The sequence below is a fragment of the Melanerpes formicivorus genome, unplaced genomic scaffold, assembly GCF_026170545.1.
Source record: "Melanerpes formicivorus ecotype bairdi unplaced genomic scaffold, bMelFor1.0.p_v2 SCAF_109, whole genome shotgun sequence".
NCBI lineage: Eukaryota > Metazoa > Chordata > Aves > Piciformes > Picidae > Melanerpes > Melanerpes formicivorus.
The window spans coordinates 1,349,151-1,420,908 of record NW_027142461.1 but is presented as its reverse complement, the minus strand read 5'-3'; the positions used below and the strand labels follow the sequence as shown (position 1 = coordinate 1,420,908).

The 71,758-nt window shown below is 44.7% G+C and overlaps 1 protein-coding gene and 1 long non-coding RNA gene across 3 annotated transcripts; one reads left to right on the top strand and one right to left on the bottom strand.

Annotated features, from left to right (window-relative positions):
• Nucleotides 1-16,582: 16,582 nt before the first annotated feature.
• Nucleotides 16,583-52,892, top strand: ADTRP (androgen dependent TFPI regulating protein). 2 transcript variants are annotated; one of them, XM_068166875.1, is made up of 6 exons: nucleotides 16,584-16,961; nucleotides 23,586-23,720; nucleotides 25,511-25,612; nucleotides 40,350-40,465; nucleotides 43,766-43,917; nucleotides 52,003-52,892. In XM_068166875.1, the coding sequence occupies exons 1-6, from the start codon at nucleotides 16,809-16,811 to the stop codon at nucleotides 52,044-52,046; spliced, it is 702 nt and encodes a 233-aa protein (XP_068022976.1). In that variant the 5' UTR covers nucleotides 16,584-16,808; the 3' UTR covers nucleotides 52,047-52,892. The 2 variants fall into 2 exon arrangements, with proteins under 2 accessions (XP_068022977.1, XP_068022976.1); XM_068166876.1 differs by lacking the exon at nucleotides 23,586-23,720 and having other exon boundaries at nucleotides 16,583-16,961.
• LOC137455784 (uncharacterized) lies at nucleotides 17,122-39,524 on the bottom strand. The gene is made up of 5 exons (XR_010990908.1): nucleotides 39,422-39,524; nucleotides 30,082-30,186; nucleotides 29,886-29,976; nucleotides 25,107-25,178; nucleotides 17,122-19,678 (listed from the first exon to the last, which is right to left on the bottom strand). It is a non-coding gene; the product is annotated as an uncharacterized lncRNA (long non-coding RNA).
• Nucleotides 52,893-71,758: the final 18,866 nt, after the last annotated feature.

Here is a 71,758-nt window from a genome sequence, read left to right as displayed (position 1 = left end):
GTAGTGAGTAGCCCAAAAGTGAACCAACTACCTGAGGTGTGGCCTCATCCGTGCCGAGTGCAGGAGTACTACTGCTGGTCGCACTCTTCCTGCTACAGACCAGGATGCTGCTGGGCTGGTCACCGGAGCACACTGCTGACTCACATTCAGCTGGCTGTTGATCAACACGCCCTGGTCCTTTTGCACTGGGAAGCTGAGCTTGTAGCGTTGCACTGGGTTCTTCCGACAACCGAACTCTTTCGTGGGCTTTTCGAAGCCGCGAAAGGCTCTGGCCGCGCTTGGAGCCAGCCGCTGGTGGCGGGCGGGCTGCGAGGCACCGCGAGCGAAGCCAGCGCTAACGGCGGCAGAGCTAGAGCAGGCCTCAGCGTGCCAACGGTCACTCCCCCAGGAGACCAGCTCCAGTGCAGGTAAGCCCGCACTGGAGAAGGGATTTGAGGCCAAAAGGGCCACCGCAATACTTTTAGGGGGCGCTTTTTGAAGCCGGGGAAAGCGGCTGGCCTGTGCTTTGAGCTGTCAGTTTCTAGCCGGGTTGTGCAGAGCTACGGTCACTCGCCGAGGGGATCAGCTCCGGGGGCTGGCAAGCCCACACCAGGGAGGGGATTTTCGGGAAAAAATGGCCGGCAGAGGCTTTTTGAAATCGGGAAAGCGGGTGGCCTGTGCTGGGGGCCGGCAGCTCCCGGCAGAGCTAAACCAGGCGTCGATGCACCGCCTCGCCGAGGAGACCAGCTCCAGTGGCAGGTAAACCCGCACGAGGGAAGGAATTTGAGGCCAAAAGGCATGGCAGGCGGCTTTTCGAAGCTGGGAAAAGGCGCTGTCCTGTACTTGGAGCCTCCGGTTTGTGGGTGGGATGCAGAGGCAGTGCAGACGGGCTAAACGCGGCGTCAAAGCGCCAACGGGCAGTCGCCAAGGAGACCAGCTGCACGGAGACAGGTGAGCCCTCCCTGGGGAAGGGATCTGAGGCCAGAAGGGCCGTCAGGACACTCGAGGGTGCCTTTTGAAGCCGGGAAGGCGGCTGGCCTGTGCTGGGGGCTGGCCGCGGGCAAGCGGGCTGCTGAGGCGGCGCGAGCGGAGCCAGCGCTAGCGGCGGCGGAGCTGGACCAGGCCTCAGCGCGGCCAATGGTCACTCGCCGAGGAGACCGCACCTCCCCGTCTTAAAAGCAGCCCCTAGAGAGCAAGCCAGCGGCGAGTGGCGCCGTTCAAGCCGTCGATGTTTGTGAAGAGGGATGGGTGGGCAGGGTGCCGAGAGCCTACTAGTGGAAGAGGTAAGTTCGGTGGGTAGCAACTGGTGTCCTCTCCTGGCTTGAGAGGCGAACTCCGCTGGTGATCATCACCCTCCAGGAAGAGGACCCAGCCGCTGAAAGCAACTGCCGGAAGGAATGTTGGAGCCCAGGCTGAGCTCCTGCACAAACGTGTGACAGTGCAGGTCGCTGGCTGCAGGGAATGTCTGAACCTGTCACTCCTACTGGAGTGCAGCAGAGACAACATGTGGTCTGTCGAGGTGAATGATCTCAGCTTGGTGACACAGTTGAAAAGGGATGTTGGAAAGGCTAAGTAGTATCAGGGAGTGCAAGAGGGAGATAGATGGGTGGAGCCACGCCCTGAGACAAAGGCAGCAGATACAGCCTCCACAAGAAGCAGAGGATCCCCCTCCACAAGAAGCAGAGGATCCCCCTCCACAAGAAGCAGAGGATCCCCCTCCACAAGAAGCAGAGGATCCCCCTCCACAAGAAGCAGAGGATCCCCCTCCACAAGAAGCAGAGGATCCCCTCCTGTGTTGCTACCAAGCAGAAGGAGGAGACACAGGACAGGTCCCTGCTTGGGGAGACAGGATGATGAGACTGATGAAGTAGAATAGAATAAAGCAGGTTGGAAGAGACCTTCAAGATCATTGTGTCCAACCTATCATCCAACACCACCTAATCAACTAAACCATGCAACCAAGCACCCTATCAAGTCTCCTCCTGAACACCTCCAGTGATGGTGACTCCACCACCTCCTCAGGCAGTACATACATCAACAGTCATGAATGATGAATGCAGTCATACATCAACAGATACTGCTGAAAATTTAAAAACTCTGGGTCTTGGAATCAAACTCAGAAAAGCACAAGTTACCCACAGGGAATTACATCCTGTGTTCCTTCACACTTCCTCTGTTCACAGATTGTCCACCAGCGTCTCCCTATTTCTAGACATGCGTTGTCTAACATAATTCATCAATTAATTTACATGACAAAAATTATGCAGATAACTTGTGAGCAGACTCCACAAACATTTAATATTCAAAATTCAGGCTGTGGTGATTAGTCTTGATTGCACACACACACACACACACCCCCCCCAGCCATGTCTTGCTGTATTTGAATGATTAACTCTGCTTTTTTTGGGGTGTGTGTGTGGGGGACAACCTCTTATGTTTGTGACGAACCCAATCTGCTTTTTTTGAGATTACTCTGATATTTGCTTGGCTTTTTGCCCCCTTTTAATAACGCCCCAGTACTCTCCCCAGTAAACCCAGAAAGCAAACAGAAAAGGTGGGTATATTGGATGCATTCCAGGAAATTCTTGTAGAAATTTGGAGTTTACTCTTATGAAAGTTTTTCTGCAACAGCTTGCTCTGCCCCCTGATTTTTCAGACAAATAATGAATTCATGATGATGAACGGTGGATAATTTGCTGGCACCAAGTTAAAAGCGCTTTAGACTTTCTTCCTCCTGCTCTCTTTCTTGCTTAGGATCAGATCAATGGATGTACAAGACCATAGACTGGGTGTCTTCCATTTGACTGTTTCAGAGTAACACCTTAAAAGTTTCCCTCTTCTCTCAAGATGAGAAGTACTTTTGAAGTCCATTGTCACTTCAGCACCACTAATGAGATCAAAACAAAGGTTTTCTTACTTCCCCTCCTTTCTGCACACCTGGAAGAATATCAGAGGTTATGTGATATTCTGAGTATCTGTCATGTTTCCTCTGGTGGCAGATGTTGTCTTCATCTTCGGACACTTTTATTATTTACCATACTTATAAGCCCAGAGCCGAGGAAGAATGCTCTGGAACAAAATTCAACTCCTAGCATACATACATCAGTATAAGTATCCTATTACTAGTGGAGTTTGTAATCAACTGTTATAGGAAAACACACCACCTACAAGTGAGACAACTGAAGTGGTGAGTATCCAGTAAAAGAAAACCACCCTGGAAATAGTACAAGTTTTCATGGAAGACAAACTTCCAGCAAAATCAGAGGAGCACAAAGCCATGCCAAGATGTCAAGTTTCACTGAAATTTTGATTTGAATATAACATCAAAAATTGTTGCTAATAGCAAAAAGGAATCTGATAGTAGTATATAGAGTTTCAGTGTGTTAAAGTCAGTAACTTAATTTTTAAACCACCCTTGCTTCAGTTTTTAGTCAGTCAGGTACAAACACTCAATAGCTACAATCCCTACGTGTCTCAAGAAAAAGAATAGGATGGAAGTTCCCCAGCTTCTCTGAAGCATGATGAGAGGGAGGGTTTGGGTCATGTTTTTAATTGTGATTATTTTGGTCAAGAATAGTGCAGTTTGGGGATTTTCTTTTGAATTGGTGTGAAATTAAACCTGGGAAAAACACCTTTGGAATTGATAGTGAATGAGCATCTCTACATCCAGCTCCTGGTATACCAGCAAGATGGGAGTTGTTCAGAAGCTGCACACGTTCCAGCTCTTTCCTTTGGCTAGCATGGAAGGTCTAAGGATCTTTTGGGTTTTTCAGCTTCTGCTCAAGGGGGGAAGGAGATGCTCAATCTCCTACTGCCAACAGTGGAGCGACTGTTGGGCAGGGACTTTGCCAATAGAACCCTCATGAGAGTAGAAAGGGTAGCGGGAAAGTTGGTATGTGGGAGAGAAGAGAAGATAGAGTTGCTGCTTCTGGAGATAAGGCAAAGGTGTTCTACCAAGGTTTTTGAAAGAGGGCATTCCCCAGCAGCTATTTATTGCCATTTCTGAGTGGAAAAAAAAAACCAAACCCACAAAGACTTAGGGAAATACAGCACACGGGTAAATGGCACAGAGAAATACCCAGCTGTCCATCTCCCTTTTCTGTGTCAAATGAGGAAACTAACTGAAGCTAAGTTCTGCTCTTCAAACCAGCTGCATCACAGATACTTTATATGCATCTTTTGGTGTGCCCAGCAGGACAGGGTGAATGATTCAGTTTACAGAGATAAAAAGCCTAGATTTATTTCTTTCTGCTGTGTCAGTTTTGGGCTGTATCATCAGCCAGCTTGCTGAGGGTCCACTCTGTCCCTTTAGTCAGGTTATTAATGAAGATGTTGAGCAAGACTGAACCTAGTACTGATCTCTGGGCACACCACTAGCTACAGGCCTCCAACCAGACTCTGCACTGCTGGCCACAAGCCTCTCTCATTCAGCCAGTACTCAATCCACCTCAGTGTCCACCCACCTAACCCACACTTCTAAGCTTACCTATGAGTGTGTTATATCAGACATGGTCATACTGTGCTAATGGATGATGCCCAACAGTAGATGATAAATCCTAAACTATCCATTTGCAAATCCCAGCCAGCCAGACTCTCTCCTCCAGGACAGGGTCATTTCATACACCCAGTGACCAGGTGGCAAAGCTCAGAGTTTGTGCTAGCCTGTATCAGAAAAGAAACACAACCCAAGACAAAACTGACAGAGCAGAGGGAATGTTCCACACGAGCATGTGCTCACCAAAATGCAGCTGGCTGGAGTTATTTTTAGAGCTGCTTTGACAGGGTCCCTTTAAATTTCACTGGCTTTTGTCAGTTTGTAGCACAGAGCTAATGTTGTTTAAACAGAGAACATTATTTTTGGCCCCTGAATCACAGGGCTCACTCCACAGCCTTTTAGTGTAAAGCATTGAGAGGCCTCTGTTTGCACCTGATTATTGCAAAAACAAACTAACAAACCCCAAACTAACAACAACAAACACATCCCAAAAAAACCCACAAACACAAAAAAACCCCAAACACTTAATCATCAGGTATGGAAATTGGCTTCAAACATTTGCAAATTAGGAATAAGCTATCAAATAGCTTCCTAGGGGCTGTAAGCCACACAAATCCCATTGCTGTTAATGAGGGCTTTCTGCACTAAGTATTTTCTATACATGCACAGGCACACATAGAGTGTATATAGCACCTTTCAGCCAAAGGCTGAGGGAACATCTGGATGGTTTGCCCCTGCAGAAGAGTCATGTGGGATTTCCTTGGTGTAGCACTGAGCTAAACCTAACTAGCAGGCAAGCGGGGAGGTCTCCTTGGGATCCCTTGCCGGGACTGTCCTCCGGGAGCCAGTATCCTGGGAGCAGCAGCAGTAATTGCTCAGCTGTGGTTTAAAGGGAAATGCTGGCAGAGGAGCTGTGGGAGTGTTATGAGGGAGGATAAAACACCCAGGGACTCTTAAGCATTGCAGGAGAAGGGGGAGGGGGGGAAAAAAGGCAAGGCAGTTTGTTTTTCAGCTGTATTCCCCAAGACTTCTGTAAATACATAAGCCTTGTGCCTAACTGCAATCAGTGGTGATGGGGATCTTCTACAGTAGGAGCAACATCCCCAACCTCGAGCAGGATGCCTATAGGAATGCAGTTCCCCAGCCAGACTGGACTGTGGGCAGCCCTTCTGCTCTGGAGCATCACCAGCATCCTGAGTCACCCCCAGTTCTCCTTCTTCTGCCCTGGAGCATTACCAGCACCCTGAATCACAAGCCACAAGGTCTTGGCACCTCAGCCAGCAGACCACAGCCTGCACAACACTTGGGGAAAGCAAAACAAAACCAAGCCACACTGTCCTCTCTGCCCTATCCTGAGGATGGAATTATGAGATGTAGTTGTCACAGAAGAACACTAGCCTTTGGAGACATCAACCTCTTCACAGCACCAAAGGTTGGACCAAGGGAAAAGCAAAGTCCTGAGTAGGACACAGCTCTGGGAAACTCAGTCTTCCCACTAAACTATTGCAGTTACTGGCTCTCCTCAGCTAGTAAGCATTCAAGCCCAGGGTTCTAGAATAGCAGGAAGATCCAAATCATGATGTGTGAAAATGAAAGGAATGCAAATGTTTGGGCTTTTTCACTTGGGTCTGGAGATTCTCTTCTGCTCTAAAAATAACAAAAAAGGAGAACCAAAGAAAAAGAAGCAAAAAAGGCACATAGTTTGCATTTCCTAGATTGAAATAAAACAATGCATTTGCTGTTTGACACTGGGGATTTCCAACCTCTTCCTTCCTCCTGGAGGACCAGCCTCTCAACACTGCCGGTCTCCCCAGCACAGCTGGATCCTGCCACAGGGTCTGGGCAAAGGGCAGGGCGTGAGTGGGCCGTCTCCAAAATAGACTCAGCTGTGGCCACGTTGCCTCCCTGTTGCCCTTTCTGTGACTAGTCAGGGGCCTTACCCAGTCCTGTCTAGCCTGATTTTTCTTAAGCAAGGCAAGCTGAACTGCAGTTTGTCTGAAAGGGGTAAAGAGAAGATGGTGGGGAGGGGCTGTAGCAGAGCCCCAAAAGCCAAAGAGGTTGGGAGGGACAAGAAGCAAGATCAAAACAGCAACAATCATTTCCAGAATAAAAAGTGGTAACTCCTGAGAAATTGTGGCTTGGAGAGACTCCAGGCAGTTACAAACTCTCAAAACTTCGTATTTCTTTCTAAAAGAAAAAGGGAAAATGGAAGGAGAAGCCCTGCCTAGCCCTCTCCATTTCAAACATCTCCTAATGTGGCAGCAACAGTCATTGCCTTTGCTGGCTGCACAGCCATGTGGAGCAGGCAGTGAACTCCATACCCCAGCAATGTTCCTCTCATGAATTTCAGTCTGACAACATCACTGAATCAGAAAGCCTCGTGGTAAGAATAGGCCTTGAGAATGATCAAGTCCAATCATTAACCCAGCACTGCTCGGTCTGAGTGCAGAGCCCACAGCAGCAAGTGCATCACAGCCATGAGTTCTGTGGAGTCACTGGGGTGTCGCAAAACCTTTTTTTGTGGAAGATGCAAATTTGGGACTATAAGGTCCTGCAGTTTAGCTGTTTTGGGGGTGCACTAGGGAGTATATTTTCTTGTGTTGTTTCTTTGGTTTTCCTTTCATTAACTGATTACCCCCCACAGTGTTTTCAATAATCTATAGCAATGCCTTGACTTTTCTGTTGTTGGGAAACCAGGTCTCTTTGGTGCAGGTCAGATCTGCTCAGTATTTTACATATTCATTTCACTCTCCTCAAGAAGATCTCCTCTGCAATAGTTTTGCATTACTTTGCTGGAAGTCTGAGCTAATAAATCCTTTGTCCAGCTTCAGGACTCTGATCTGCTAGCTGTCCTAGGCAGGAGCCCTTCTGGTCCTTTGCAGGATCTCTCCCAGCTGACTTCTGCTGTGCTGATGGAAACCATGCCCTTCATAATCCAGCCTTTGCTACTTCCACAAGTCACAGGATGATAGAATTGTTTGAGTTGGAAGGAACCATTATAGGTTATGTAGTTCAACCTCCTTGCAGTGAGCAAGGGTATCTTCAACTAGATCAGGCTGCTTAGAGCCCTATTCAGCCTGGCCTTGAATGTTTTCAGGGATGAGCATCTACCATTTCTCTGAGAAACATGTGCTAGTGTTTCACCACCATTATGCTCTGTTTTGTCTGTGGCCAAATACCACTACCCTGCGTTTCCTGGAGGAGACTCAGGCATGTGGCAGGAGGGGAGTTCAACAGCAAACCTCAGCTGGATATCTAGGAGAGCAAGGCTGTGAGGTTCTACCTCCCACGCAGTCCAGATGCAGTCCAGGTGGTTCTCAAAGTCTTTATTACTGCAGTAAGGCAGAAGCTTGAAGGAATGCAGCTTTGGACAGTCTGGAAGTCATTATACTGTGATGCCGTCTGTAGCATAGCTCTGCCCTGAACAAGGCTCTCTGAAGATGTATACAGTCTACATTTGTGCTTTAATAAGTGAAATATGGCTCTACTGGAAAGTAGCTGCCAGGATACAGGGATGGTTCTTTGGGAGGAATGTGTGTTTGCTGAGCTAGAATTGTTGTGAAAAGCAAAGATGCTCTGGCCTGAGATTGCTACAAAAGTACCTGCAAAGAACCCCAGAGGCCCAACCACATTCAGGACAGATGTTCCTGGTGCTATGCAGTCAGCAATATTCACATGTAATACTCAGTTTGAAAAAAAGAAAGTGCTACAGACACGTGCCACATCCAAGCTGCAGCTGGGAGGACTGAGCCAGACATTCTGAGCAGACAGGAGATTGATCTGATCACTGGAATTCTCGGCAAAGCCTTTCTCCTACCAAAGCATCAGCTTAAGTACAACTACAAAACTTCCAAGCTGCTTCTCCCATTGGGTGTTTTAAAATTATGTTAGTTTTTCAGCTTGGAAATTTATGTGCCGGGGAAAGGAGAGAGAGAGAAAAGCACAAGAAAGCAAAGTAAGTGAAACTGGGAACAATCTTCCTCTTGATGTGGCAGTCTAAGTCTCCCCTCTTTTAGTTTAAAACCGTCACCCCTTGTCTCATCACAACAGGCCCTGCTACAAAGACTGCCCCCATTTTTACAGGCCCCCTGAAGCACTGAATGGTTGCAATAAGGTCTCCTGGGATCCAGCTCTTCTGCAGGCTGAACAACCCCAACTGTCTCAGCCTGTCCTCTTAGCAGAGGTGTTCCAGCCCTCTGATCATTCTTTGGCTGCCTTCTGGACTTGCTGCAACAGATTCATGTCCTGTGCTGAGGACTCCAGGTGAGAGTTTCAACAGAGCAGAGGGGCAGAGTCCCCACCTTGACCACATTGCTTTTGATACAGCCCAGGATGCAGTGAGCACACGCTGTCTCATGTCCAGCTTCTCCTTCAAGAGTACCCCCAAGTCCTTCTTTGCAGGGCTGCTCTCAATCCCATCATTCCCCAGCCTGTACTGATAATGAGGATTCATCCAAGCCAAGTGCAGGACCTTGCACTTGGCTGTGTTGAACCACATGAAGTTCACACAGGCCTGCTTGTGGCATCTGGATTCACACTTGCTGCATTAGCCCATCAGCAGACTCCAGGAAAGAAACATGGGCTGTGGTTACGTATGTCTGTGCCAGGGAGAACTCCTACCAGTGGAATAACACCAAGGGCACAGGCAAGATCTGGGCTCTTAGTATCAGCATGGGATCACCTACTTTTTCCCCTGTGCTTTCTGTGTACATGCTAGGCTGGACTCCAGGGATTAATTCACCACCCACTGCGTAAGTTTTGCAGAGGAGGAAGGGATCAAAGACTCGTTCAACAACATGAAGCTTTCGCTAATGACGCAGGAGCTGATATTTCCTTTTGGCAGCCCAGAGTGCAGAGAGAAGTGGCACTAGCACCTCATTAGGTGGCACCAGCATCCTCACTATGCCAGAGTGGCACTGCTGGAGGGCAGCACTACCCAGAACCTCCACTGCAAGAAAAGCTTCAGGCTTGGCATACCAATGTAACTCCAGCTTTGCTTGCATGAGGCTGGTGCTGCTGGTACCAAGGAAAAGCCTCATCCAGGTCCAGGGTCCTTTTGATTGTTTTTCCACTCCCCCATCTTCTATTTATTTTCCTGCCTTGATCACAAGCACCACAGAGTCACAAGTCAAACTCCTGCTGGCAGCCACCTGCAGCAGCACCTCTCAGCATCACTGTGTGTCAGCATGGGCAATACCATTATTGTGGAACAAAGTCTGAGAAGAAATGGGACTCTCAGTACTTGGTGAAAAGGCAGTTTAGGAGTTCAATCTAATGTACTGGAACTAGTATTTTTTTTAAAGAAAGAGCAATGATATTCTCTCTTTTTAAAGTACCTGGACACACAGTAGAAAGCAGCACTGCAGATCATACTGAGCATTACAATTAAAAAGCAGAAAGCTGCTGCTGAAAACAAGCAGGCTGCTCTGTCCTGCATGCTACAGATGAACCCCAGCTCTCTGCCAAACACAAGCAGTTGTTTAGCTGTGTGAGCAGTAAGCAGTAGAATTAGCTGATAAGCAGCAGCTTGAATTTGGCAAGCACAGGGCTTTTTTCCACCCTCACTTTCAGGAAGCAAGAAAACTCCAGGCCTTTGAGATGGGAAGCTAACAGCAAACACCACCTCTCCCACCAGCTGATCCCTGAAACATAAAGGCATACAAACCACCTATGTTTTCACTAAGCAGCTAAAGCACATGACAAGAAAATTCTGAGCTTTCAAACACGTTCAGTCTTAATGTGACACAGCTTGCCTTCAGAGGGCAGCGAGAAAGAAGGGGTCAGCGCTAGAGTTTGTAGCAGATGGCCTTGTTCCAAACTCAAATTCCTCACAGATACCTCTGGATATCTGACCAATAGCCAAAAAAACATTGCAAAAGCTGGAGGCACTTCTCCTTGGCACTGAAAATAGCTGTAAGGAAGGGAAACATGCCAGTGCACATCATGTAATGGAACTGACAGGGGCAGAAGGAAAGTTAAGTTGGATTTTTTCAAGGATGAAAAAAACATTGAGGATTTGTGGGTTTGCTTTGGATTCCCCCCTCTCTGCACTTCACTTCTAAAAGGGATAATATTTGAGGGATAAACTTTGTTACAGGAGACAGTCTATCTTGTACACAGCATGGCAAAATGCTCTGTGAGAAGCCACCACTAAATCAATCCAGTTCATAGCGAGGCTCTGGGTGCAGATGATGCTGCAGGAAGCACAAGGTTTCCCCTAGCATCTCAAAGGCAGTGAGCTGAAGTCTGTCCTGAGGACAGCCTGTGAAGAAAGCAAAGCTGAGGAGTAGATGGAAAGGTCTCTTAATGCCATCTTCAGGGCGGAGAAGCAGAGTTCTCTCAGTGTCACATCCATAGCCTATGAGCCTGCTACAGCACACATGAATTTCAGGTAGGTGGTGTCCATCAGAACTGGGTACTATGTAGCACATCCATTTTGGGCAATAAATACTTTACCATAGCACTTTGGGGAAGTAGGAAAAGCCGCCCAGATGGAAAGATCTGTCCAAGTAGAGAACTGCAGTGAGCAGGCACACGTGTGAAGGCCAAGAAAAAGCTGGGGGAAGTGGACTGACCCCTTCAGAGACATTGGAATACACCATTTGACAAAGAGGCAAGAAATTCAGAGATCCTTCCAGGGTGAAGGTGCTGGGTAATAGGGAGCACTTTGCCAGCTCTTCATGGTAGCAGGAGTACTTGGACACTTCTACTAAGACACTGAGCTACTATAGATATCCCCCACAGCTCCTGCTGTAGGATTTAGCTTTTTGTTTGAGGAGAGGAAGTGTGACATTCAGTTGGTAAACTGGACACATCCCCCTCTAGGAATATGAACTCCACCGCTTTTCTGAGGAGCCTGTTCCTGGGTTTGACAATCCTTCCAGTTAAGAATTCTTTGCTGATATCTAACCTAAACTTTACCTGGTGCAACCTAAGGCCAATTCCTCTTGTGCTGTTGCTTGTTACTTGGGAGTAGAGACCACTGCCTACCTTGCTACAACCTCCATGCAGGTAGTTTTAGAGTCTTAGAGTCATGAAAGAAGAGTGACTTCCCTGATCTTCCTACTTTGACACCAGAGTAGGAAATTTCTATCCTATCAGTCCAGCGAGGTGCTCTCTGCATCATAAATCTTTATGAAACTCTTCTGTTAAAGAGTTATTATATCCTGGCCTAGAATTAGCTGAGTTTCAGATGAAGAAACCCCACAAAAATCAAAACATTTTGAATGTATAGTATGTTATCAAACACATCTATTTACAAGATAAGTTGGCATATTCTTGGCCCCCTCTAGAAAGGGCAAAGAGAAAAAAATTCATTTCTTGGCTCACCCACCACAATTGTCTAGTAGAAAGGAATCTAATAAGAGCCAGTCGTACCTTGCGTGTCCAAAAGCTAACAAATTCCCTGGCACTTCTTCCCTAGTGCACTGTGCTATGTTTGTTTTGCTCCAAATTTCAGGTTGCTTAGTGCATGGTTGGAGTAGATGATCTCTAAGGTCCCTTCCAACCTAAGCCATGCTATGATGTTGCTAAAGCAGAGTCACAGAATGTTAGGAGTTGGAAGGACCTCGAAGGATCATCTAGTCCAACCCTCCCGCCAGAGCAGGATCACCTAGAGTGAGTCACACAGGATTGCATCTAGGTGGGTTTTGAGTGTCTCCAGTGAAGGAGACTGCACAACATCTCTGGGCAGCCTGTGCTAGTGTTCTGCCACCCACACAGTGAAAAAGCCTTTCCATATGTATGTGTGAAACCTCTTATGCAAACGGTCAAATATCAATTTTGCATCTAAACAGAGAAAGGAAAAGGCAAAATTGAGAAGCACCACTACATATCTTCTCAAAAAGTATGTAAGTTCTTGGAAGCTGTTGAGAATCAGTGAAAACCATGGCTTTTATTTCTAAGCAAAATCCACCTTGCCAAGAAAAGACACTATAGGAGTTTGGTGATAAGGCAAACAACTGCTCATTTCCACTCTGAGTTAGAGGTAATGACTTAGGCAAGCATTTCTCCAACCAATTGTTTCCAGTTTCAACATACCTACTTTTAGAACCCAAGTTGCTAGCTGAAAAGGCTTTGTTTTGATTAATGTCAGAATTTTCATTCATTTAAAAGAGCTAGAAATGTCAAATTATTGTTACACAGGACGTTTTGTTTCTGGATCCGACTGACACTTCGTTTAGCAGCCTGAATAAACATCTAGTTTAAAAGCCAATGAAACACAATGTAGGGGGAAAAAACCCCTCTGAAATCTGAGCAAGTGCTTCTGATACTGAACCTGGGTTCTGCCTGTATACAAGTCAGCACTTTGGGACTGCAAAATACCTCTGGAATTTTGGCATTTTAGAGCAATTGAAAATAAAAATCAAAGCAAACATACCAAAATTAGATAAAGCACTTCCTGTCTTCTGCTTTGACAAAAAAATTATCTTACCCAAGATCAAGAGAGAGGCCCATGCAGGAGGCTTCATAAGATCTCTTTCAACTGTGTAACTCCCCTTCTCGCCATATGCAGCAGGTAGATATTGCAGCATTGCTTATTTTCAGATTTGTAGTAAAATAGCTCAAGATATTTTCATCAATATTAATTAGTTACCACAGTCACTGATGTATTGCTGGGCAAGGCCTTCAGCTTTTATTAGCAATTACAACAGCTTTACACTCGTTGCTCACACAGCTGTGAGGAAGAGTTGGAAAATTCAGACCACTAAAATTTACTGAAGCCAGGGAGAAAATAAATCTTGTGAATTACACTAACCACATGATTTGGGGGAATTTGCCTCAGGATTTGAGAATGCCTGAAGCAGACTATGCCCAGCTCACAATTATGTCAATTATGTTTCATTTCATATATCAGGATTGTCACAGAGGATTGTCATTACTACAGGTGTCCTCAGAGACACAGAGCTCAGGCAGCCTAATACTACATGCTAAAAAGCTCTCTTAGCTAATGCCTGTAAGAAAATGCTTGCACAAAGACTCCTGTATAACTCACAACCAAACCAGTACATAGCAGAAATAGAGTCTGTTGACTCTGAACACACTCACATAACATACAGAGGATGTTATATGAGAACAACCCCAAGCCCTGCTTTCAAGGAATGCCAACCTTAACACAAGACAGCTTACACCAGCAGTTAAGTCAAAACAGATAAATTATGAAAGCCACATGAGATAACAGAAATGCACTGAGGGCAGAAACAAATGTCAGAAAGGTAAAAGACAAATGTACTTACTTAGATCCTTGTGTCTTCTTCACCCTACGAAGTCCCTCTGATAGAGGCAACTCCCAGCTGAGTATCAGTCCCTTGTTCTTAGACTGTATGTAGAAAAGAGAGCAAGGCACAAACATCCAGCTTCACTTTTCACAGCCCCCAGACCTTGCCTGGGGCTTTGCTTCGCTTTGAATTTTCCCCTCCTGCCTGGCATTAACTACTGTCACCTGCCAGTAATTTCCTGCTCCCACTCTGGGAGCTCCCAGTTTGCTTTAGCACAAAATTAGCTGTCCCTACTCACATCAGATGATCAAGTTCCCCCTGAAACAGATTGGGAGCATTGGCAGAGTGACTGGATGTGGCTCAGCGCCAGGGTAGGAGCAGAAGTGAGCTGGGATGTGGTACCAAGCAGGTGGAAAACAGTGTTTCCCTAAACTATCCCAGTAGGTCTGCAGCAGCACATCTGCCTGGGCCTCAGTGTGTTCCTTCTTTCTTCCTTCTTTCTTCCTTCTCTCCACTTTCTGCAAAAACTTTGTGGTTGAATTTCCTGTTTCACTGAACCTTGAGTAGATGTTTATATGGATGGAGAGAGGTCCAGCAGGTTGAGGGAGGGTATTCTGCCCTCCGGTGAAATCCCACCTGCAATGTTGTGTCCAGCTTAGGAGCCTTCAGCATAGGAAAGACATGGATGTGGTGGAGTGCTTCCAGAGAAAACCATCAGAAAAAATGATCAGAGGGCTGGAACACCTCTGCTGTGAGGACAGGCTGAGAGTGTTGGGGCTGTTCAGGATGGGGAAGAAAAGGGAAGACCTTATTGCAGCATTTCAGTACTTAAAGGAGGCGTATAAGAAAGATGGGAACAGTGTTTTTAGCAGGGTTTGTTCAGTAGGACAAGGGGTGATGGTTTTAAACTGAAGGGAGATTTAGACTAGATATAGTGAAGACATTGTTTTATGTGGAGGGTGGTAAAACACTGGCCCAGGTTGGCCAGAGAGGTGGTAGATGTCCCATCTCTGGAAACATTCCAGGTCAGGTTGAATATGGCTCTGAGCAACCTGATTAAGTTGAAGATGTCTCATTCTACGATTCTATGAAGGCACAGATATGACCTTTCATGGATATTTGCTTGCTGCAGTGAAATTGCAAAGGCTCCAGGAACTGTGGGATGTTAGACTTCAGATCCTATCTGGCGCTCGTCCGTTCTCTGCTATTTTTCTACATCCAAACTTTATCCCTTATCTCTGCTGAAGGATATGTATCTTGCTTCTGGTACATGGGAAAACAAAGCAGATGGTCTCAGTCTGTGGGACAGGTGTCCACATCAGAAAACTGTCACTGTACTTGACACCTTCCCAGCCATACTGGCCAAGATCTTCCAGAAAAGCAAAAAACATACCTTGCCATTTTGCATACATTTGCATTCATTTGCATACACTTGGGCACCTACTGAAGAGAAGCACATGCCTTCCCATTTTTAAAGTTGCACTACAGCAAAACCTGAAAAACATTGGTGTGAAGATAACTGGTTAAGTGCTGACTGCTTTGTGCCTTTGATATACAGATGACTGATAAAAAGGGCCTTTCCATGCCACAGTCCTGTTCCTGCCTTTTGTCAGGGGGATCAGTCTTAAGGAGGAGGAGTAGAGGAAGGAGCTCAGAACAGCACTGCCCCCTCCCTAGAAAGTCTAAAGGCAGCTGAAAGCTCTTTTCTTCTAGGAAGAGACTGGTGACACAGCAGCAAAAAAAACATACTCATATATTATTTTTTTCTGGCAAGAGATTTTTTCTCCTCCAACGTCAACCAGCCACCACAGAATCTCCATGCTAATTTTTCCTAAGTGAGGCAGAGATATTTCATTTGGATTACGATGGTTGGAGCACCCAGGACATCTGGATGTGAATAATCTGAATTAGGGGAGAAGTTAATGGAATGCAGGAGGATACTGAAGCTCCTCAGTGCGACATTGCTGTCTGAGTTGACAGGAAATCATCCTATGGGGAGCCTTACATCCAGTATTGGGGCAAGACAAACAAACAAACAAAACAAAAAAGCCCAAGAACCCAAAGAAACCATACCAGCTCAATGCTGCCTATAGGCCATCATTGGAAGGGCAAAAATCCCAGAGATCCCTTAGTGCAATCTGCTTGACTGAAGTCCAGTGCTGCCCACAGGGACAGCACCCACAGGGTGAGAAGAGCCACCCTGTCCCTATCCTGCATGGGGATGGTTGGTACACGTGCTGGGGCATGGTACTTGCTCCTTAGCAAGGTCCCCCATGAAATGCTGTGATTACAGAGACTCTGGCCTAAATAGGAAATGCTGTGTGTATTTGCCAGTGCTTGGTGAGGCAGAAGGGCATCAAGAGGAGTGTATTCATGGGAACCTATTTGATTGCTAATGTTGCACTGGGGAAAAGGGACTGTCTGAAGGTGAATAGCAGCAAGGCCAAGGCCATCCCTGCCAGGGTTTCAAAGACACTAGGTTTGTCCAACCTGCTGTGTGTGGTTGTGGCAATGCTCACAGTGATTTTCAGCCCCAAGGACCTTTGCCTATGACACCACCTCCATAGCCTATCTACTAATCAGCTCTTTTTTTGGTTATTTTTTTCTTTCACAGGCCGTTCTCTTTCCCACTTGTTCCTTTGGCATGAGGCAAAAACAGTCACTGAGGTTTCCCAAGATGAGCTAAAGACATGGCTGCACCCCCCAGCTATGAGGAAGATGATGCTTGTCTTCACTCATGTGACAGCCTGTTACACAAAACCAGCAGCAAAGCTCCCCCCACTTTTGAAAAACAAACAAACAAACCCCCCCAAAACTTACGTAACTCTGCAGCTAATCTTCCATAATCTTCACTAATCTTGAGCAAGGCATTTAAATCTGAGGAATAAGCCTATTCTTGCTCAACGCCCAGCCTTTCTGTACAGCAAGAAGAGAAACAAATAGAAGCAAAGTTCACAGCCTTGTGACTATTCCTTTCGATGAGAGCGAAGCGGCAACGGGTCCTGAGCCTGCTCCAGAGCAAACCCTCCTGCGCTGCCATTTTCCATGCACAGTCACTGAGGACCTTAAGGGAGAAGAAGCTTTTGGATCAATTATCTCTCACCCTGAGCTAAAGGATGGGAATCTCTACTGTTGCAATGTACCATTGCCTTGCCTTTGTCTGGTATTTTTTTGTTGCCTATTCAATCACACATGTAAGCACAGAAGAGCGGCCATCTGAAGTGTTCCTTTATGGTGGGCAGTGGAAATATTTGACAGTCCTCAATCTGGTAAGCAAATCGTGTTGTACAGTGATACCAATATGTCTATTTGTTTGTCTGCCATCTGTGCCTCAAGACATATGCAGCTGGTGTATTTGCTGCTGTTAAACTGCTTCCTTTAACGATTTATACCCCAAAGGAAACTGAGCAGGGATCCATGCTTGTGCCGTGAAGTGTATTGACAGGTTGTGTGCAGGAAGAACACTGGCGAGCTGCTTGGCTTTCAGAAAGTCTGCTGAAGCTAGCTGCCTCCTTCTAACAGAGACAAGCTGTCAGTGAGGAGAGGAACAGAAAGGTGGGGTATGTCCAGCCAGACACGTGCAGGTTTGTTTCATGTCATCTATCTCCTGAGCTCAGTACATGTTATAACGCTGCTTGGAGATTCACTTTGATTTTTTTAATAGGTTTTTAGGTCCTGTGAATTACAGAAAATGTAAACCAAAACCTAGCATCTTGCTAATTTGGCCACTCAGAATACATGTTTAGTTTGACAATCAGTTGAGAGGATGAGGGAAAGGAATTCCAGCCTCTGAGAGAAGTGCTTGTGAATTTTTCATATGTCTTAACAGAGCTATCAACTGCAGTTCCTAAAAGTACACAGAAGAACATAGACTGTGATGTGTTCTGGTTCTCCTAATATGCTAATGTTTTACAAGCTAGAAATCAAACTGGAAGCATGTGAGATATCCTGGAGCAAAATGTTTGTACACAGTCCAAGTGCTTCATCTGTGACTTGTGGCAGTAGGGTGGAAAGACTGGATGTGTGGAGAGGGTTGCTACAAGGGACAGATTTCAGGGTCATTTGCTAATCTGAAGGATGACCACAGGGATCTCCCATGGCCTTTCATCCATTCTGTGTGATCATCAGAGTTAAATATCAACGGGTGGTCTGGCCCAGCATGTATACTTGTCTTGACTTTTACTCTTCAGAAGGAGACATCTCATGGTGAAGGTGGCTCCCAGTGTGCCTCCCCAGCTCCAAGTGGGGCTTTTGATGACACCCCAGAGGTTGGAAAATCTGGATTCCTTCCAACCTTGACTGTTAAACATTTGCAACCAAGAGGTGATTGAATGGCACATGAGGCAGCTAACAACAGCCCAGGCTTCAGGGAGCCACAGCATTCTTCTCAGTGGCCAAGCTGACTGTGGAAGGATGAGGGCACACACATGGCTGAAGTCAGGCTGGCTTAGGTATGGTTTGTTGTTATGTTGCCTTTGTATCAGTACATCTAGGCTTTTTGTGATGCTTAAAATAGATTTTTCTGAAATGTGAGCAATCAACCAGTCAGGATTCAAGTTCCTGAAGGATATTCAATTTGTCCTGCTTGGATGTGTGAGTAGGCTGAAACACCACCAGCCAAGTCCCTGGCAAGGGACTGTTTGTCCAGCTCTTCTCCTTTGTTTTATTTGGGAAAGCTGGACCCATTAAAATATCATCCATGCTTTGCTGCAAAACAACATCTCTTCTCCCATGCCTTGGCACCATTATAATGAGATCTAACACCCAGTACATGACGTGTCTCTAAAGCATGACATCAAGAGGAGAAGGCAAATAACTCATCTTCCAGTATCTTGAGATGCAGAAATCCTCACTGAAATCATCACTCATCTTCCCCTAGTGACCAGCAGTGGATAACTGGAGAGAGGCAGCACAAGACAAGAGCACGTGTAAGCACAAAATGAACCGTTCATGGCTCTACCCTCAGGCTGGCATATTGACTTACTCAAACAGAAAATAAATCCAAACCAAGGTAGCTAACACCCACTCAAAATCTTCCTTTCATCTATCTAAAGGAAAAACATACCTGTTTGTACTTGTGGTGCCCAGCAACAGGACCAGGGGTAATGGGCAAAACTGGAACATAGGAGGATCCATCTGAACATGAGGAAAAAATTCTTACTGTGAAGGTGCCAGAGCACTGGAGCAGGCTGTGGAGAGATGTTGTGGAGTCTCCTTCTCTGGAGACTTTAGAAAAACTGGTTGGATGTGTTCCTGTGCAACCTGATCTAGGCATACCTGCTTTGGGAGGGAGATTGGACTTAATAATAATAATAAAATAATAATAATAATAATAATAATAATAATAATAATAATAATAATAATAATAATAATAAAAAAACCCAGGTTGGAAGAGACCTTCAAGATCATCGTGTCCAACCCATCAACCAATCCAACCCACCTTAACAACTAACCCATGGCACCAAGCACCCCATCAAGTCTCCTCCTGAATACCTCCAGTGATGGTGATTCTACCACCTCCTTGGGCAGCCCATTCCAATGGGCAATCACTCTCTCTGTATAGAACTTCTTCCTAACATCCAACCTAAACCTCCCCTGGCACACCTTGAGACTGTGTCCTCTTGTTCTGGTACTGGCTGCCTGGGATCTCCAGAGGTCCCTTCCAATTCCTACCATTCTGTGATCCTATGAATTGCATTGGAATGCTGGGGAAGGAGAGCAATCAGAAGCTTCCCACTGGGTTGTGCTTGTTCAGTGGCGCTGCTGTGGTGGGCAGGGCTGGGTTGTGCGGTGGAGGCTTCCCCAGAGCCGAATATGAAGAGTGCTTGTTAAGCTCTTCTGCCTGTCTCCTGCCAGACTACAGTTGCCTGGCTTCTGGCACTGGATGGCTGAAATGCTTGGAAAATTTCCCCCCAAAAATTCCTCTTCAGAATTGCATTTAAATGGAGTCTCCTGTGGAAAGCTGCTGTGGCCAGCTCACTCTGATCTGAAATGGAAATACAGGGAAACATGACATTTTCTGGGGATGGAAATGCAGCTTGACTCTGAGCTCTGCTAGAGGGATGCTGGAAGAATTTCTTCTAGATATGACCCTCATGTGGCTCTCCCCAGAGAGCTACGGCTCTGACCTTACTTCAGATTCATTTATCTAGTTAATGGCCATAGCAATCAAAATTCAGAAAGGAAATATTTTTGTAAAGGGAAAAAAAAAAGCTAAGTGGAGTTTGTATCAGAGGAGTTCATTGACCAATTATTGAACAAGCAGAAATGACAGCTAAAACAGTTTTATATTCATCTGTCTGTGACACAAAACAGCACAAGCTGAATCATTCATTGCCTGAAATACCCTAGCTCAGAAGAATCTACTCCCTGCTGTCAATCTATTAGTAAGTCATTGCACAATGAGCACACTGCACCTTAAAAAACTTGTAATTGCATTCCTATCTCATTTTATTCCATTCCTGCCCTGTTTTATTCCATTTGCACCCCATTTTGTTCCTTATGCTTTTGTCTCAGTCCTGAGATACCTCTCAGTTCTCCTGAAAGCTATTTTGTATTTATTGCAAAACAGACACAGTATTTAGCATATCCATTTTCCACTCACTGTCACGTGTCTGTGCTAGATGTTGATTGTTATGTCTAATAGCCTGCTCAAAATATTGGATTTATCCTCCTTGCCCCCCCCAAGAGCAGAGCTTAGAGCCTGATTTATTTGTACTAGTTGGAAATTTCAGTCTACACATATGGCTAGGTCCTCTACGTGAAAGTAAATCATGTCAGGTTAGTTAAACACAAACACCTCTTTAATCACTGCAGCAGATAAAAATTCAGGTTTCTCTTGGTCACTGGGACTCTCAGTTTGGAAAATCGATCTGGCCCAGTGCAGCATTTCTGCAGCACCCAGAGCCACAGAGCTCCGTGGGCTCTGCAGAGAGGCAAGCAGCATCTCTCCACCAGGAATAATCATATCCACATTCGCCTTTTCAGGCTAATCGTTAGCTTTCTGAATGCTCCCAGTCTACTTTCTGTTCATGTGGGAATACTTTAGGGGATCCTCTTCATTTACAGCCAGTGGATTTATATTCCGCTGCCATGGATTTGTAAGCGCCAGCACTGATGTTTGGGAAATACACAGGACATCTGGAATAATTTGCAGTTTTCATGTCAATTGGTTCATTTTGGTTTGTTTGGGTTTTTTTTTGTTTTTTTTTTTTTGTGTCAGTGTTTTCCCAATAGTGAGGGACTGTGAGATCTGGATGCACCTCTTAGAGGATTAAGCCTGGAAGAACACAGATTTAGACCTTTGATTTGAGTCTACTGGAGGTGCACCCAGCCCAGACCGAGCATTACTTGGAATGGTTCTAGCCAGGTTCAGTTTTCTGGCTTGAAAATTACTTGTGTGTTCTTCCACTGCTCCTGGAGATAGAGGTTAATCACAAACTAACTGAAACCCCTTTGAAACCACAGTGAGGGACAAGGGTAGAGCCATGAGCAATGCAAAACCAAGCTTCTCAGACTTCTTCAGGAGTTTTCCCTCTCCGTGTTCAGACAGGGAAAGGGGTCAGGTTACACATTCAGATAAGCATTTTCCACACAGAAGATAACATCTGTTTCCCCTGCACATGACAGAATATTTACCAGGCTGAGAATGTGGCTGTTTTGGGACTGTTTCTTTTCAGAAATGTTTGTTTTAGTTAATTTTGAAGAGGGGGAAGAAGCAGCCTATCCCTGTCCCATGATTAATGTAAGGCTGACCATGAACAAGATAATAATAGCCCCATCCTCTGGGAACCAGGCCTCTCCCTAATTGCTTTATTGGCAATTAGTCACCATGTGTCACTAGACTGTCACCACCCTCATGTTCATTTTTCATGCTTTTTGCAGAAAGTTACTGCTGGCTTTACAGGCTGTAACAAGAGCTTCTGTTTATTACTGGGCTTTTCTTGGCTTTTCAGGGGCTGAATTTTGGTGTCCTGGTGGGGCGGAGGACTTGGGCAGACGTTTGGGTGGAACATGGGCTTGAGTCTAAGTACACTGTGCCCCAGTATAGATGTTTCTGAGCTAGAACCATGACTTGGAAGGCTGAATCCCAACTGACTGAAATTATCCCTGCAGCTACAGAGGCTAATTGTGATTGTGGGGAGAGAGCAAGCAAGTTACAGTTAAAAGAGCTAGTGTGAGTGCCTCAGAACTGAACCAAACCATATGTGGGTTCTGATGAAACTGAGTTGTTTCATGTTAAAGCGTGGCTCTTCACCCTGTGCTCAAGAGGAAACGTGGGGCTTTGCAGCTGAACTGCTTGGTGTATGACTCCCAGAAACCTCATCCTGGGTGACCCTAGGCCCATTACCATTAGTACCTCTATACCTCCACAACTGGGGGTGTGTGCAGGGAGCAGGGACACTGCACCAGTGACACCTGGCTGCTGTCTACTGTGGCAACCATCTGTACTGTAAAAGGAGGTACCTTTTCCCTTTGCTGGGAAGCCATAGGATGGATGAGGGTGGATGCAGATAACTGCAAGGACAATGTCTGTGCAAATGATGGTAATTTTGCATCCTAGGAAGACTCAGTCTCTGCAAACTAAAGCTTGCAGAAACTCTGGCATGGTGAAATCATAGCTCTCTTCGTCCCTCAGATATTTTGATAATAGAGGAATTTCTGATGGAAAAGCATTGCACTAATTCTGTCCCCTCCCAAGCACCACCCTTCTCAGCTCCTTCAGAAACTGATGAAGTAACTGGCCACCACTTCAGATTATGATTATTTGCTCCAAATAAATATCTGATTCAGAGTAAGATCATGGCAAAAGAGAGCTCATCCTGAAAGCTGTAACAGCCTTTTTCCACTTAAGCATCACTAGTTTGCACTGGGCTGCGTTTTCCATATTGTACCACTCTGGGATGACCAAGCCTTGAAAAGAAGAGGCCACCCTGTGAGTTAACAGAACTGAACTAGACTCAGCGTTGAATGCAAGGGAGCAGTATTTTTCTGCAAGGCTTTGCCTTTATGTGTCTGACAAATCTGGTTCAGCTTCATCTGCTGTGTAGCGTTAGGGAGAAAATAAAGTAATCAGAAAAGAGATGCTGGCTTAAACCACAATATTGGGCAGTTTCATACACAACTCATGGCTTTCTGTTTTGTTACTATGCACTTACCTAATTCTTTACCAAATCCTCCTAGCACCCTCTCCAAACATCCTCACCCTCATTATTTGTAAAGGATTAAAAGAAAGAAAAAAAACCCAAACCAAACCACACACCCTCCCCCAACTCCAAAATCCCTTAGTTGTAAATGGTTTAATTTACTTAGTTGAACTTAGAAGGAAGTCTGGATCTCTACTAAGCACTTGATATCCTTTCCTGAATCCCTCTGAGTTCAGCAAAAGAGGTTTTGGGTTTGATAATTTTTGCACCTTTTTCTCACAGTAGAACATTTTGAGCTGCTTGACACTGAGATCAGTGATTCCCTCCCTGGAAAGCAGGCCTTGTCTTGGCTAAATGGTGGGAGAACTCCCTAGCAACTACTTAACAGGAAACTTTTCCTGGTATATCTTGTTCTGTCCTGCTTCTGCTCAGATGTGTTGAACATAACCATTAATATAGGGAGTGTGAAGGAGCTGGCTCTCAAAATGTCCTTCCACCTCCCCCATCTGAATCACATCACACATCTTTGTTTAGTCTGTTAAATGAGGTACTGTTAAAGGTATCTCCCCAACAACATTATTTAATCAGTTTCAGTTAGTAAAAAAGATTTAGCCAAAAGCTATTTCCCCTCATGCAGGCTTGCAGCTCTTGAACAAACCAGCTCCCTGAAGAGCAAGAACAGAGTTCACTGAGGAACATGCTAATTAAAGCTGGAAGAGTTTCCCTCATTAGGTGTAATTACTTTAGGTTTTGCAGGCTGTCTTCTATGGGGTGTCCTTCCTGGCTGATGTGTTGAGACTAATTAAGAAACTGCGATGTGCTAAGTGCGTAATTTCCAGCAGAGACCTTCTTTTCAGTGTCCTGGCTTTCCCAGTGTCCACAGTAAGTAATCTCTGTACCTAAAAATAATGTTTGCATAAGTGATTAGGTGTACATAGAGATGAACTGAAAGCTTTCTTCTACCATAGGAAAATGTGTTTAGAAGAAGAAACAGTGCTGAGCCTGTTACGGCTGTAAGCAAAGACTCTTGCACAAACTTTAGGGTAGCTGTCCCCAAGCGATCACAGATTGACCCCAGAGGGTGCTTGAGGTGTAACCTCTCTATTAATCTCAGGGTCCAAATAGCCATGGATTTATCGACTTAGTGTATTTCTCTAAAGGGCAGCATGGGCCAGGAGGACATGAGAGGGTACCTAAGAGGAAGAAAAGTCTCTTGATGTTGTTCAGTCTAGGGAAGAGAAAGCTTCAAGGGAGACCTTACTACAACATTTCAGTACTTACATGGGGCCTATAAGAAAGATGGGGACAGACGTTTTAGCAGGGCCTGTTTTGAGAGGACAAGGGGTGAGGAGTTTAGACTATTTAGAAGGAAGATTTTTTTTTTTATGCTGAGGGTGGTGAAACAATGGCACAGGTTAGCCAGAAAGGTATTAGATACTCCATCCCTGAAAATATTCCAGGTCAGGTTGGGCAGGGAGGGCTCTGAACAACCTAGTCTTGTTGATGTCCCTGCTCAGTGCAAGGTGGTTGGACTAGATAACCTTTAAAGGTCCCTTCCAACCCAACCCATTCTAGGATTCTATGATCTCCTCTGACTCCAGCATGTCTTTAAGTAAGCACTGGAGAGAAACAGATTCACAGAACAATAATTGGGGTCATACCCAAATCAGATTCACCATGGCTTACCTACTCCCTCACTGACAATGCTGTTTATCAAAATGCTGTTTATCTGGTGGTGTGGGTTGGACAGGAACCAATGGGTTACTTACACATGTAGGAACCACTTTGTGTGAGTGAAGCCTGCAGCCACCTCTGAATCTAAAAGGGTTGTTTAAATCTGGTCCACAAGCAGCTCAGGCAGATGGCTCACTAAAAAAGTCCTGCCAGGGACTGAGACAGAGAGACTAGCTAATTCACCTTCTCTGCACAGCAGTGTTCACGATGCTGCTGTCATATCCCCCTCAGGCATCCTCACTATGCCCGCAGGACAGAGGCATAGGTAGTGTCATTCTTCCAGCATCTCACACTCCCGATTTCCAGTGCTGAGCATAAAGTGTGCTCAAATATAAAGCTAGGCCAAACAATGCTGATCAGTTTGTAGATAACTGATACCAAATATTTCCTCCAGTTAAGTTCTCCCAGTGTAAATCCTTCTCTACCCAAAAAAAAACAAAAAAAAGGATGCCCACAGTGCAGCTTACACCTGTAGTTTAGGATTTATCTTAGGAATTGTGAAGAGAAGGGTAAGTTGTATGTGAATTGTCTTACTGAGCAGAATGAGTGCTGTGTCTTTACAGACAGTCCGTTGAGGAAATCTCCTGGACGATGGCGAGAGCTCATCTGCAAGGCAAAAAACAAAACAAAGTACTCAAAAAAAAAAAAGAAGTTTTAATTTAAATCTAGTGTTCCTCAGAAAATATCAGTGTTGGCAGGTTATAAAGGAGTTTTCACTTGCAGTGTCAACACAGAACACTGAACCTCAGAGCAGATTCCTTTATGTTGTGATATGTGAGATCCGTGAGTTTATCTGGCACTGTCATAATTTTTCATGTAAGAGATGTTTTGCCTTCTCAGAAATGAAAGCACTAGCCAAATTCTGTCCAGTATGTTTGTCTTCAGTTTTGAGATATCTTTGATTTTGAAACGTCTTTTGTTTTCTGTTTTGGTTCCAGTTTGTGTGTATATCCTTTTGGACACTGTATACCTACAACCGAGAGTTGGTTTATCCCAAAAGCCTTGATGGGGTCATCCCACTCTGGTTAAATCATGCTATGGTGAGTAAGAAACACCTCTGCCTCTTGCAGAGAAAAGAGATATTGCAACACATGTTCCACTGTTGCATCGTGTCCCTTGCCAGAAGAATTTTTTCCTTCCTCACCTCCTCCTTCCTACCTATCTGAATCTGATGTTGAGCTGTAAGCAGCAAACAGATGCATGTGCTTGAAGCAGCACATCTCAAGAAGCCTTTTAGCACAGTGAATCGGTGCTTGTCAAACCTCTGAAGTCAATGAAATGTTCTGTAGTTGTAAGGGGGGAAAAAACAAAACAACTCAGTTACTGTAGCTCAAAAAATAAGTTGTTTCTGCAAACAGAAGCCTATGAAATACAAAATGGCTGGGGGTATAACAAAGCATTTCTTAACGTTTTGAAAGGGGCAGGAGAACCCAAGAACATCTGACAGCTCTACAGCTAATAAGCTAATGTCTGTGCAGCTTTGAATAGCTGAATTGCAATGATTGTTTACAGATTTTCTATAAATACTTTCCAGATTTCTCCTTCATTTGCTCTGGCTGTTTTTATGACATGTGGAATAATCACATATTTCTCATCAGTCAAGTGTAAAGAGGCTGACAGTAACATGGAAACCGTGGGCGGATTGTAAGGTCAAGGAGGCCTCGTGAGAGTAATGGGAAGGGGGAGAGAAGGGAGAGGTTCAGTGCTAGACTGAATCAGAGAAGCCAAAAAGTATGAAATAATTGCACAGAAGACTCATTTCTCTCCAGGCTTCACTTCTTAAGTGCAATGCTTTGCAACTCACTGCAGCAGTTCCTGATGTGTCTTGAAGGCAAACACAGGAGGATTTGGGGTTGCTGGCTGAGGACCCTTGCTTAAGGTTTGGAGCAGCCACTTGCTTTAGAGAGAAGGATTCAGATGTGTGTGCCTGGAATCCAAACACACAGATGAATGTCAGCATTAATGATACCTGGAGTGATAAACTGCAGCCATCCTGCACTTTTAACCTCAACACCTGCTCTCTGCCCACCAATCCATCTCCACCATATCCAAACCTTTGCACAGATGCAAAAGGCCACCATCCTTTCTCAAAATCATTGTCCACTAAAGAGGAAGATACCTTGTGCCCTCAGCATCATGCTGGTTTCAGGTGTGATACTTGGTAGGGATAACTGGAGAAGAGGAGGCTTAGGGGTGGCCTCATTGCCCTCTACAACTACCTGAAAGGTGGTTGTAGCTGGGAAGGGGTTGGTCTCTTCTCCCAGGCAACCAGCACCAGAACAAGGGGACACAGTCTCAAGCTGCGCCAGGGGAGGTTTAGACTCGAGGTGAGGAGGAAGTTCTTCACAGAGAGAGTCATTCGTCATTGGAATGTGCTGCCCAGGGAGGTGGTGGAGTCACCATCCCTGGAGGCGTTCAAGAGGAGATTGGACGTGGCACTTGGTGCCATGGTTTAGTCATGGGGTCTGTGTTGATAGGTTGGACTCGATGATCCTCGAGGTCCTTTCCAACCTAAGTTATACTGTGATACTGTAACTGATAGGAGCTCAAGATTGTCACAGTAGTGGAGGTGCTGGGGAAGGAGATCACAGGGTGGAGCCGAGAAGAGATGGGCTTCACTGCTGGCTTTAATCCCAGCGCACAGCTGAGAATTGGCCCTTTGCATTTTCACATTTGTTTATGACAAGAGAAGGCTGAGTGGTACTAGAACACACATTTTTATCTCATGTGCAAGAACTCTTTGCAGGAATCCCTGGAACATATTAGTTATAACTTTCTTACCCTGCCTACATCTACATTTCATAACAGAGTCATTCTGACAACAACAAAAAGCTTTTCCATTTCGGAAATGTCAAAAACAGGTGTTAAAAAAAGGAAAACAATTCTTCCTCAAAATCATTTTGACGAGAGAGAAAATTCACATAAAGCAAACCGCTATCACAACCTAGCATTTTATTTCTGAAGCTCTTAATACACTGCAGACATCTTCTGCTTGACAGTTCCTGGGTGGGAAATTTTTGTTACAGTCACTATTGAGCGTAAAACATCCGCCAGCCGTGCAGACTGCTGCTCCCTAATGACAATCCTCATGTTTTGGGACACCATCCAACAGGTGCCTTCAGGCTCAGCTGAGGCATTTCATCCTTCCAAGTCAAAATATCTGCTGAGAACACTAGGAAGATCCAGGGAGCTACTGACACTTTAAGGGACAGCCTCCAAGTGGTGATTGCCAAGCAGATGCTCTTTCTTGGGGATCATTTCCTTGCACATTGGTATACTTTATGGCTCTGAGATTACAGACATTTGATGGCAGATTGAGGCAGCATCTATCTGGCTTTGGTGAAGAAAGACTTTGGTGTATCAGTGGGAGACGTCAGTGCCATATCATTCACAGTGGGAGTGTATTTTTTTTAATCTTACTCTATTTTAATGTTGTAAATAGGGAAAGCATATGTTGTTATGTAACTGAAGAGTGAACCTAAAACATAATCATGCATAGACAGTTTAGGAATACCAAGCCCCCTGAGTTTGTAGTGATGCTGCAGCACCTTCATTGCAAGAATGAGTTAGCCATTTATTTTTCTCACATTTACTGCTCTTACAGTGGGGAAGTGTCATTGCCCACCTGGTAGCCCAGAGTCATACAGACAGCATTACATTTTAGGCATGGCTTTGCATTCAGCAGAAACATTTCTGTTTCACAGAAAGGATGTCTAATGCAGAAAGGAATCTTGCTAATATTTGAAGGATGCTAAATACTTCAGACTACTTGGATTTCTTTCTTTGCCTTTCTACTGAGTTTAACTCAAGGGCTGCACCTCCTTTTCCACTTGTTTGCCTGGGAAAATTATGCTTTACTATCCTCATAGAATCATTTTGGTTAGAAAAGACCTTTAAGATCAAGTCCAATTGTTAACCCAGCACTTCCAGGTTACCACTAAACCATGTCCCTCAGCACCTCATCTACATGGCTTTTAAATCCCTCTGAGGATGGTGACTCCATCATTTCCTTGGGCAGCCTGTTCCAGGATTTAACAACCTTTCTGGGGAATAAATTTTTCTTAATATTCAACCAAAACCTCCCTGGTGCAACTTATCCTATTGTTTGTTAGAGTGGAGAGGGTTGACCTTGTCTTGCTACCACCTCTTTTCAAGGTAGTTGTAGAGAGCAAGAAGTTCTTCTCTCAGTCCCTCTTTCTTCAGACTAAACAACCCCAGTTCCCTCAGACACTCCACATTAGGCTTGTTCCCTAAAGACTTCAGCAGCTTTATTGCCCTTCTCTGTACATGCTCCAGCACCTCACTATCCTCCTTGTGGTGAGTGGCCCAGTATTTGGGGTGTGGCCCTACCAGTGCAAAACAAAGGGGGATGATCAGTGCCCTAGTCCTGCTGGCCACACTGTTTCTTGTACAAACCAGGATGCTGAGGCAGTCTTGGCCACCTGGGCTCACTGCTGCCTTTTATTTAGCCACTTGTTGACCCCAGGTCCTTTTCTGCTGGGGAGCTTTCCAGCCTCTTTAGCACTGCATGAAGATGTCATGACCAAAGTGTAGAACCTGGCACTTGGCTTTGTTGAGCCTTATACAAAGCTTTGAGCTTTGTGGACAAGAAAACCCTGCAACTCTTACATCTCAATCACAATTATCTTACCTAAAAAAGATTTTTGAAGTGGAAGACACCCAAGACAAGAGATGTACTGTCCAATTTGACAAGTCACATTTATTATTTCTTTCCTAGCCATCTCTTTTCAAGCAACACCTGAATACTCTCAGAAGGTGACTAACAACTGGAGGCAGCTTGGATTAGATCACATGCATGTGTTATTCAAATTAATGGCAGGACAGGGCAACACAACACTTTGAAGGGGGTGACAGAATTGAATGCTAAAACGAAAAGGGGTGATGGTGGGTCAGAAGAGATCACTCAAACATTTAATCTACAACCAAAGCAAAGATGCACATCGACATTGACCACGTGTTCACAAAACCAGCAGTGCTACTACTGCCTTTTTGTAAAGGAGGTTTATATTTGCAGTCAGCAAGGCACAGTTCTTATAAAACACAACATTTCTTGTGAAGAGCACAATTTTCTTTGTTTTCAACCTGCAGCTATGTTTACTTTAGCCATCTCCTTTGCTAATTTATTCTGTAGCCATGCTAGCATCTCATCTTGACAAAAATCAGCATTTTAGTGTCTTGGGTCATTTGCTGACACATAGTTATGAACTCGGCATGTTCTGAAGGCCTTGTAAGCTCAATAGCTAACAATGAAAGAGGATTTGTAAATGGAAGCACAGAAGTAAAATTACTTACCTGGCAGACTTCAGCAAAGATGACAAAAGACCCCACATGGCCTGAGCCTCTCAAGCATTTATGGATTTGCCTCTAGGTAGCTAATCAGTATCTGAATATAAAAAGAAAATGCAGGTGAGAAAATGAGGGTGCCAGAGCACTGAGACAGGCTGCCCAGAGAGGCTGTAGAGTCTTGTTCTGGAGACTCAAAACCCACCTGGACCTGACTCTGGATAACCTGCTCTAGGTGACCCTGCTTTAGCAGGGAGCTTGGACTAGATGATCTCCAGAGGTTTCTTCCAACTCCTACCCTGCTGTGAATCTGTGCAAAAAATAAAAGTCATTTTAGATCAGTACAATTTACCTCCATCTGGAAGAGCAAATAAGTCACATGAAAACACATTGCCATTACTACTATATGAGGGCATCTGTATGAAGGATTATATATTCCTACATCTATTTTAGCATGCTGCTGCAACACTAACCAACAAAAATGTGTGTGTGGAACAGAACCCACTTAGCCAAGCCACCCTAATTGGCCTCCTTCTCCAGATGTGTACATAAGAACTGCCTCAGGTTCGTCTTTGACCATCTTAAATGATTTTCCTTGAAACTGATAATTAATGCTTAATAATTCATGCATGCTTACACAAGAAAGAAACATTCCCATTTGTTTGCATTTCACAGTATCTCAATTTTCAGCTGTCTGGCAACTATGGACATTCATAGGCTTCCAATTACATTCAGCTTTTGGCCAAGAAGGAGAATGTGTGCATGAGGGATACGGCACATGAAATTAATCACCCTACACATTTAAGAGCAAGGATGCTTTGCTTTTCCCAGCATTACATATGGTGGGGTTTTTTAAGTTTCCACTTTTGTTGACATAAGCCCATTTCCTCAGGGAGAAAGTATGTGTTTCACAGACAAATGTTATGGCAGGGGATCCTCCCTGGCTGCTGCTACCCTGGCGTGCACAGGTGCAAGCCCCATAACCCACCCCACAAAGGAACAGCTGGAGACAAATATTCCACAGCGAAGGATGTGTCACTTCAGGCTCATGTCAGCTTCCAGCTGCAGCACAACATTGGTTTCTTAGACCATGTATCCAGTGTCAGGGAGAAAGGCAATTAAAATTCTGGCATCAACACAGAGACAAAACATGTGCTAGTGAGCAATGGGATATGTAACCAGGGCCTTGCTTCCAAAAACCTGTGTGTGCATGCAGGAAATCCTATCTTTGACGCTGTTTTACTTTTGATCATAAAAGGTCTGGTGTTTTCATCTATTTTTTCACCATAATGTTCCTGAACTATCCTACATGCCTTATAAAAAGTGGGGGGGAAAGAACGTTGCTTTTAGATGAGCATGGACCAACCTGGAAAGTGCAGGAACAGATAGTAGGTGACAGTTTGGAGAACAGGATGCTGGTGTTCAACTGAGCAACAGCTTCCTGACCTGCTCAGTAAAAGTGACAGGCCAGGGGATGATGGTCTTAAACTACATGAAGGGAGATTCAAACTAGATATAAGGAAGAAATTTTTTATGCTGAAGATGGTGAGATGCTGGCACATACCAGAGAGGTGGGAGATGACCCATCCTTGGATCATCAGGTTCCATGTCAGGCTAGACAGGGCTCTGAGCAACCTGCTGTAGCTGAAGGAGTCCCTGTTCAGTGCAGGGAGCTTGGAACTAGATGATCTTTAAAGGTCCCTTCCAAGCCAAACCATTCTATCATTCTATGATACCTTGTGCATTATGCTCCATCCATGCAATAAATCTGTGGTTCCCTGCAAATGCACTGATAGCCAAGACTGTGAAAGACAACTGGTAACTCTAAGAGAGAATTATTTCCCTAAGTAAATATGGCAATATAGTTAAAGAAATAAAATGAACAATAATACTTAGGCCCTTCCCATCCTGAAAAATAAAGAGAGGTTAAGAGAAGAAGAAAAATGCGTAAGGACAGACTACAAAGAAAATATTAAATGAGGCATTTGAATGAAGGCACTATCATAGCAAAACCAAACAACAACATCAGAAGAAATTTGTTCCAAAATGAAGCCAAGAAAGAAGAGAGCATGCAAAAGTTCAGAAAATCATGAGAAGCATAAAAACTAAATAGAGGTTATGGTGACAGGAAACTGCTTAGTTTTATTATGCTCAGATAACACAGGCTGAAAATGTTTTTTGAAAGCACCCAACCCAAGGAAATTTCCACAGACAAGAGGATGTTTCCCAACAAAGAGCTGAATAACAGTAAACACCTCAAGGGTCAACCAATGAACACTGGTTTCATGAGCTTCCTAAGACAGCACCAAAATTGGTGTTTACTTTTCTTTGCAGTAACATACTGGTGGAGAAGATGCAAGCTTGAGTGTCAGCCATGAGTGATCGTCAGCACACAAGCTCTGCAGGGAATTTGTCTGAAAGGAGAAACACAGGCAGTTGTTCAAAAATACTTGATGGTGTCCAACTGTGCCCAGTGGAGTTTAGTTTGGCCAGTGGTAACTGTGAAAAAAATCTCCTGCTAACGTCTAAGATGTTAATGGAAAGCAGACACAGAGGGTAAAGACAAATCAGAAACAACAGCTATGGTCAACTGAGGCATCATTTCCTTCACTCTGGAGTCAAATGGGGTCAAACTGAGTCAAACTGCAACACATACGAGTGATCTCAGCAGCTCTAGGGAGATTATTCATGGGTTTAAAACTCAGACTAGGCTGGAGCCTGCAGCTGAGCACAAACTCTACCCAACCCTGTCTTCCAGCCCTAGGAAATTTGTTTTAACTTATATTCTGCATACTAGATTTTACTTAAATTGCTCTATAGACTTAAATGGGTTGTCCAGGGAGGTGGTCGAGGCCCCGTCCCTGGGGGTGTTTAAGAGCAGGCTGGATGAGGCTCTGTCCAGCCTGATCTAGTGTGGGGTGTCCCTGCCCATGGCAGGGGGGTTGGAACTAGATGATCCTTGTGGTCCCTTCCAACCCTGAATGAAACTATGAAACTATGAAACTATGAAACTATGAAATACAGCAAAATGAGGATATAGTATTGAACAAATAAACGAGTTACTCAGAATAACATATATGAGAAGTAGAAATGCTCTGTGGTGTCAGCAAACAGTGGAAATAAGATGCAGAGAAGACTATTTACCTCAGTTTAAAACTCATGAAGCTGAAATGTGTCCTGGGAAATATACAACATGGGGTAAGGAAGAAAAAAATGAAGACACAGAGGAATGTTACAATGTTAGCTCAGCAGGAGATGAGTTAACATGCCAGTATTTCTTAAACATAGGCTGAACTTTATCTGAAACTTTTCTCCTCCCCTATTCACATGCCAGAGTTTATAAGCAACACAAAGAATGTTGCAATTATATATCTATAACTAGTTCAGATTCACATAGAATAGAATAGAATAGAATAGAATAGAATAGAATAGAATAGAATAGAATAGAATAGAACAGAACAGAACAGAACAGAATAGAATAGAATAGAATAGAATAGAATAGAATAGACCAGGTTGGAAGAGACCTTCAAGATCATCATGTCCAACCCATCAACCAATCCAACCCACCTAATCAACTAAACCATGGCACTAAGCACCCCATCAAGTCTCCTCCTGAACACCTCCAATGACGGTGACTCCACCACCTCCCCAGGCAGCCCATTCCAATGGGCAATCACTCTCTCTGTGTAGAACTTCTTCCTAACATCCCACCTAAACCTCCCCTGGCACAGCCTGAGACTGTGTCATCTTGTTATGGTACTGGCTGCCTGGGAGAAGAGACCATCATCTGCCTGTCTACAACCTCCCTTCAGGTAGTTGTAGAGAGTGATAAGGTCACCCCTGAGTCTCCTCTTCTCCAGGCTAAGCAACCCCAGCTCCCTCAGCCTCTCCTCATAGGGCTTGTGTACCAAAGCCCTCACCAACTTTGTTGCCCTTCTCTGGACTCGTTCCAGCAAGTCAACATCCTTCCTAAACTGAGGGGCCCAGAACTGGACACAGGACTCGAGGCGTGGCCTACCCAGTGCAGTGCACAGGGGCAGAATGGCCTCCCTGCTCCTGCTGGCCACACTGTTCCTGATCCAGGCCAGGATGCCACTGGCCCTCTTGGCTGCCTGGGCACACTGCAGGCTCATGTTCAGCCTACCATCGACCAGTACCCCCAGGTCCCTCTCTGCCTGGCTGCTCTCCAGCCACTCTGACCCCAGCCTGTAGCACTGCATGGGGTTGTTGTGGCCAATGTGCAGAACCCAGCACTTGGATGTGTTCAATCTCATGCCGTTGGACTCTGCCCATCTGTCCAGCCTGTCGAGGTCTCTCTGCAGAGCCTCTCTACCCTCCAGCAGATCAACTCCTGCCCCCAGCTTGGTGTCATCAGCAAATTTACTGCTGATGGACTCAATGCCCTCATCCAGATCATCAGTAAAGATGTTAAAGAGCATGGGGCCCAGCACTGATCCCTGGGGCACACCACTAGTGACTGGCTCCCAGCTGGATGTGGCACCATTCACCTGAATTTCTCAGGGGGAAAAAAAATGAAAGAAACCAGTCTCAAGGTAAAAATCACTGCAAGTGCCAAGAAGAGCTACAGAGGATTTTTAAATCACATGTTTAGAAACAGAATTCAGAGTGTAAGTGTGATTAGTTAACAAAGTATCTAGGATAATCTTGAAAGCCTCACAACTTTTATGTTTCCATTGCACAAACAAATAAACAAAAGCCATTTAAAGACTTCTTACAAAAGCCTGTGAGCTGAATGAAGGCTTTCCTCAGCAAGCAGAGGTTATTAGACAAGGAAATATATTAATATTTCAAAGAACATAAGAATAAGTATGGAGAGGATTCCTGCCAAGAGAAGATAAAAGTTCTTTGGTTCCGCTGGGTTCGCTGATAGCCTGACCAGTGAAAACACAACTATTGTTTCAGCTGTTTCTCCTTACCTTGGAGTGAAATAGGTTGGTTTTCTTCCTCCTTCTGTGATAATTATTTTTGACAGTTTCACTGTTTATATGTGAAACTGAGAAACTGTTAATTGAAATAAAAAAATGAGTCACTGTTTCCAGCAATTGTTGCCAATGTTTTGATCTGTGTCAATCTGAACTTAATTGTTAAGCTTCCTTCAAGGCGAGAGGCAAAGCTCAATGTTTGAATTTGGCCCTCTACAAATACCACGCTCTTCAGATAAATGTCACTTTAAGGATATAAAGAACAGCTAAATAGGGTTGAAAGTCTGTTTAATGACTATGCTCTAGAGACCTATGGTAAAAATAACTTCAATGAGAAAATACTTTCCTTTTGTTTTTTGGAGGATATGAGAAGTCTTTAAAGCCTTTCAGCAGATATGATTAACCATGATACATGGCCTATCATTAACAACGCTGCCAAAGTCAACGTCTGTCGGCTGTGAGAAGGAAATTGTTTGGAAAGCCAACTGTGTGTCGTGGGCTACGGGCAGGCTTTGCACCCTGTAGCCACCCACACAGTCACAGGATTGTAGGGGTTGGAAAGGACCTCTGGAGCTCATCTAGTGCAACCCTCAGGATTTCCCTCAAGTAATTAACCAAAGAAAATGTCCGGGCAGGTTTTGAATGCCTCCAAAGACAGAGACTCCACAACCTCTCTGGGCAGCCTGTTCCAATGCTCTGCCGCCTTCAAACTGGCTAGTGTCTGCTGTATCAGTATGCATCTGCTCTCCTAAATCTTTTTGGGTATTCAGTGGAAATTCCACCATGATTTTACAATTAATGGACAAACTGGATGACCTGGATGAAGAGACAGAGTGTACCCTCAGCAAGTTTGCTGAGGATGCAAAACTATTGAGGGAAGTCGCTGACAAGGAATTACATGAATTCAACAATGGCAAGTATGGATTCCTGCACCTAGGAAGGAATAAGCTTTTGTTAGGTGTTGACCTGCTGGAAAGCAGCTGTGTGGAGAAGGACCTGAGAGTCCTGGTAGATAACAAGTTCACCATGAGCCAGTAATGTGTCCTTGTGTCTAAGATGGCCAGCCCTCAGTGGTCATTTCTCTGCTTGTCCTTGTTAAGTATTTCCCAGCTACATTTCCCAGTAGGAAAACTAAGGCAATTGCCTTTGGTTCTACCTGCAATGGACACAGAGAGCTTGGCCATTGCAGTAATTGCTGAATCACCCTCTCAGGCCCTTGAAATCTCTCTTTGTCCTTTTCTCTCCAAATGAAACAACTCATTCAGTCCTGATTTCTACACCTGCATGTGGGCTGCTTTCCTGTCATCCTTTCTTGAGTCAAGTGAAGCAGCATAGATCCTTCCCAGGTCTTTCTTACACACAATATTACTGTTAATACCATCCCAGAACATCATAGAATCATAGAATTGCTGGGGTCGGAAGGGACCTCAAGGATCATCTAGCCCCAACCCTGCTGCCATGGGCAGGGACACCTCACACTAGATCAGCTTGCTCAGACCCACATCCAGCCTGGCCTTAAAACCCTCCAGGGATGGGGCTTCCACCACCTCCCTGGGCAACCTGTTCCAGTGTCTCATCACCCTCATGGTGAAGAACTTCTTCCCAACATCCAATTTGAATCTACCCATTTCTAGTTTTGTTCCATTCCCCCTAGACCTGTCACTCCCTGACACCCTAAAAAGTCCCTCCCCAGCCTTCTTGTAGGCCCCCTTAAGATACTGGAAGGCCACAGTAAGGTCTCCTTGGAGCCTTCTCTTCTCCAGGCTGAACAATCACAACTCTCAATCTATTTTCATAGGAGAGGTGCTCTAAGCTTCCGATCAACCTTGTGGCCTTTTTATTTTTTCCTATTAAAGCAGCATCACACTGCTGACTTGTACTTATTTAACATCCACTCTGAGAACAAAGAGCCCCAAGCTAAGGAAATAAGCATGTACAAAATAAAGCCCACCTAAAAACTGTTTACTGTAACACAGGATTACTTCACCAGGTCACTCCTACTAAATCCCTCTTAGGCCAGCAGTAACACAGCTGGAACAACCAGCTTGCAGTGGTTAAAAGTGTTTAAATTAATTAAAAGACTAGAAAGAACATTTCACGTAGCCCAAAGGAATTCTGTAGCCCACTGGATGTCAGATGATAATCGTGACTTCCATCTACTTCACACAATGGCCAAATCCACTGTGAAAGGCTGAAGCCTGAAAGTGAGGACAAAGGGCAAGTTTCCCATCATTGCTGCTTTGCATAAGTGTTTTGGTTTTATTCAGAGACAGACTATTCACCATCTATGGAAAATAAACATTTTTAATCATTCTAAAGGCGGCTTAACCCAGAGACTTCTGACTAAAAGGCAGTTACAAGGATTATATGTGCGAATTTGTGCACCAAAGACATTTTTCTGTATGAATGAATCCCAGAATCACTTGTAGTGATACAATGACCCCACTGCTATCAGCCAAGTGCGTTGTAGAGCTGAAGAATATCTTTGTGAAGCAGAACAGAGGAAAATCTCAGTGCCAATGAGTGAGAGGAACAGGAACATCAAATAAATCTGTCTCTTTTCTCTGGAAAATGGTAACTGAGGTGGAAGGGAATTTTTTTGGCAGTAGCACAGCCAGGTATGAATTCCTGGGGGGGCCTGAGGGAGGACGTGCAGCTTCTATTGAGCTGTCTTGTAGCAGCAGATGACAAAAATGGATGTCTGCCTCTAAAACAAATAGGTAAGTAATGTTTTCATGCATAGTGTATGTAGCTCAGCACATGTTTAAAGAATTTCATGTGTGTTTGTGCCAGCTTTCACTGTGAATATACAGTAATAAAACTTTGTCACTGTACTTATCAGATAACCAGCACACCTTCTGACTGTGACAACGCAGGAAGAAATGGCCTCAGTTTGCACCAAGGGAGGTTTTGGTTGGAAATTTAAGGGAAATTCTGCACCAAAACAGTTCTCAAGCCCTGGAACAGGCTGCCCAAGAAGGTGATGCAGTCACTATCATAGAATCATAAAATGATCTGGGTTATAAGTGATCTCCAAAGGTCATCTAGTCCAACCCTCTCTGCAGTAAGCAGATGCATCCTCAACTAGATCAGGTTGTCCAGAGCCCTGTCAAGCCTCACCTTGAATATCTCCAGGGACAGGGCCTCAACTGCCTCCCTGGACAAACTCTTCCAGTGTTCAACTACCCTCATGGTAAACAACTTATTCCTAACATCCAATCCATATCTACTCTTCTGTAGTTTGAAGCCATTGCCCCTCGTCCTATCACTACTGGCCTTTGTAAACAGCGTCTCTCCATCCTTCTTGTGGGCCCCCTTCAGGTGGTGGAAGGTTATTATTAGGTCTCTCTTCTCCAGGCTGAACAACCCCAGCTCTGTCAGCCTGGACAGTTTAAAAACCATGTAGATGTGGTGCTTAGGGACATGGTTTAGTAGTGAACTGACTTTGCTGCATTAATGGTTGGACTTGATGACCTTGATGGTCTCCTCCAACCAAAACAATTAATTGATTCTGTGACTGAAGGCAGTAGAACCACTTCCTTGCATCAAGAGAATACTTTGTGCCATACATCCAGCAGCTTATAGCTTCAAGGAAGAAACAAACAAACCAACCAACCCAACAAAAACCCACAACCCACCCAAAGCATCAGTTTGGTGGTGGTTTTTGTTTAAAAGTGTATCTATCCTTCTCAGCTGCCTTCCTCTTCTTTCCTCCCATGAAACTATTTGCTTAATGAACAGGAATTCAACCAAATAGCCAGCTGCAGTTGTTGCTATAGTTTTGTCCTGTTGTACCTCACTGTTTTGGCTGTGGTCTAGGTCTTCTTTCCTAGGAACTGCAACTTAAAACTATGATTTGCTTCCAACAGGGAATATCATAAAACTTCTAGTGGGGAAATTTCACCCCAACAAATTATTTTCTGAAGTTGCTACAAATAAGACACCTGGTTGAGATTTTACCATCTCAAGAGCCCCAGATTGTCTGTTTAACATCTGAGCCCCAAAGGACTCCCACTGTGTTCCCCACCTCCACACGGTGAGGAGCATCCCTCTTGGAGGCAGACCCCCACTGCAAAGTAGTCAGTGCCACCAAGCTGTTTGCTGAAAATCCTCCATGCTCAGATATTACCATCATGAAAGGCCTTGAAACTGAACCTACTTAAAGCAATTTGAACTCTCTGACCAAAAAAACCAAAACCAACCAAACAAACGAAAAAAGAAAAAAAAAAAAAAAAAAGAAGAAAAGCTTCTCCAGCAATCTCTTTACTGCCTCTTCATTAAGCTTGTTGGAAGTTAAAGAACTTGAATCATCTTGAATCACAGCTGACTTAAGTCCTCTGTGCATTTACTACCGTGGTTTTCATCTTACAAAGAGAAGCACCGCACACTGCAATTGTAAATAATAAATGACAACACAATTGCAACTTGAAAAGAACATGAAAGCAACCCAGCAATTGCCTAATGAGTTCAAGGAGGAGACTTTCTGACATCTTCAAGCATGCATAACAATAGACTTCAGTATCTTTTGTACTCCAGTGGGAATTACCAAAAAAACCATAATAATAATAACACTGCATTATAAAACGTAAAAGGAAAGCTCACCTGTTCTGAGGTAACGTGGATCACTCTGCAGGCAGATCTCATTACAATGCTTTTTACAGCATAACAGGAACATTTCCATGATTGTTAACTGCAGGGGTACTTCCTCACTATAAAAAAAGATGAAAGATGCTCATTTGTATACAATTAGATTCAGTATTGATACATCCTTCTTTACTCATGGGCAGCCTCTTGAGCTGGGGGTGCTGGTAGATGAGAAGCTCAACATGAGCCACCACTGTGCACTTGTGGCCCAGAAAGCAAATCACATCCTGGGCTGCATCAAGAGAAGCATGGCCAGCAGTGGAAGGAGGTGATTCTCCCCCTCAGCTCTGGTGAGACCCCACCTGGAGCACTGCAACCAGTTCTGGAACCCCTATTACAGGAAGGATCTGGAGATGCTGGAGCATGTCCAGAGAAGGACCACGAGGATGATCAGAGGGCTGGAGCACCTCTCCTCTGAGGATAGACTGAGGGAGTTGGGGCTGTTCAGTCTGGAGAAGAGAAGGCTCCAAGGAGACCTTACTGTGGCTTTCCAGTATCTGAAGGGGGCCTACAAGAAAGCTGGGGAGGGACTTTTTAGGGTGTCAGGGAGTGATAGGTCTAGGGGGAATGGAACAAAACTAGAAATGGGTAGATTCAGATTGGATGTTGGGAAGAAGTCCTTCACAATGAGGGTGATGAGACAATGAAACAGGTTGCCCAGGGAGGTGGTGGAAGCCCTATCCCTGGAGGGTTTTTAAGGCCAGGCTGGATGTGGGTCTGAGCAAGCTGATCTAGTGTGAGGTGTCCCTGCCCATGGCAGGGGGATTTGAACTAGATGATCCTTGAGCTCCCTTCCAACCCTAACAATTCTATGATTCTGTGATATTCAGTGACCAATGGTGAGGCACTGTGACCTGTCAGTGATGGATTCTCTTTTTGTCCTCAGCACACAGCTGTATTGCCATTTGCTGTCCTGGAAATCCTTGCTATACCTCACCGCTACCCAGCAAAGAAGAAGGGATTGATCCTATTAGGATTTGTCGCTTTCCTATATATCAGTTGGTAAGAATTGCATGCTTTAAAACAGTGTTCTTCAAGGGTTCTACTAAAACAAGGCCAAAAGACTGTGCTTAGATTTAACTTCCTACCCAGGTACATGGGAGGCAGCACTCTGTTCTGTGGAGGAGTCATTTGAATTTCAGCTGTGACCCATGAAAACTATTTCCAGTGACAGGCAGAGCATGTTTCTTCAAACACAATACAAGTCCTGAGACCGTGCATATTATCTCCTGCTCTTTTAAGGCCACTTACAGAAAAGCAACTAAATTGCCATCATTTTCAGGGTATTTTAAGTTATTTCTGACAGGCTGGAGATTTTGTTTCTGTCAATACCACCAAATTTCTCTCCACTTGCTGTCTTGCTCACTGCAAACCCACTAAATCTCAAAGGTCTGGGGGTCATGAGACAGAAGAGGGGTAAATCTCAGTTTGGTATTTGGCAGGGACACATGGCTGGGTTTAGAAGCTTGAGCTAGAAAATGATACTCAGAGCCAGGTGCAAACTCATGGGTAGAAGAGAGGCATCTGCCCCAGTGCCACCTCCTACTCCACCGGTGGACACTGCCTACACTCCCAGCAATGTACCACCTGTTGGAGGGTGATCCTGAGAGAATAAACTGTATCTAACCGGCCCACACCAGACCATAGCCATCCACCCACCTTCTTGGCATGTGTCATGCACTCCTGGAGCTGGGTTTGCATCTGCTCCTGCTCATTGCATCTTGGCTGTAATGCAAGGATCTGAAGGCATAGCCTGCTCCATCCACCTATGGGCAGCAGTCAACACTTCAAACCGCTCTGAGGATGCCTTACATTGAGATTCTGCTCAGGAATGGGTCCATACAGTTTCAGTGCATGCTATGATACCACTTTCCAGAGCTCAGGAAACACCCTGGCCCTAGGGTGAAGGATGCAGAACAACTAGTCACCGGAGAGGTCACTTACCCCCATGCAAAGATTGTGAAAAGTCATGGGGACTATGCAGGAACCCATCCTTCCAGTTCTCACTCCCAGCTACAGACCACTTTTAGCCCACCAAATAAAAATCTGGGAGGAAAAATAAACTGCACAGATTAAATGCTTTGTGACTTGAAGCCCCTTAGAGTAGCTGTGGAAGCAGTGGCCTTCACTGCTACATTAGGTAACCAAGTTAGGAGCCATTTATACTAATCCAGCCCAGAGTCTAAGAGGATTACAACCACGACTTCCTAAATTCCTTTTCTATGTTCTGGTTCACCCAGTTGCTTAATGCCACCTTTGTTCTGCTTGTCTTTTGACAGCATTTGGGTTTTGCTGTCTTTGAGACCAGACGGCTCTGAGGCAACTGTTGCAGTCATGTGTTCCATGCTTTTGCCTTAAGCCCCTATCAGCTGAGCAATTTCACCCTACAGGAGACACAGCTCATGCCAGGACCTCAGTCTTCACCAAAGGATGAAGATCAACACAAACATCAACAAATTCAAACTCTCCCAGTGTCTTCTCTGAGGTTACATGGTCCTGAGCAGAAGATGGTCCCTTAAAGTGCTTAGGCACTGTGTCCTAGGACCCTGATAATGGGATAAAAGATACTAGGATTTCAGTACTGTTGCTTTCTCTCTTCCTGAGGTAGCAAGCAACCTACTGTCTGCTTTCTGTTTGCCTTCTTGTCATGGTGTCTTGCAACCACAGCTGACACCTTTCAACTAACTGAAAAATTTTATAGCCTATGCACTGAAATCTTGACAAGTGTACAGAGTTTACTGGTGGTGCTGCAGCCTGGAGATCTGTCCTAGTTCAGAGCAGGACAGATTGCTCATTGCTCCAAAAGGGGCAAAAGAGTAATGCTCACACAAATGGATTGGAAAGAAATGGAAAGTTTAAAGGGAAAAGCAATTCATACACTACAAAACTGCAAAGCATAGCAGTGAGCATAGCAAAGCATATAAAGTTCAGGTCCCTTCTCACTCTCCATTCCTCAGTTTCATAACACAGCTGCAGCCTGTTTGCCCCTTCTCTTTGAGGCGTGATGCTCAGTGTAAGGTGGCAGGCTGGTTGCCATCAGAGAGACTGGGACTGCATTCCCATGTTAGCAGTTGGCATGCTCCTCACATGGGGTGGAATTTAACCAAGAGTTCATTCTTTTGGGTCTCTTTGAACCCAAAGGCTCTTTTTAAGCAAGTGCTGCCCACAGGTAGAATGGCATATCCTCATAACAAGTGCTAGAGACATATCCCCTTCTTTTTATATTGTTTACACATCCAGTACATCCACACCTATGTATATATACACATGCACACACACATATAAAACCCATTAAAATGTAATTTTCACTATACTTAATATATTTTTGTCTTCTTCAGTCCAGGCATTTGCTACCAACTACTCTTGTAAGCTGTAAATGCAAATGCTATTAGGGAACTGATAGCCACTATAAAACTGTGGAATCATAGAATGTTTTGGGTTGGAAGGGACCTTTCAAGGTTATTTAGTCCAACCTCCATGCACTGATCAGGGACATTTTCAACTAGATCAGGTTGCTCAGAGCTGTGTTCAACTTGACCTGGAATGTTTTCAGGGATGGAGCATCTACCAGCTCTCAACCTGTGCCAGTGCTTTTTAAGATGAAGCTGGGTTTTGAGAGAAGAAAAGGCAGAAAGACAGGACTTTAGTGTAAAAAAAGAAGCCATGTTCATAGTCTTCCTTTTCCTTCTCTTTTCCAAATAATGTTTTTCAACTGGTTCTGGCACAAAGGAGCAAAGCAGCTACATCTGTTTGCCACATACCTCTTCCCCTCATCTCTTTTAGATCTGTGCTGGAAAATTTCCCTTGCCCTCTTGCTTCCTGAAAACTTCTTTCTACTCTCCAAAGCAGCAGTCAACAGTTGCAGAATAAAGATAGTGAGAAAAGAGCACAGACTCTCAATATCTAGATAGGGGCTGAAAAGGTGTTTTAACTGAAGAGCAAACATATATGTGAGAGCTCATTTGACTAAGCTTCACTTAGGCAAGCCAAGTGCACGTCCTTATTTCTGAGCATTTTGCTATTTTGCTGTGATTATACTGCTGTTAATAGCCAGTGCCACTGGGGTGAGAGCAGAACATTGTGTGCATTTCAACCTGCACTGAAACCCATCTAATTTAGCAGCGGCTTAAGTGTGCTTCACAGCAAATAGCCCAAATGCTGAGGAGCTGTAGCCAGCAGCTGAACTGATTTTCTCTGTGGCAAGATTATTTTGATAAGGTGGCCCTTCACGAGTTAGAAATTGTGAAGTGGTTCTCCTAACTGAGTAGTCCTAACCAAAGGTCATTTCTTCCCCTTGGCCAGGGTGCTGTGGATTTATTCTGTAACAGGAGAGTGGGTATATCCTCTCTTTGCTCTCTTCAACCCAGCCGGGCTGGCAGCCTTTTTCGCCGGTAGCCTTGCCGTCATCGTCTCTTTCTACAACTTCGGGGAGTTCCTCAACCGGATGATATGGGGTCAGTCCAAGTTGTGGTTTTTTCATTTCTAACCATTTGAAAAACAATTTGAAATGTATTCCTGTAATTGCCTGGGCAGGTGGGGAGACAAAACAAGCCCTCGGACACTGCAGGGTGGCATTGGTGCTTGGTTGCATGGGTTAGTTGATTAGGTGGTGTTGGATGATAGGTTGGCCGCGATGATCTTGAAGGCATCTTCCAACCTGGTTTACTCTATTCTATTCTATTTGAATGTCTGATGGAGACTGCCAGGTCCTAACCAGTTTACTAAACAGAATGAATTTGAGCAAGAATTCCAATCCTACCTGATCAATGTCTGGACCAGCTTTCTCTAATACGGTTCAAGATGCACCTCTTAACAGAACAATCATGCTCAAACAAGGGTTCAGAAAAGCCAAATCTCACTAGCTAAAATTCTTACTCCTGCATTGTGTTGTTTGTCAGACAACTGTTTACTGACAAGGCATAGGAAGACATTAGGATATTTGGGTGCAAGCATCAGGGCAGCTCTGTGAGTCAAACAGCACTTCAGAAAATCCTAAAACCACTGAGAAGTGCACCTGGATGGAATGGACCCTCAGCAAGCTTGGTGATGATACAAAATGGGGAGAAGTGGCTAGCACACCATAAGGCTGTGCTGCCATTCAGAAGGAATTGGTCAAGCTGGAATGTTGGGCAAGAGGAACCTAACAAAGTTCAGCAAGGGCAAGTATAGAGTCCTAAACCTGGGGAGGAATAATTCCCTGCACCAGTACTGGCTAGGGGCTGACGTCCTGTAAAGCAGCTCTGAGGATAAGGACTTGGGAGTCCTGGTGGACAAATTCACCAGCCAGCAATGTACCCTTGTGTTCAAGCAGGCCAGTGCTATCCTGGAGTGCATTAAGAAGAGAGTGACCAGGAGGTTGAGGGAGGTTCACCTCCCTCTCTACTCTGCCCTAGTGAGGCCATATCTTGAGTATTCTGTCTAGTTCTGGGCTCCCCAGTTTAAGAGAAAGAGTTCAGTGGAGGCTACAAAGGTGATAAGAGGACTGGAACAGCTCTCAGGAGTAGAGGTAGAACAGAGAGAGAGAACAGAGTGGGGATGTTTAGTGTGGAGCAGACTGAGAGGGGATCTTATCAATATCAAAAGGGCACAAACTGGAACACAGGAAGTTTCACCTTAACATAATGTAAAATGTCATTACTTTGAGAGTGATGGAGCACTGAAAGAAGCTGCCCAGGGAGGTTATGGACTCACCTGCTCTGGAGAGATTCCAAACCCACCCAGACACAATCATCTGGAAAACCTGCTCTGGGTGACCCCACTTTAGTAGTGGGGTTGGACTGGATCATCTCCAGAGGTCTCTTCTAACTTCCACCACTCTGTGATACTTTCAGAACATCCCCCTTCTGCCTTGGTAGCAGTAGAATCAGTAGTGGTTGAAAGAAAATGAAAGGCAGTTTTCTTACACAAATGGGTAGTCAGAAAACCAAACCAAAACTAAAAGGCATTTAGGAGGACACAGTCCACAGGTAGAAGAAAGAGAAAACTGATGAAGCACCTTTGGGGGTTTGGCAAGGGAGAGTATTATTATCATCATCATCATCCTTTCACCTTGTGATTCCCTCTCTTTTTCACTCAAGATTAAGTTTTTGGGGATGAAAGTGTTTCTGTCAGGAAAACATGTATAGTTATTTAGGACAAATACAGGAACAGTTGCAATTTCTTACACTAGCTTTTTGATGAAAGACTAAACTCTGCAAAAACACCTCTGAAAGAAAGGAGATAACCTCCCTCAGTTCTCAGCGAACATTTGATGCCTGATCCTTTTTGTGAAGTCTCACATGCCTGTCAAGCCAGAGTAGGGTGTCTGTAGCTAGTCTCTCACCATCAGTGTTCAGCTACCTAAAAGCAAAAGATTGACTTTCAAATGTGCTGAATAACCAACTTCACCGCTTGATGCTTTTGCAAATAAGATGCTTGCACTACATCTCCATGTTTGGAAATGTTGGATGAACTCTCTTCTTGCATAAACATGATACGAGTTGAGGATTGCTGGTAAATGAAAACAGATCTGCAGCCTTGCTGCAGGAGCTCTGGTTTAAGAGACATTATATAAATGTAAATATAAATAGTGGTTACCATTAATAACTATTACTAATCAAAGGCCACATCACTATAAGGCAGTAGAGGTTGTTATAAGAGATCTGATTTCTGATACACCTAGGCATTGGATTTTTCCATCACTGATTACACATTAGTCATTTCAGGCTTAGAGTACGCCTGATGCATAATTGGAGATAATCAGAATTAAAGTAATTTGATTTCCAAGGTGATAATTAATGGGACAAAAGGTCATGCCAAGCAGAGATCAAATTAACAGCAAAAAGTATGTGTTTTGAACAGCTATAAGCACTAAATAAATTAACATGTCTTAAGTGAGTATAAAAGATCTCTAAGAAACTGATGCAAGCACTCAACTTTGTTTTCTGTGCACACAGAAAGGCTGACAGTCATCCCCAGCTGTGATAGCATGAATCATAGAAGGGCATAGGTTGGAAGGCACCTCAGAGATCATCTACTCCAACTCCCCTGCCATAGACAGGGACACCTCTCAACTAGACTTGGTTGCCCAGGGCTTCATCCAGCCTGGCCTTAAATACCTCCAGGGAGGGGACATTCACAACCACACTGGGCAACCTATTCCATGCTTGTACTGAAGAAGAGATGCTAACATCCAGTCTAAATTTCCTCTCTCTCAGCTTAAAACCATTTTCCCTAGTTCTGTCACTAGCCACCCTTACAAAAAGTCCCTCTCCAGCCTTCCTGTAGGCTCTCTTCAAGTACTGGAAGGCAGCTATAATACCCTCCCAGAGTCTTCTCCAGGCTGAACTCCAGCTGACTCCAGCTCCCTCAGCCTATCTGCATAACAGAGGTGTTCCAGGCCTTCCATCATCCTTGTGGCCCTCATTTGCACTCACTCCAACAGTTCTATGTCCTTCTTATGATGTTAACCACAGAGAATAACTATAAACACAGCATAAATCATATCCTCCATCAATATCTGGTGTTCTTTTGCAATCCATGAATGTCTCCTATGTGTGGTGGGCCTGCCTCTCCATGCCCTTGATATTTTGCAAAGGGGCCATAAAATCCTGGCCATAATTGCATGGTGGTTTCATCCACGTGCAGGACACACATGTTACAGGTCCTTGTATTTGTGCAAACTCTTGCTACTTCATATACATCCTCAGCTCATCACCCCCAGGGCTGGCAGCATTCCCTGAACACTGATAAAAGAAGCTGCAAGCTGCACTCGAATAGCTGCACTTCTGTGGTATCTGAGGTTCCAATTTGATAATATGGGGGCTTTGGCAGCAACAACTTCTCCATAAGCTCTTGCCCACCACCCCTCACTCCTTCCTACTACACCCAAGAGAGGGATGAGACTTCCTTAAGCTGATATTGATAACAAGGTCCCAGTAAGCATTGGAACACAGCCAAAAGGAAGCTATTCCAAATTACAGCATATCAGAATCTTAATGTGTTCCTGACTGAGACAAATCTTTGGCTAAGAATTGCCAGAGTAAAATGAGCTGCAAACTGAATGAAGACTCAATTCCAGCTTACCTTTGTTCATGCAGCAAAAATGCCTCCACATACTCTTTGTCATCCTACTCTTTCTTGTCTCACTTTCACATTACAATCAGGAAGAAGATGCAGTTAAAATAACCCTGCAGTAAAAAAACCCATCACCAACCAGACAAAACCAAACACCACCACCACCAAAAACTACACACAAAGTGAAACAATCTGTGGTAAAAGAGGACAGACCTCCTCATCGCTCCGTATCTTCCACTCTGCCCATTTCCTTCTTCCCCCAAAAGAGAATGAACATGGAAGGATAATTCTGCCCTCACTCTTGTTTCCTGCTCAGTGCCCTAAAGGCATAGCTTGAGTTTCAGAGTAATGCAGTTGTCCACTGAGTTCCTATAGGCGCATCTAGAAACTCCTTCTACAATAACACCTCTAGCAACCAAACAATTAGACCTGATGGTTCTGATGCTGGTGGCATCTGCCAAGGCAGCCCTGCCTGAGCTGCTGCACCCCGAAGGGAAAGGCCCCAGCGGAACTTTTTCCACTTGCTGAGTTTGTGCCCAGAGAAGTTGTGTTTATTTGAAGGCACAAGAAGTGATCAACAAACAGCTCCACATGGGAAGCAAGGCTGGTTTCTTTCTGGTCTTACAGTCTGCAGACTCTAAACTGCAAATGAACTACAGCATACCTTGTTTCATAGGAGCTTCCTTCCCTGTCCTCTTATAGCTTCACCTTTCCTAAAACCAGCCACATAAATCACAGAATCATAGCACGTTTTGGGATGGAAGGGACCTTTGGAGATCACCTAGTCCAACTCCTCTGCAGTCAGCAGGGACATCTTCAACTAGGTGCTTAGAGCCCCAGCCAACCTGATGGTAAATGTTCCCAGGAATGGGGCACTCACCATCTCTCTGGTCAGCCTGTGCTAATATTCCATTACTCTTACTGTAAAAAATGTCTCTCTAATCTAATATCCACTCTTAGTTTAAAAGAGTTGCCCCTCACCCTGTTGTAACAGGCTCTGCCAGAAAGTCTGTCATTCATATAGGCCCCCTATATAAGCTGCAATAAGTTCTCTCTGGAGCCTTCTCCAGGCTGAATAACACCAACTCTCTCAGCCTTTCTTCATAGCAGAGGTGTTCCAGCCTTCTGATAATTTTTGTGGCCCTTCTCTGGACCCACTTCAACAGGTTTTCCTATGCTGAGGAGTCCAGAGATGGACAAACATTTACTTCTTTTCACCCTTACAGGTATACTCAGTTCCAACACCTGAAACATCTGCATGGCAGAGACCAAAAAGATGCAAGATCATTTCTGAGAGCTGGAAAATGCAGGTTGTCAAATAATACAACCTTGTTTTCCCTTTTCAGAGCAACCAAAAAGATGCCAGCCCCTAAATTTGTTTTATTATTTACAGACAAACTGTTTCATACAGTATTGGAGCCTTTAAAAATGTATTATCTCTCCTGTGTCTCTCCTTTGCCTTGCACAGTTGGATTGGTGGTAACTAAGGCAACCCAGCTGCACAGCCACAGAGGCACAGAAAATAGTACCAGTAATGGCTTTTTCTTTTTTTTTTTGGTGTCTTTTTGCAAATCCCAGAGTTTCTAGAGTACTAGACAACGTTGAGCAATACCAAAACTCCAAAGAGGATAATTGGAAACAATGGGCTGATTCTTTCACTTCCATAAATTTACCTCAGCCGTCAATTTGGCTGCAGTGTCCAAGTACTGAAAGTGAAGCCATTGCCAATGGGTAGCAAACATCATGGAGGCAACTGAGCCCTGAGCTCCTGTTACTTTGACCAACAAAAATAGAATGCTCAAAAGCAGATTTTCCTCAGGTTTTGCTCCTGGTGAGACATTCAAATCCTCAGAAGAAATCCAGGTCAAAGTTCTCCACATCAGACATTTCAGGTGATGTCTCTTCTCTGGCATCAGTATTTGAAGCTAGATGGAGCAGATTCATTGGCCTTCCATCTAAGACACCTGAAAAAAACCAAAACCATTTATCATCTGCTTAGTTTCAAAACTTTGAAATGCAGGTGGATAGGAACTATAGCTAGCAACAGCTACCTGTTCCACCTGTGACTGAAAATCCTGACGAGTCATAACAGGCAAACCACTTGCAAGATTTTGCAGTCACAAGGCCTCTGCTGAGTCCAGAGAAGTGTTCATTATCAGCTGATGGAACTGTCCTTTGGGAAAGAAATGGGGCAGAAAGCAAGGCTGGCTGGATCCAACAGATCCATGCCTGGATGCTTGCTGTCCTCCAGAAGGGAAAGCTTTGGTCAGCAGCCAGCTGAGGAATACCGGGGAATTAAATCCAGCATTAGAAGTACTCTAAAGCAAGGGGTAAGGCAGTACAAGAAGAATAAGAGCTGTTGCACTCAGGAAGAATGTCACACTTACAGTGGAGGAACCTCCTCATGCGCAGATGGATGTATTCCTCCACATCTTCCATGAGTTCTTGGATATCTTTTGAAGACATTGCTGAAATGTATTCACCTAAGGCTGAGCTGAAGTTAGGCAGCAATCCTTAATATTTCTCTTTATCAAGTACTTTTGCATTAAACAGGTTTTCCAGAAGTGTGTTTCAGAACCATGGTTTTCCCTGGGTTTCGTTTTTGTCTTTACACACTTGTGAAACCAAGCAAGCTCCCTTAATACCTTAAAGTCAGCTACTGGGAAATCCAGCCTGTGTGACAGCACAAGAATCTCTGTGATAAAAACCATCCTAGAATATGATCAAATTCTCAGTGCTGTCATTCTTCTGAGCAGCTGTTTGAGAGAGCAGAAACCCGAGTGGCAAATAAAGGGATGCAGAGGGCATCTGTGTGGGGTATTAAGTCATTCTACCATTGAACTGGTACAGGTTTATGAGTGTTAAAATGCTTGTTCTGCAGGTAACTATTAATCCACACACAGGTTTCACCCTTTGTTATTACTGCATCCAGGAGGGGCTTTTAAACTGAGCCTCCATTCCAGAAGATATTCTTCATTTAAAAATCATAGAATTGTTTAGGTTGTAAAAGACTTCTAAGATCACTGAGCCCAACCACTGTCTAACTCCACCAAGTCTGGTGCTAAACCATGTCGCTCAGCACTGCATCTCTGCATTTCTTAAAACCCTCCAGGGATGCTGATTCAACAACCTCCCTGGGGAGGCTGTTCCAGTGTTTCAGAACCCTTTCAGCAAAAAAATGAATTCTTCTAAAACCCAATCTAAACCTCCCCTGGTGCAACCTGAGGCTATCTTGTCTTCAAAAACAAAGCAGAAGAGTCCAGGGTCTGTCTATTTCTTTCAGTGGACAAATAATAGAGCCACAATTTCACTATGTTGCCACTGATGAATGGGGCTCAAATCTAAGGGGATTTACAACCCGGTTCGCAAACTAAATAGGATATTTACTTTTATCTCATCCATTCATCCTAGTTGTGCCACAAACCTGTGATGGCATATTTATACCCTTCATATTTGTCCCTTGCCCAAGGTGCAGTTTACCCCTCAAGTCGAGGAGTTCAGCTATTTAAAGGAAACCTAGACCATCTGTCACATGCCCTGCTCTTGCTGACAAGTTTATCTGATGATCCATTGGAGACAGACCGGATCGGAAGCTCTGGCAACCCGGGGCTTACGATCTTGTCACTGGAGGCCATGCACAACAGGTGTTTCGTAATATGCTGCCTCTGGCCTAATAGGTTAGGGGGGTTTTGGTGGAGTTCTTCCACCCCATCATTAAAATACCTGTTTGATCAGTACAGAATATTTACAGGACCTTTTGGGAAGGAAGAAATGAGAGACTTTTGCTCCATATTAGGTCAATTGCAAGCTGGAGAAAAATAAAATACAGCAATTAGCGTTTCAGGGCTTCTGAGGTCTACAGAAAGGAAGGCACCTTGGGTTCTCTGTGAGCAAGTGATCAGCAGCAGAGAAAAAGAGAGGCTGAGACAAGGTACCCAAATCTATTCAGTTACTGCCACACTTGGTGACCCATGGTCTCTAGCCCATGCTTCAGAAAGCTGTGGGTCTTCAGTAGATTCTGTGCTGTCCTGGCCAGCCATGTGATGCTCCAAATATCTTAGCTGTGGGGGTTAATCATCTGCTGCCCTTCCAAACAAGCTTTATTTTAAAAGCTCTTCACACATTCTTACACCAAACCAGGTTTGTTTGGTGGTGAATACTTCTTCCCACTAGCAAAGCCCCATTACTCTCAAAGGATGTGGCCCACGGTAGATTTCAAATCATCCCTTAGCAGTCATGTAAACTTTCACTTGCTTGGGACATCCCAGACTCATTCGACTTCTGCAGTGCTTCAGCACTAGCAGATGGCCCAAACCATGCACTCAGAGCTTACTCCCACTCCCAGATGGGTTTGGTTCCTCAGGGAAATCAGGAAGCAGGAGCCAGCTTCATACCTTCTTCCCGACAGCATGCTTGGGTCTGTGAGAGGATTTCTCTGTTGCACCCTTATATCCAATAATCCTTCCTCCTTTGCCTCCAAACAGGTGATTCGATTGTAGTGCTGGACTACAGGCAGAAGGGCAAGTGAATCTTCTTCTTCAAGCCAAACAATCTCTCCATGGATGCTGAAGCCACGAAGGAGAGGAAAATAAATGCGGCTGTGATAAAACCTTCCTCCAATGCATTGCAGCTTCTGGTGAAGCCATTATGTCATGAGACATATGGAAAACTGATGGAAGATATGAAATGTTCGCCTCCTACATGATAACTCAGCAACCACTATAAATAAGAAAACTGTCTTCATCTGTTTACACAGATTTCTCATCTCTTGCACAAGCTACGCGAGGATATGCCCATGGTTAAAACTCGCCACTGGTAAATGAACTCCCCCATGAGCTTGGCACCACTTTGTAGAAGACTGGTGAGTGCAAGCCAGCTCATGTTTGGATTGCCCTTCGTCAAGTCTGGAAAATATTAAGAGGAGGGGGAATTTTAACAGCGCTGTGACTTCCAAGCTAGCTAGATAACAAATTGGGCTAACAAGGATTGTAATTAGGAGTGTCTGCTCAGAGAGTTCACCACGAAGCCAAGTGCTTCTAACGAGAAACATGCTAGAATATTAATATGCATCATATCTCCCCTCCATTCTAACAGGAAATGTAAATGCAATGCTTTCTTCCTTTTTCTTGGTTTCAGTTAATCTTGCAGCAAAAGTAACCTAATTATACTGACTGTATGATTGCTTTGACAGAAAGCATGTTAATTTAAAGCACTGTTTAACATAAAGCTGCCTGCCATATAATTACACTCCATTCACATGTTTACTAATCTTGCTCAATATAGCTGATTTCTGTTATTAGCCTCAACATCTTGTTAACATCTAAAACACCGGAGATCTGCTTTCCAAACTGCAATAAACAGGCAAAACCAACAACAGCCTAAGTGTTCCTTAATGGTCAGTGTGAAAAAGAAAGATCTCTGTTATTAGCCTTGCATTTAAATGAGGATTTGAAACTAGTTGCAGCACTTAAACGTCTTCGTTGCCAAAACCCCTGGCTTAGAGCTGCTGTGCAGGCAGTTCACTGCGCTGTTATTTTCATCGTTCGAATGCCGCTGGAGCTTAGTGAAAACGAAACACATTGTAAGCTGCCTGGGGGCAATAGGAAATTAAAAGTGTATACATAAGGTGGTTGTTCTCACATGTTAAGCACCTGATAAAATTCTAGTCTGGAAAGTTAACACACTAGGGCTAGACTACAAACTAAGTTAACTCAACGAAAGACGTGCATGTATTCAATAACTCCTAGTTTACCTACATAACACGCTCCAGCTAACTTCATAAGGGCAATGGAAGCAGCCACACCACCTCCACCCTCCCTTCTGTCTTGAAGCTAAAGGAGAACATGGGAAGAATTTAGCTGAGAAATACTGGTCAAAGGAAATTTTTCAGAAAGGCAGATAGAAGGACAAAAAGGAAGTGAAGTAGGTTAAGAGGAGAACATTCAGGAGACTCCCTGGACAGGTTGTTGGGTATTTTCCTCCCAGTGCAAATGGTTTAGACGTCAGAAACTCCAAAGAAAGCCTGAGGTTATAGTTCTTTCCACATCCAACCAGAGGTGTGGAATGGCATGTCTTGCCTTTGGATCCTGCCAACAACTCCAGCATTACCTTCAGGATCTGGCATGGCGGCTGTGCTGCTGGGCTCCAGGGGTCTGAGAAGAACCATGGCAGGGGTTGTTTCTTTCTTTGAAAGGGGCTCAGAAGGGGCACTGCTCTTTGCCATGTCCTACATGGAGAGGCTGCCTCCCAGACACATGCAGTGGGAAAGCAATGAGGAGCCCCTGCCCCTAAAACACAACTGCTGGGACACTAGGTTTGCTTAGCTCCTTTCTCTGATGCCCAGGAAGACCTGTGAGGGAGGAAGGAAGCATGCACCACCACTTACAAACCAACATGTTCCCAGTGATTTCAAGGCGGCCTTACTGAGGTATCCTGAGCGAGGATCTGGCCTTTACAACGTTTACATCCGATTTCTCTTTCCAGCCTATTTCTCTCACTCGTTTTATTTCGAGTAAGTATACAAAGTCAGTCAGAACTGTTTATTTATAGCTGTAGATTTTCATGGCTGTATAAATTAGATGTTATTACTGAATGAGATGACCGCCCACTCACCCAGTGCAGCTGCACAGGAATCCTTTCATGCTGCCTGACCGTACGCAGTCTCAATCTGGAGGAAAACAACATGCTTCCAGTCAGACCAAGGGACTGCTGCTTCAGCCCTCGGGTGAAAAAAACAGCAATTCATTTTTTCCACACAGCAGTGGAGTATGACAACCACAATTATCTAATACTATTTAGACCTGCCACTTGTGTTTGGCAGAGAGAAAGATAAACTGAAGGTTTAAATTCACTAGAGAAGGAAAAAAAAAAGAAAACAAACAAAAAAAACCCAACCCCAAACCCTACCCAAACTAGATCCTATCCCTGCACTTTGTTTTAATGAGATTAAGCAATTTGCTTTGGAGGGAGCAAGGGGGATGGAGACAGTCAGGGGAAGTAACAGAAAAATTGGTTGTTATTAGAGACAGAATACCACCAGAAAATAAGGATTCACCCCATACACACAGAGCTATTTCCAGCAGAAACAGCTGGAAAATGATATCCATCACTTCCAGGAGCTTTCATCTTAGCTCACACCTTTGTCACAGTTTACTCCCATGAAAAACAGAGGCAAGTGCTCCTTCATTTCCTCCTCAAATTCCCACACAAATTTCTTGGTTTGTATCTCTGCCAGACCTTCAGGGTCACAATTTGACCTCAGTATCATACTTCAAGATTGTTCCAAGCCTTCAGCAGAACTACTGACGATTTATTTTGATGGATATGGGGCCAGGATCTGGCACACAGAAAATATGCATTTACATTTTACCAAAGTGGCTAAAATAGTTGCCCATGAAGGCTGAAATTCAATTTGAGACCTTGGCATTCACTTGGCAGAGCACAAAATTTAAATGTTTTGTGCCACAGACTCATCTAGAGAGTCTCAGGAGTATTTGTGAGAGAAGGCTTAGAATCAACCATGAGAGGCAAACTAAGACCCACTTCCCAGGCATGTTACACTCAGTAAACACTGGGGGGGGGGAAAAAACAACCACTGTGTTCATTTATGGGTTCATAATAATTTTTGTTAGTATTTAACCTTCCTGATTATCTGGCTACCTCAGAGGAAGAGGTTACTGGCTGTGTGGATTCACATGAATAACCCCAGTATCAAGTTCAGCTCTTGAGCCAAGGCTACAGCTAAGAACGGTTTGTGATTGAATTAATTGTTTGGAAAAACAGCAGATGAAAACTCAAATACAATGACAAGAGGCCAGACATTGTAACAAGTGGCCTTTTTAAAGTCTCCAGAGACCCTACCCTGCAAGGAATCCAATGCTTCTGGAAGGCAGACCTGAAGGTGTTTGGTGCTGATACACTTCAGTTTAACTTCCAGACACCGGTGTGTAAAAGCATGGGTTTTAGTAACAACCTGGAGGGTATGGCCCAATAATAGCTCTGAGCTATGGAATGCAATAACAAAACCTGGTGACTCAAATGCCACCTTCTACCAAATGCTCTCAAAACATTTAAGCAAACCTTTAAGTTCCTTTCACCTTCAGAGGGTAATTTCCCTCACTAAGCAGAGAGCAGCACGTGTAAGAAAATCTTTTTTTACACCTGAGCCAAACCCAGCTACCTCCTCTGACTAAGGAGGACATTTTAGTTTCACTGTTGATGAGGACTCTGTTCCTCAAGGAGAAGAGGCAAAACCCTACAAATACATATCAACACATAACTGCTTTTCATTTTGTCATGTTTGCTCAGGTTTGTCTCAAGGAACCACCTAGCAATCATTCCATCACCAATTGTCAGGTGAAAGGCATGTTTGCCACTTAGAGTTCACCTGTGACAAAACAAATCATGACTTCTGTGTTAGGAAACAGCAAGCTTTCCTTCTGCTGCTGTCTGGGGCTTTTTAGCCTAGAAAATAGAAGGCTGAGAGGGAATCTTATAAATGCATAAAAATATCTAAAGGGTGGAATTCAAGAGGATGGGGCTGGTTTCAGTGGCAGACAGTGATAGGACAAGGGTCAAAGGGGACAAACTAGAACACAGAAGGTTTCACTTGAACTTAAGGAGAAACTTTGGGGGTGATGGAGCACTGGAACAGGCTGCCCAGAGAAGTTGCACTCTTTCCTCTGGAGACTTTCAAAACCTGCTTGGAAGCATTCCTTTGCGACCTGATCTAGGGGGTTTGACTCTATGATCTCCAGAGGTCCCTTCCAATGCCTACCATCCTATGATTAGGATCAAAACCTCTGGTAGCAGCATCCCCTGGCTCTGACCCAGCACATAGGAAAGGGTCCATCTGTGCAGAGTTCAGACCCCCAGCCTACAAAGAGAGCATTGCAGAGACAGGAGACTGTCCCCAGGCTCCTGCTTTACCCAGTCAGAAGTCACCGTTTCCATGGCAGAGGCAACAGAGCAGGCAGCTCATGTCCTTGCCAAAGGAGCTTGCACCCTTGCAAGGATGTGATGGGTGGTTAGTATGCCAACCAAAGCATCAGCACCAAAGCAGGAAATGAGGACACAGATAAGAAGAAGAGCTCCTCACTTAAGATGGGGGTTGGTCTCTTCTCCCTGACAACCTGTGACAGAACAATAGGACACAGTCTCAAGCTGTGCCAGGGGAAGTTTGGGCTGGATGTTAGGGAAGAAATTCTTCACAGAAAGAGTGATTGCCCATTGGAATGGGCTGCCCAGGAAGGTGGTGGAGTTTCTGACCCTGGTGAAAAAAAAAGACTGGATGAGGCACTTAGTGCCATGGTTTAGTTGATTGGATGGTGTTGGGTGATAGATTGGACTTGATGACCTAGAAGGTCATTTCAAACCTGGTTAATTCTGTGATTTATTTCTGCCAGGCTTTTCTACACTCTGACAGAACAGTTCTGTTTTGTTGGCTCAAGTGCACTCTCGGCAAGTCTGCTGATGACACCAAGCTGAGTGGTGCTGTTGACACACCTGCAGGAAGGCATCCATGGGGAGAAACTTAGACAAGCTTGAGAAGTGGGCTTATGTGAAACTCAGGAGGTTCAGCAATGCCAAAGGCAAGTTCCTGACACTTGGGTCAAGACAAATGCCTGGTATCAATACAGTCTAGGGGATGGTGGGATTGAGGGCAGTCCTGAGGAGACAGACTTCAGAGTAATGGTAGATGCAAAAGTGGACACGAGCCAGCAATGCACACTCACAGCCATAAGCCAACTGTATTCCAGGCTGTGCCCAGAGCAGCATGGCCAGCAGGTCAGCGGAGGGAATTTTGCTTCTCTGTTCTGCCCGGATGAGACTCCACCTGCAGTACTGTGACCAGCTCTGGAGTCTGCAGCACAAGAAGGACATGAACCTCTTGGAGAGGATCTAGAGGAGGCCACTAAAATGATCCAAAGGCTAGAACAAGTCTGGTATGAGGGCAGGCTTGAGAGAGTTGTGGTTGTTCAGCCTGGAGAAGAAAAGGCTCCAGGAAGACCTTATTACAACCGTTCTGTATTTGAAGGGGCCTAGAAAGCAACAGGACAAGAGGTAGTGCTTTTAAACTAAATATGGGAAGATTCAGCCTTAGATAAAGGGAAGACATTTTCTGCACTGAGGGTGGTGAGACACTGGCCCAAGTTTTCCACAGAGGCGGTAGATGCCCCATTCCTGGAAACATTCCAGGTCGGGTTATCTGGGGCTCTGAGCAACACGATCTTGTTGATGTCCCTGCTCAGGGCAGGGGGGTTGGACTAGATGACCTTCAAAGTCCCTTGCAACCAAAGCCATTCTCTGATGCAGTGAATTTAGGAAGTCCGCCTTTGAAAGGGAAGAAATACACTTTAGGGAGGAATTCCTGCTGCTGCCGGTCTCTAATACCCCAGGAAAAAAATTGGGCTAAACCTCAGCACTTTGGCTGCACCGAAGGTTCTGACGTTTTGATTATACCAACTGGTTAATTACCAGAAGGCGGTGAGGTGGGGGAGAGGGGGGGCGGGGTTTGGGCTGCCCTGGCGCTCCTGAGGCTCCACAGCGCCACCTGGCGGCGAGCCTTGGGGAACGGCCCCACGGCTGCCTCCTGCCCGCGCGGGCGCGGAACCTCCGGGGCAAACGCCGGGGGCTCCTCGGCCGCCCTTAAGCGCCGAGAGGGGCTGTGTCTCAGTCCAGGAAGCTGCCCCTTCTCCCCATCTTTGCAGCTCGTTGCAGCGTTCTATAGAGCCGGGGAAAAGCTGCTACTGGGGGTTATTTCACTGTTGTTATTACTTCACCGTTGTTATTATTTCACCGTTGTTATTATTTCACTGTTATTATTTCAGCTGTGGTGCTGCAACTGGGGGTCGCTGCAACATTATGAACAGCGTTAATTAGTATTTCCCTCCCTTGCCACAGATGCACTTGTGTTCACTCCTCAAGCACCAGTGGAGACTTTGGACACAAAGTGAAATAATTTTCACTCACCCATCTGTGAATCCAGCCCAGCCCAAAGGAAGACCCACACTTTGTCCTGCTATGTCACCTCACAGCCAATCAGCATCCTTTTGTTAAGTCAAAATCACAGGGAGAATAAATGGAAAATTGTTCTTTTTGGTCAAGATGTGCAAAGGAAATAAGCAAAAGTCAAAGCCCCTTATTTTTATCCATAGTTTCAGTTTTGAAGCTAGTCTCTCTTTTTTTCCTTTTAATTTATTTTCTTTCCTTTAAAACAGATGTTACCAAATAGTTTTGACCTTGAATCACACATACTTCAACCTTCTGAGGAACAACCCCAGGCTCTAAAGCATTACATCCCTAAAGCAGCCTCCTTGTCCCTAGCTGCCAAACAATAGCCATTGTTTCTGTAGGATCTAGCCAAAAATAATATGATGTGCAACTGCCTTCCTGCTGTTGTCTTTGCAAAAGCACTTAGAAGTTCCAGGGATGACTGTATGGATGGGGTACAGCTCAAATAAACAGCACTAAAGGAGCAGAACAACTTGAGAAGCATATAGAAAGTCCTATTCCACCCATTCCCAGCATAAGAAAGTGGTAAGAGATGGGGGGGCAGGGATGGAACCCAACAACTTAAGAGGAAGAGTTATATTACAAGATAGTGGAATGCTTAAGTTAAGCAGCTGGTTTTATGTTGTGTACATGAAAAAACCCCAAACATTAGAGTATTCTGTCCATGTGCTCATATCAACTACATCTTGCACACTGACGAACAGGTAGTTGTGTCATTGCACCTTAAAAGGTGCTTTTATTCAGCTCTGATTTTAGAAAGATTATGAGTTGCAAAGAGGGAAGAATCTACGTCACACATCTGTATTTTTCTCTGTCAGCATTTTTCTCCCCCTGCCTTTCTTCCACTTCTACTACAACCTTGCCAGTGTAGGTTCTCAAGACACAAACATTAGTTTGAGTGAATGACTGTTTGTGAAGGAACATAAAATGGCTCCTCCTCCTGTCTGGGGAAAGAAATGATTTCAAGATGAAATAGCTGGAAATCAGAGGGAACACAGACACAGCTAGAAACAGAGCCTGGAGGTTATGGGTGGTCTGCAATAAACTCAAAACTCTGCAGAAAAGTATATTTGGGAGGGGGAAGGGCAGAATGGAAAATGACAAATGGGAGTTATTTCAAAGTGCCTCCTTAATAACTGGATTTATTTCCTACCTGTAGTTCCAAACATACTCATGAAGGATCAGCTTAGCTTTTCTGCTCTCAATAGCCCAGGTGACAACAGAGGCATCTTTGTCAACCAGAAGAACTTTATATTGTTGTGTGTGCTGTACAGTTCCTGATACAAAGAACATTCTTTTTCCATCAGTAATGCGTGTATCTGATCAACAAAGCAAGCCATGGACAAGCTGGCAAAGGGCAGACTGATGAAGTTCAACAAGGGCTAGTGCAGGACCCTACACCTAGGGAGGAACAATCCCTGTACCAGTACAGATTAGGGGTTGACCTGCTGGAAAACAGCTCTGCAGTCGAGGACCTGGGAGTCCTGGTGGGCAAATTAACCATGAGCCCAAAAGGCCAGTGATACCCTGGGGTGCATTAAGAGGAGCGTGCCCAGCAGGTCAAGGGATGTTCTTCAACTCCTCCTACTCTGTCCTAGTAAGGCCACATCTGGAGTATTGTGTCCACTTCTGGGCTCCCCATTTCAGAAGAGACAGCCAGCTACTGGAGAGTCCAGTGGAGAACTACACAGATGATGAATGAACTGGAGTGTCTCATTTACACCAAAATGCTGAGAGACCTGGTCCTGTTCAGCCTGGAGAAGACTGAGAAGGGATCTACTCAATGCTTATCAATATCTAAAGGGTGGACACCAAGAGGATATAGGGCCAGGCTCTTTTCAGTGGTGCCCAGTAACAGGACAAGGGGCAATGGGCATAAACTAGAACAAAAAATGTTCTAAGGAGAGAACTTTGTTCTTGTAAGGATGACAGAGCAATGAAACAGGCTGCTCAGAGAGGTTGTGGAGTCTCCCTCTCTAGAGTGATTCCAAACCTGCCTGGATGCAGTCGTGGGCAACCCGCTCTGGGTGGCTGGTGCTCTGGGATGATCCTCAGATGTCCCAATCTCTGCCATTCTGTGATTCTACAAAAGACAAATACACAGCACATTATACATTGTGTTGAAGTCTGACTTCCAAATTTTCTGTCACATTTTTGCTTCTAATCAGTCTATTTAGTCATCCTAAGTGACAGCTCTAACACTGACACAAATTTAAAGCTGAACTATGACCTAAGTGTCAAATCAAAGGTGTTGGGAAAAAATAACCCAACCAACCACACAAGGCAAGCTGAGAAAAGTTAGCTCAACTATTTCAGAAAGAATCATAGAATTGTTAAGGTTGGAAGGGACCTCAAGGATCATCTAGTTCCAACCCCCCTGCCACTGGCAGGGACACCTCACACTAGATTGTGCAGCTTAGAGCCACATCCAGTCTGGCCTTAAAAACCTCTAGGGATGAGGCTTCTACCACCTCCCTGGGCAACCTGTTCCAGTGTCTCACCACCCTCATGGTGAAGAAATTCTTCCCAGCATCCAATCTGAATCTACCCATTTCTAGTTCTGTTCCATTCCCCCTAGCCCTATCATTACCTAACATCTTAACAAGTCCCTCGCCAGCTAGTGTTTGAAAAAACTTATGTTAAAGTACAGTTTGAATTTCTGGCCAATACTGGAGCTGATATTTCTGTGTAATGCTAACCAGTTATAACCTATTTACTATCCACAGCATATTTGTTCCTAACAATATGTGGCAGATGTCTGCTAAAATAGGCCTCTGTTAGGCCATTACTGGCTGTCTGATAAACGATCTGCAGTGTTAGACAGAGAAGAATAGCAGAGAAACACTGGGCGAAGGGGAAAGAAACCAAAAACCCCAAACCTCAGGTGGCCAGCAAGGCCAGACTGTGGGAAAGGCTCAGTTATGCTTGCTTTACATATGACCATCCCTTATAAGGGAGAAAACAAAATGACCCAATGGTCACACAGTGATGTGTAGTGACGACGCCAGTGCCGTTCAGCTGCACCCCCTAGTGATGCGTCTGTATACTCATTGTAAAACTATGTTCCACTGAACATACAGCTGCAGTGACTTTCTCCTCAGGGAAGCCCTCATCTAAACATCGAGAGAAATAAGCACATGTATGACCACTTGAGTCCACACAGTGCAAACTGCCTCCAAGAGCTGAAGGAAAGGAAACAGTGCAGGACGTCATTCCATGAGCGCGCTGTTGTCACCGGCTGGGAAAAAAACACAACAACCACCAAGCAAACCAGTCCCGAGGGAAATGAGGCTGATCTGGTCATTAAGCTGACAGAAAAATGCACTTCCTTCTAGAGGCTGTGGTGCCTCTTAGGAGTTTCTGGTTTGTTTTGCTTCATCACAGGGGTTTGGAGTTTCCCAGTTCACTCAGAAAGTACTCCTACGTTCCCCGCCTGTGCCTCCGAGTGCTGTCTCCTATTCTCTGGTGAGAAAGACATTTTTAACAAATTGATAAGGTGGAATTTTCCCATGCAGCTGCTATCAGGCAATCAGAGCACTGTGTGGCACGCTACAAGTGAAAAAATGTGCTTATGCTCTTTTCTAACTTGGACTAGTCCTCCAGTCCCTCCTCCCTCCTTGTCTCGGGGTCAGAGCCAGACAGAGAAACATCTCCCAGGCTGCAGCACTTACAGTGCTTTAGCAAATTCCAGATGCAGTCTTGTGCCTTGGATTCAGTCCACTTGCACACCTACTTTAACTGATAGGAAGTTTCAACAAAGCAGGAAATAACAGTAGCTGAAGAAATAAAAACGAAGCCATTGTACCAAACCTCAATAACAAACTGACAAAACCCATACACTGTGTCTTGTGTATTGCCTTATATGCTTTGAGGAGCAATCAGCAGAGCATAATTTCCTCCCAGACAGACTGAAAATGTCTGAGACCTGGACTTGTAATGCAAAGCATGCTCAAGCTGGGATTCATATAGGAACATTTTCCTGTGGGAAAGCAAGGGGCAGCAGGAATTTACCAATTGCTAACATACCATCCCATTTAACACCTAAAGCGTGTTTCATGGGATGGTATGGTAGCAGTGGGTGAATTATCCCCATTGGCGAATTTTAGCTCCAAAGGAGATTTGGAATCAGAGTTGTTTTGGTTGGAAGGGACCTTTAACATCATTAGGTCCAACCATTTACCCACCACTGCCAGATTACCACTCAACCATGTCCCTCAGCACACCATCTGCACACCTTTTCAATCTCTCCAGGGATGAGGACTCCACCACTTCCCTGGGAAGCCTGTCCCAGGGCTGGACAATCATTTAATTAAAGACATTTTTTCCTAATGTCCAATCTAGAACTCTGGTGCAACTTTAGGCCAGGGGAGGTTCAGGCTGGAAGTTAGGAGGAAGTTTTACACAGAGAGAGTGATTGCCCATTGGGAATGGGCTGCCTGGGGAGGTGGTGGAGTCACCATCACTGCAGGTGTTCAGGAGGAGACTTGACAGGGTGCTTGGTTGCATGGGTTAGTTGGTTGGATGGTGTTGGATGATTGGTTGGACGCAATGATCTTGAAGGTCTCTTCCAACCTGGTCTGGTCTGGTCTGGTCTATTCTATTCTATTCCTTGTTACTTGAGAGAAGAGTCTGACCCCCACCTCACTACAGCCTCCTATCAACTAGATGTAGAAAGCAAGAAAGTTTTCCTTCGGTCTCCTTTTTCTCCAGGCTAAACACAATCCCTGTTCTGTCAGCTGCTTATCATAAGACTTGTTCTCTAGACCCTTCACCAACTTCCCCTTCTTTGGGCATGCTCTGGCACCCCAGTGATCTCTTCTGGTGAGGGCCCCAACACCAAACCAAATATTTAAGGGGCAGCCTCACCAACGCTGAGTACAGGGGGACAATTGCTGCCCTAGTCCTGTTTGCCACACTATTGCTGATGCAGGCCAGGATGTTGTTGGCTTTCTTGGTCACCTAAGCACACTGCTGCCTCATATTTGGCTGCTGTAATTCCCCATCCCCAGGTCCTTTCCTGTCAGGCAGCTTTCCAGGGATGGAAGGGCAAGTACAACCATAGAATAATTTCATAATTAACAGAGAGGTTCTTCCATTTTAGTCCATTTGCAGTGAGCTTCTGCTTCTTTGTGGTGTCAAAAGCTGCTGGGGCTTTCCAAGGGCAAGCAGCACAAGGCAGCAGGCCACATCTGCCACCAAAGAAACACTACAGGTAGGCAGCACAGACCCACTCAAGGACCTATCTTCCTGTCATTGTTATTCCCACAGCCCTGGAATTTCATCCAAATGGATTTGACCCCTTGTTGGAGCATACTTCCCTGATTAGGGTGTTCCTGTGCAGAGGAGAGAGCAGAGGCAGGGCTGAGGGTGGGTCAAAGGAGAGTGATTTGCCCCAACCCTGCCAAGGTGACACAAGTGTGCTATGTGCTGGACTCCTGGCTGGGCACACAACTTCGAAGAGCAAATCTGTGCATTTCTGTGATCCACCAGCAGGAGAGAAAATAAAGCAACAGATGCAGTTCTTCACCCAGCCTGTATTTGCTTGTGAAGGAAGCTTAGTAGATACTATTTGTGACTTGTGCTTCAGTAGAAGTCTGTTCATTTCCAACTTTCCAGTCTGAAATGCACTGTACTTTCCTACAGCACAACTCTCGCTCTGCTGTGATGCCTCACCATGCTTCCATGGAGGTTTTATTTCTATTATATTGATTTTGCACAGCTTTCCTATGTGCAAGCACTGGCTTTGGTTCCTGCCTGAGAGAGACTCTCTCTTTGTAAGAGAGATTATTGGTTTCCATCGATTTTAAAATATTTTCTCTCCATAGGATGATTTTCATCACAGTTCATGGCCACTATGCCTCTGACATCTCAGGTGATGCTCTAGTTCTGCACCACAAGCATGTATCACAGTGGTCTTTGCCTTGTGAATTGAAGGGTAGAGCCACCCCAAGGATGACTGCTGGGTTTCTCTTTTCCTCTGGTCCTCATACTCCTGATAAAAGGTTTGTTCTGTTCCCAAGCCACTCCACCTGTTTTCCCCCTCATCGCTGTGCAGAGTATGCACCCTGGTAAAACTCTCTTCATCTTCCTAGACCTCAAAATGTACAACATTTCATGTAATACAGAATAATCACTCACTAGTATTACAGTCTGATTCTGGCCACTCTGTTTTGTTCTCCGTTCTATTTCCTCAGATTTCCCACAACAGAAACTTCACAATTTGTTTCACGACAAGGCTGGTGATATCCAAGGACAGGTCACTGCCACCACTTCAGCCTCTGCAACCCAATATATCCCTCTGCCCCTTCATGAAAGCACTTCTGAACACCAAATAGTGAAGAAAGCACCTAAATTTGAACCCCAATTTTGTCTTTGTAACTGGTTCTTAATTTCTACTCCATAGCATCTCCTTGTAGCCTGGAGGGGTTGGAAACATTAGGACCAGCTCTTTCTCTCCTGTCAAACTTTCCATGCCTGTCTTAGACCGACTTAACAGGAAGCCTTCTTATCTCTTTTTTTGACTTAATTCCTCCTCCATCCCAGACTTAACTCCCTAGCAGACATCAATCATCCATCCTCTACAAAAAGCCATATTCCTTTTCAAAACTTCCCTGCTATTTCCCCTCAAGACCTCCCAGAAACACTATTCCTCTTAGTCTTGTTTCAAACTTCTGCTTGCAAAACAGCTATTGTAGTCCATAAAAAGTCTGGTACACAGCTCTCATACTTGGACAGTGAAGGATGTACAAGCCCACATTTGACCTTAGTTTAGCAGCAGGCTAAGACTACACACATGGTTAGGTACTCACAGGGCAGCTGTCAAGCCTTTGAACATCTCTGTTAGGGAATCAAACCAAGTGACAGCCTCCTATAGAATTGTTTTGGTCAGACCTTTAAGATCAAGTCCAACCTTCAGCCTAAGACCACCACGGCCATTAAACCATACCCTGAAGTGCCACATCCACATACTTCTTATCATAGTGTCATAGTATCAGTCAGGGTTGGAAGGGACCACAAGGATCATCTAGTTCCAACCCCCCTGCCATGGGCAGGGACACCCCACACTAGATCAGGCTGGCCAGAGCCTCATCCAGCCTGCTCTTAAACACCTCCAGGGACAGGGCCTCAACCACCTCCCTGGACAACCCATTCCAGGGTTTCACCACTCTCATGGTGAAGAACTTCCTCCCCACATCCAGCCTGAATCTCCCCACCTCCAGCTTCATTCCATTCCCCCTAGTCCTATCACTACCTGAGATCCTGTGAAGTCCTTCCCCAGCCTTCCTGTAGGCCCCCTTCAGATACTGGAAGGCCACAATGAGGTCACCTCGGAGCCTTCTCTTCTCCAGACTGAACAGCCCCAACTCCTTCAGTCTGTTCCTGAACATCTCTTCCCAGAGACAAGCTTTTGCTCTTTAACTTCCCCCCATTATTTTCCTCCTTAACAGCTTCTCCATATAGAGGAACCTTAGGTAGCTATTCTTGAGCTCCTTACCTTGAAAGAAAAGGACATCAGCTATCACCAAGCCCAGCAGTGATGCCTCCATCAAAACCTGCTTAACACAAGGTTTATTTGTGGGCTAGACAGGTTCATGGGCAACTTTGTCCCTGTAGCGGGGTGGTCATAATCTTTTTCATCAATGCAGCCACAGAAAGATCATAACTTCAGTGCTGATCCTTTTCTGAAGAATTGAATAAGTTTTTAAATATGGAGGTAAAATCAAAATTTGCCAGATGTCAAAAACATACAAAACAGAGCCCTTGGAGATAACCAGTCTTGGGATCCCAAGAAAAACATTACGCAGAAAAGATGCAAACAATTATCTGATAAGAGATCAGAGATCAAATCTTATACTGCAAATGGGCAAATTTTCCCCCCCCCCCCTCAAAAAATAAAGAGAACAATTAGGTCAGGATTCCTCAATAGATTTATGCAAGAATTGACTGACTTTGGAAACAGAATGGTGATTAGTTTCCTCCTCCTTAGGCTTTATGAGGTAATGTATTTTAAAGCAAAATATTGACTGGCTGTTATTTCAGGCAAGTTTTCCTGTGACTACTCACCCCTAATGAAGATTTTTTTCCTCCCCAACTACAAATAAGCAGCAACATCATAGTAGAGGAGTAGGTATCAAACCATATGGTGATTGGGTCTGGAAGGTAACTGTTCAGAAGTGAAAAGAAAAATATTTATTCTTAATAAAACAACTAAATGCAGATACTCCTCTTATTATACTTACTCTGAATTCTCTCCCCAACTTTCATACCAATAAAGATATCTAAACTGGACAGCTGACAGGAGACACAAAGTACATTCAGAACCAAGTTACAGCGGTAAACACCAACCAGATTTCCTTTGAGTGATGTAGTTTAAGGCCTGAAGAGGGGTGGACAGAAACCGGACTTCCCAGATGGGTGGGAGGTGGACCCAAGGTGGACAGGGGTCCTCAGGTCATGTTTATTCCACTCCCATTCTGTATAAGGGGGAGCAACTTCTTTCTTCACTCTCTCTTGCCTTTGCCTCCCTGCTCCTGCTGACCACACAGTCCAGGCCTACTCCACATGGCCAGGCCTGTCTCTGGAGAATCCATTGGCCATCTGTGATCTGGTTCTGTATATACCTGTATCCATCCTCTTTCCTTACATGTCTCTTTAACCTTCCTCTCCCTTAAATATCTTTTATTTCTTGTTAAAATTACTTTTTTAACTTCCAAGTCAGTGCATGTCTTGTCTTTTGCTGTCCTTTGTCTTCTCCTGCCTAACTTCTCCCCACAGCGGGAAGGGGAGATGGGGGTAACCTAAATCTGTTCTGTTGGGGGTTTGGCTCCAGGAAACCCAGGAAACACCTATCTTGCCTGTCCTTTGGCTCCAGGAAACACCTATCTTGCCTGTCCTGGGCAACCTTTTGTATTGCTTTTAGAGCACAGAAGAGTTTGCACTTTGTTAAAACTGGTGCTGCTACTGGAAAGAAAGGAGTCCTACTCGCCAGGCACGACTTCTAATACAATTTGTCCGTCACCGTGTCAAATTCATATCACAATGAAGTATGAGTAGCATAGATTAGTTTTGCACTGGAGACTTTCTGCTAGCTATTTCATTCCAGTGCTCTGAACATGCTTGTAATTAAATCTGATGGATGCAAGAAATTACTGAACGTGAGGCTTGCACAACAGAGAGCTCCTGAGAAAGGCCAGAGCAGCAGATATTCCCATTTCAGGCTTCTGTTTCTCAATCAGCATTGACAAGAAGTATAATTGAGAGAAACCTGGAAGTTCCTGCAAACCAAATCCTTTTGCTAAACCTCTTCTGGCATTCCCAATTTCTGTGAGTGAGAGGTGAGACCAAAAAAGAGGACAAAGAGGCATCTAGAATGCACAGTGTTGTTTCACAGCCTTTGAGTCAGCTTTTCAATCATTTCCCCCCACCTTTGCTGAAAATGTTCAGTGACCCTAAAGGAGCATTTTGTATTAAAAGCTTTAAGAAGTTCTTAAAAAACCCCACAGTGGTGTAGGGACAGGAATTGGAACTCTGCATAATTGCACTAGTACAGGTTAGAGGTTGACATGCTAGAAAGTAGCTCCACAGAGAAAGACCTTGGAGTGCTGGTGGACAAGTTCACCATGAGCCAGCAACATGCCCCCATGGCCAAGATGGCCAGTGGTATCCTGGGATGCATTAAGAAGAGTTTGGTCAAGGGAGGTTCTCCTCTGCTTTGTGCTAGCGAGGTCACAGATGGAGTGTTGTGACCACGTCTAGGCTCCTCAGTTAAAGAGAGGGAATGGAATGGAATGGAATGGACCAGGTTGGAAAAGACCTTTGAGATCATCAAGTCCAACCTATCATCCAACACTATCTAGTCAACTAAACCATGGCCCCAAGTGCCTCAGCGATGGTGACTCCACCACCTCCCCGGGCAGCCCATTCCAATGGCAAATCACTCTCTCTGTGAAGAACTTCTTCTATCCAGCCTAAACCTGCTTTAGCAGGGAATTTGGAATAAATGATCTCCAGAGTGAAAGACTGGAAGGGATCTTTGTGATTCTATGTAATGGATACCAAAATATTTTAACATTAGAACTAGTGACATAGGCTTACTTTCTATTCTCTACCTTGTGCCCTTGCTTTCTTCTCTTACAATCTCCTGTGTGTCATATGTAGTACTCTGCCAATGGTGAGGCTGCAGTGGCAACACAGACAGCCCTTGCCTGCAACGGAAAGTGAGCTGCCACTTACACCATGAACATCCTGTGCCACTTAAAAGGCATCAAGTTGCTTGGCTGTGTGGGTTTTATTTCTTTTGAGTGATACATGTTTTAGGAAACAGGCTTTCTTGCTCAAAAAGCCAAGCAACTTCATAATGTCTCACAGGGAGGCAATATATATAACTAAGAGTCATCTTTTTCTAAGTGACAACAGGCACATGAGTAGCAACAGTGCCTGATGCAGTATAATTGCTGCTGTCACAAAGGGGACTGTGTAAGGCAGGGATGCTTAGGAGGCACCCTGCTGTCTGTGCTGTTTGAAGGTTCCTGTGGTTCTGTGTGGTGGGGTTTTTTTGTTTTGGACCTTTTGTCTTCTCTCTGTAAAAGCAACAGTTTGACTTTAAAGCAGGGCTTGGCAGGTGGTTTAGCTTACCAGAGACCAAACTATTGTCTCTTGCAGTATCTGATATCAGAAAACAGCACAGAAAACATGGAGATAAATTCTGAGAATTATCAGAAACCTGCTATTTCCAAAATCCTGTGGCTCTTTGTGAAAGCACAGCTATGCAAGAGAGAAGCACACAATGAAGTGCTACTGCATAATTTTCTACTGACATTTCCTCAAGCAATTTATCTAGATTATCCACTGTCACCTCAAATAGCTTCACAGGATCACTGGTTGAGAATCAGGTTGGAAGGAATTCAGATTAACAGTGTAATTCAGCAGTATTTTATAAGGAGATCATCCAGCCCAACCTCCTGCTAAAGCAGAGGCAGCTATGAACATGGGGGGTTTATAAAGCAAACATCCCAATTAATTTTGTTTATATATTCACAGAATTGTCAGGAAGGGACCCCAAGGATCATTTAGTTCAAATTCCCCTGCCACTGGCAGGGACACCTCACACTAGATCAGGTTGCCCAGAGTCACATCCAGCCTGACCTTAAAAACCTCCATGGATGGGGCTTCTACCACCTCCCTGGGCAACCTGTTCCAGTGTCTCACCACCCTCATAGTGAAGAACTACTTCCTAATGTCTAATCTAAATCTACCCTCCTCTAGCTTGGATCCATTCCCCCTAGTCCTATCACTACCTGACATCCTAAATAGTCCCTCCCCAGCTTCCTTACAGGCCCCTTAAGATACTGGAAGGCCACAATTAGGTCTCCTCAGAGCCTTCTCTCCAGACTGAACAGCCCCAACTCTTTCAGTCTGTCCTCATAGGAGAGGTGCTCCAGCCCTCTGCTCATCCTTGTGGCCCTTCTCTGGACACCTTCCAGCACCTCCAGATCCTTCTTGTAATAGGGGCTCCAGAACTGGACACAGTACTTGAGGTGGGGTCTCATGAGAGGGGAACAATCTCACTTCTCTTGACCTGCTGGCCACACTTCTCTTGATGCACCCCAGGACATGATTGGCTTTCTGGGCTGCAAGTGTACACTGGCAGCTCATGTTGAGCTTCTCATCTACCAGCACTCCCAAGTCCTTTTCTTCAGGGCTGCTCTCAAGCCAATTACTGCCCAGCCTATACTGGTGCCTGGGATTGCCCCAACCCAGATGCAGGACCTTGCACTTAGTCTTGTTGAACCTCATAAGGTTGGCACAGGCCCACCTCTTAACCACAACTTACAACTAGAAAGCAACCTCCTCCTTATGCTTCTGAGGACAATGGCATCTTAATTTTATGTTCCCTTTTTTAAAATACAAGGGTGTTTATTTAAAGATGACAGAACACCAAGCTTTCCCATCATCTGGTACCCAGAAGAGAAGGCAAGAAAAAAGAAAACCTCTCTCTGCAAATAGACTGGCAGGTGGTGAGAATGCAAATGCCCATATCTGACTTACACTGGTTAACTCCAGGAATTACAGATAAAAGTTGCTATTGCCTTCCTATAAGTCTGGTTGAAAGATGTGTTTGGAGAGGCAGGGTTGACCAGTAGTTACAGTTTAACTGAGACAATATTATGAACAACAAGGAGCAGCAGAACTCAGAAAAAAACACTTCTTTCCAACTCAAACTCTTTACTTGCAGGTCTGACTCTGACATGCTCTTCGTTCACATGCAGCAAACTTGACTTTAAGCCAAAGGAGAGCTTAAGAGTTCCCAGGAAAGAAAGTGGCTCAACAACAGGGTAATAAAGAAAACTAAGGAAGTCCCCATCATATGCTGAGCTCTGAACTGAATGTCTACTCAGGAGGTGAGCAAAAGCACAACTTGCTGAATTAGGAAGTTGCTGATGATAGATAAGCTCCAAACTGAATTGTCACTGGGGATTCTCAGGTGGCCATCAGATGAAAAAAATAATTGTGAAGGAAAATACAAGAAAACATCAAGGGAGAAAAGGACTTAAGAGTGTACTAGATGTGGAACGGTCTCCTTAGCAAAGAGCATTTACCTCATCTCGAGTTCCTTTTCCAAAGCTTTGTTAAATCAGTTGTAAACACACCTCTTAAAATACCAGAATTGCATTGGCAAGGAAAAGACACAGTGATCCAAAGGGTCTTTTCTATCTCTAATTACCATGACCTCAACTGGACATGCTTCGAAACTTTTAGAGAGGAATGTGTGTTAACACTTACATGAGGACATGGGCCCCTGGGGAGATGAATGTGTAATTGCTCCAGCAAGGAAACATCATCTAACCAGTCAGGAATGAAAATATATTGTACACAGAGCCACTATTAGTCCAGTTGGGCAAGTCCTTGTTTTTCTCTTTGGTTTTTTAAATAACCATCAGCAGTCTCCCAATGTAACCCAGGTGATCAATTTCAACTAGGCTTTCTATCCCAGTTAGCCACAAACCTCCCAGAATGAACATCTTGTTAAAGTTCAGATTAGCAGTTTAATTCAGCAGTATTTTATAAGCAAATGGAAAAAAATATTAGCACTACCAGATTAGCAACTCCGACTCTTCATAGCACCTAAATCAAAAAGAAATTTGCAAGCAGCATTCTAAATAGTTCTATGCTGCCTGCTGAAAAGTTTTAGCTGGGGGGTGGGAGGGGGAGAATTAAAAAAAAGGT

What these genes read in the sequence shown, in the direction of transcription:
- ADTRP (XM_068166875.1), top strand. Translation starts at nt 16,809, where the DNA reads ATGGGAATCTCTACTGTTGCAATGTACCATTGCCTTGCCTTTGTCTGG. An exon ending in ATTTGACAGTCCTCAATCTG is followed by an intron (nt 16,962 to 23,585) that starts GTAAGCAAATCG and finishes TAATTACTTTAG; the next exon opens with GTTTTGCAGGCTGTCTTCTA. An exon ending in CCTCAACCGGATGATATGGG is followed by an intron (nt 43,918 to 52,002) that starts GTCAGTCCAAGT and finishes GCCTCCAAACAG; the next exon opens with GTGATTCGATTGTAGTGCTG.